Source organism: Chenopodium album, chromosome 5 (assembly GCF_948465745.1).
Source record: "Chenopodium album chromosome 5, dcCheAlbu1.1, whole genome shotgun sequence".
Classification (NCBI taxonomy): Eukaryota; Viridiplantae; Streptophyta; class Magnoliopsida; order Caryophyllales; family Amaranthaceae; genus Chenopodium; species Chenopodium album.
In genome coordinates, this window is record NC_137838.1 from 13,235,846 (window position 1) to 13,297,197 (window position 61,352).

Sequence of the window (61,352 nt, forward strand, 5' to 3'; positions counted from 1 at the left end):
TTTCTGACTAACATGCAATCAATAAGATTAACCCTAAACCTGTTTATCTATGTTGGTTGAATATTAATGCACAAATAAATCTATTATTGGTGATCACTTGAATTATAATCATATTAACCCTAAACAAGATTATTAATTATCTTATTAAGCGTGATTACAAGTACCAATTCCCTTTAAACATGCATAAAAGGCGTGATCAAGCAATAATAATAAATATCAAGCAACATAATAAATCATCATCATAATAATAATAAAAATCATAATCATGTTAACAATCATAATAATTAAAATAATCATGTTAAAGCATAATAATAGCAAGATCATAGGCATGATACTAACAAGATTAATAACAAACCCTAGCATGTCACTAAACAATAAAAATCAAATATACAGCCCTAACATGATATTAGGTAAGAAAATAAAAGGCATCGCAGGAATCATGATTGATATAAGCAAATCACCCTAAATATCATACTAAATAAAGCATCCTAACATGATACTAGGAACATCCTAAACATGATACTAGGAATCAATAAAACATCCTAACATGATACTAGGAATCAAAATAACAATCTAAGCATGATTTGTATATCATAAAATCAATAAATCAATTAAAGCACTTACTTGGATGCCTCGTACCTCTTTCTTATAACAAAATACACACGTTAGTAAATTCAATGAAAATAATAAAACAACAATTAAATTAAATAATTGAAATAGAGATTTGGGACCAAACCCTCAGAAATTAAAACCTTTCACGTCTAGGGCGAAGGCAACTTCGAACTTGGCTAGGTGTGTCTTGATCTTGTGAATGCGGAATTTTGTTTGTAAAAATGCTAGTTTAGAAAACGGAGAGAGAAAATAAGCTTTAGCTTTAGAGAGAGAAGAGAATTAGAGAGTTTTTTATATTTGATGAGAATTGATGATTGTAGATGATTTAAAACGGAGTTTTTAGGAGGCTATTTATAGAGAAAATCAGCCAAAAAGATAGAAAATCAAACCAGAGTTCTGACGTGAAAAAACGAAGTTAACGTCAGACGCTAATGCTAGCGCTAGGCGCCAAGCTTAGCGCCAGGCGCTAATAAGATTTTTTACGCGTTTTCTAAAATCAGATAGAATTTAACCGTACAGGAGGATAAAATCGTATTTTCCTCAAAAACATTCTTTTATTCTGATTAAAACTCTAAAAACTCAACAAAAGTCAATTTATCAATGCTAATTGAATTAGGAATGAAAAGAACCTTCTAGAAGAATATAGAAGACTAAAACCATTCCTAATTGCATTAGGAATGATAAATCCATATTAGGCCCTCCCCTAGATCATTAGGCCGCATATAAGGCTCAAACCGGGCCCAGTTTAGTAATTTGGCCATAACTTCCTCAATATTCATCGGAATTGGGCTTATAATACATTGTTGGAAAGCTCTTTTCAAGCCCTATCCAACTACACTACTATTGGACCCATATCATGGACCAACCAAACTGGATTGACTGTTTTCTTAAAATAGGTTTTAAAAAACAGAGAGAAAATAAGAGAAATTAAAACTATCCGCAACGCTAGACTTTCCACACTTTCACTTCATTCGATTATAATTCGACGTGAAAGGTACTCATCACCGGGTTTGGTTTTGGGGAGACACAAATGGGTGTCTACACATTGCTAATAAGAAAAAAAGATTGGTGACTAGGATTGATGGTACCCAAATTGCGCTTGCTAGAAATTATTCAACTTTTCTTGTTAATCTAGAAAAGGAATTGCTTTTTGATTTAAATCATATTTATCATATTGAAAGAATTATTTATGCTCAAAAATATGGTTTAGATTTGAGAAAAAACGCTGACTGTAACACTAAGTATTTTCATTTAATTGTTAATATTAAAAAAAGTAGAGGAAATTTTTTATCTTTGCAAGATAATGATGGCAACTAGATTAATGATTTAAATCTCTTAAAAAATATGGCTATAAACTATTTTTTAAATGTTTTTCAATTTGTGGATATTGATTCTGATCTTTTGAAAATTTATCAATTTCCTAAAGAAAATCAAACCTGTTCTCATCCTAGCTTCCTGTTACTTCCATCTTCTAAGGAGATCAAATCTGTTCTGTTCCAGATGGACCCCAATAAATCTCCGGGGCCGGATGGTATTCAGCCTATATTCCTTCAGAAACATTGGAATTCTTTAGGTGCTTCTATCACTAGCTTTATCTCTGATTGCTTTTCTAAAGGCTCGATTCCTTCTGCTATTAATGACTCCTACATTTCCTTAATCCCTAAATGTGACTCTCTTATTTCTATGACAGACTTTAGACCCATAGTCTTTTGTAATTCTATCTATAAGCTTATCACTAAATGTATCTCTAATCGTTTAAAACCTATTATGGATGATCTTTTAAGTCCCTTTCAATATAGTTTTATTCCAAATAGGTCTATTGAAGAAAACATTATTATCATTAAAGAGGTAGCTCACCATTTTAATAAGGTTTCTAACAAGGCTAATCTTATGGCTCTTAAAATCGATCTTTCAAAAGCTTTTGATAGCCTATAATGGGATTTTATCAAAGACACTCTTCTTAGTATTAATCTCCCCCCTAATATTTTTAATCTGATTCTTAGTTGTATTGGTACCCCTAAGATTTCTCTCCTTTGGAATGGAGAAATTACTGAATCTTTCTCTCCCTCAAGAGGAATTAGGCAAGGCGATCCCTTATCCCCTTAAATTTTTGTTCTTTGTCTTGATCGTCTCTCTTGTATGATTCAGGATAGAGTTAATAATGGCACTTGGAAACCCATGAAAATTTCTAAAGATATCAATATTTCTCACTTATTTTACGCCAATGATGTTTTTCTTTTTGGAAAAGCAAGTTCTGATAATATTAAAAATATGTTGGAAGTTCTTGATCATTTTAAGAGTATTTCCGGCCTTTCCATTAACATTCTCAAGTCCTCGGCTATTTTCCCTAAGAAAATGAATCATAATGTTAGAAATTCTATTTATAATGTTTGTAACATTACTAATACCACTAATTTTGGTAAATATCTTGGTATTATTATTTCTCATAAGCGTCTAAATCATCTTGATTATTTCCCCCTTCTTGACAAAACTTGTTCTAAAATTAAAGGTTGGCAAGCTAAGCTTTTAAACATGGCCGGGAGATGTACTCTCATTAAATCTGTCCTTAATTCCTATCCAGTTTATGCTATGCAAACCAATATTTTACCTGTTAATGTTATCAATGATCATCTTCAAAAAAAATGCAAACAATTTCTTTGGAATAGGGTTAATCGATCTAGATATATTCCTAGAACTAATTGGAAGGTTGTTTTTGATCCAATGACCAAGGGAGGCTTAGGAATTAGAGACCTAAAAAGGTGGAATTTATCTTTCATGGCTAAACTCGGATGGAAAATTCTAACTCAAAAGAATAAGCTTGGGATTGAGATTCTAAAAAACAAATACCTCAAATACTCTAATTTTTTAGATTATATCCCTAAAGTTACAGATTCTGTCATTTGGAAAGATATTTTGAGAGATACGGACATTCTTAAAAAAGGAATTATTATTAACATAGGTAATGGTCAAGACAATTCCCTTTGGTTCCACCATTGGATAGGTGATTGCCCTATTTATCTCATTCCTAATATTCGCACTCCTGACTCCAAAGGCCATTGGCGTGTTTTCAATATTATTAGGAATAATGAATGGTGCTTAGATAGTATAGTTCATCTTATTCCTCCTTCTTTATGCTCTTTAATCTTAGCTTACCCTTTACCTTAACTGGTTAATGTTCCTGACAGATTGAATTGGTCTCTTCACAAATCAGGTTCTTTTACCATTAAATCGGCCTACAACTCTAGTAGCCTTCCTTCTAGTCTCAATTCTACTTTCCTTTCTTCCTTTGCTTGGAAAAGTCTTTGGAAAATCAAAGTCCCTTATAAATATAAGATGCTCCTTCAAAATTTAGTCAGAGAAATCCTCCCTATTGGAAGCTCTCTTATGAAAAAAATTCCTTGTTTTAACCCAATGTGCATGAGATGTGAAGCCCCTCTTGGGGATAGTATCCACATTTTTAGGGACTGCCCTAACTCATCTGCTTTTTGGTCTTTGATTTTCAAAATATTTTACTCCTTTAACATTGATTTGCATCGTTTTTATAACACTAATCTTACAGACTGGTTAGACTTCAATCTTACTAACTTCTTTTCTTGGAAAACCGTTTTTTCATTAGCCATATGGCACCTTTGGAACTCTAGAAATGTTGTCATCTTTGAACAAAAAATGGTTTTTTATTCAAACTACCTTTAACAAGTTTTATGTTGATTACATTTTTTGTTTGAGATTAAATCAGGCTTCTCCTATGGACACTCCATCTTCATCTGCTGCTAAGAGTCCTAGAATTTGGGCTCCACCTCAGAAAGGTTATTACAAGCTTAACACAGACGGTTCTTGGATGTGTATGGACAATGCTGGAGGAGGGGGTGTTATCAGGTGTGACAAAGGCATTTGGATCACAGGTTTTGCTACGAAATTTAATGCTATGACTGCCACCTCTGCTGAACTTTTGGCCATTAGAGAAGGTATGCTCTTAGCTTGGGAAAAGAAGATCAAATTTCTTGAGATCGAGACCGATGCTAACAGCTTAACTAAAATGTTGAAAGACCCTAAGTCATTCGAGGATGGAGACTTGGGTAACATAATTCGTGATGTTGCTTCCCTCTTAGAAAGGGACTGGAAGGTTATTATTTTTCATGCTAGCAGATCTTTAACTTTGTTGCAGATAAATTAGTTATGATGAAAAGGACTAAGTATAAGACGGGTGATAAGGTGCCTTTCTCCTACCCACCTCCTGAAGTATACCAGACATATGCCATGGAAATTCTAGAATTGCAGGACTCTTAGCTCTGATGTGCTGCTCTCTCGTGGCTATGCTTATCTTTTGAACCCTATCTTGTTTTATGCTCTAGTTTATGTTTCTATCTTTTGTACTAGGATAAATTATGATGTTTTGGAGTGGTTTTTGTTACCCTCTAATTATCCCCCTTTTGTTCTGATGATTTCGATCATCAGATTTATCATCATCTAATATAATGATATTTCCCCTTTGCGTTAAAAAAAACCCTAACTAGAACTTTGACTAGAAGGACTGACTATTTTATATATATATTTGTAACACCCCCAAATCTCCCTATACGGAAATACCAGTATAATACGTATAATTATACCGTAGAGATAGACTTGGGCGTATTACCGCCGCGTGATTACGCAAGGCTACTCAAATTACTTAACTCAACAACAAAACTTGCAGCGGAAACTCAACTTTCTTTTATTAATACTTATAAAAATAGTAACATTGTTATGAGTGCTCAAAAAATAAAGACAAGACCAACATTCCTAAACTAGGTGAAACAAATCCCTAGACTCCCATATGCTCATTCATGACTCCTCCTGAAATAGTCAACACTGCTTACCATTACAGTAAACAGGGCGAACCAAAACAAATAAGAAATACGGATTAGCAAAATATGCTAAGTACGATAAGTGCAAGATAGTGTAAACTGAATTTATTTGCAAACATGCTTTTAAAACCAATTCCAATAATTAATCCAATAAATTCAAAACTCATTATTCCAAAACTGATTCCAATGATTCAACTTTCAAAATAATAGTTAATAAAACCAATTCCTTTATTAAGAACCAATTTCTTTTAATCCAATTTCTCACCCAAGTGTGCACACCCCCCAAGCTAGTCTCCTTTTATTACAAGGCTATTCTTGAGAAAAGACCCAGTCATACAAAGTCCAAGGCCTTATCAATAAACCAAATTCGCATAGTGGGATTACTAACATGCTTATAAAGCATTAATAATAATAATTTAATGGTTCAATAAATCTTTTAAATATCCAATAGTTCCCAATGATATATAAACACGGTAAGTAATCCAAACCATTCAAAACATGATTTAAAAATCAATCATTCAAATACTTTTATTAAATAAATACCTTCAAACATAATTTATTTCAAAATTAATTTAATTCAATCACCAATCAAATCATGTAAAACATGTTATACAAACCAATTACTTTCAAAGGTATCTAGCCACCTAAACGTACCTTGATCCTTGCTAGAAAAACCACACACAAAGAACCTCAAGAACCTTGATTGAACACACCCTACAAATAAATATAACCTTAATCAATATAAGGTTAACAAATAATCACAAATAATTAAATTAAAACCTCCCAACTATATATACATGAACCTTTCAACATAAACATTATTAAAAATCTGATTTTATATAATTAAAACTACTCATAATAATTATTTATAAATCCCCCATAATAATAATAATAATAATAATAATAGTTGAATAAGAGAAGAGAATAAGAAAAGATAAGAAACCAAGGGAAAGAGAAGAATTGGATTTGCGTTGGAAAGAATAGGTAGAACTTGCAGAAGATATAACTCCTTCGATATAACTCTGAATTGGGTGATTCTTGAGCCTAACCTCAAGGATTTTTCAAGAGGAACAATATTCTGTGAAATGTCAATACCCCAAAACTGAACATAAGTGCCCGAAAATTGGCTTCAAAGATAAACGGGATGATTTGTGTAAAAAGAGGAGAAGAAAAGTAGAGAATTGGTGTGAATAAGTGGGAAGAATTAAGGGTCTATTTATAGTGTTGAGGGTGTAGAAAGGATAGAGCTTAAGGTGTGATATGATTACTAGAAAATGTGATAAGTTTTTGGGGTTGTTAAGGTACTTGAATCAAATTAAGTCTAGATTAATAGTTGAGTTAAAAGATAAGAAAATTTAAATAGATATACATATGGTTGGGAGAAGAAAGATAGGAACAAAATGAGATAATGAAGAAGAAAATTAGAGGTTAATTTAAAATATAATAATTAACAAACTAAAGTGATAACAATCAATAATAATAAAATAATTGAATAAATAAATATTTTAGATAATATCAAAATTAGTTAAATACATAATGTATATTAGATATTTCTCTTGAAATAGTTAGTAAAATATGGACCGACCTTAAAAAGATAATTAAACCTATATTATTAATTTAGAAATCCGAAAATAATTAATTATCCAAATGGTTAAATACTTATATTTGGCGCCAAAATTCAAATTTTATTTTGGCTCCAAATAATGAATTTACTAAAATACCCTTTTTTATAAAATAATTCTTAATTAATTAATTAGAAAATACGTATGAAAATACAGGGTATTACAATATATATATATATATATATATATATATATATATATATGCTGGACACTCGAGATCTGTCTAGAACTGACTGGACGAACTGGAACCAAACCCTAACCAGAACTTTGACTAGCTAGGAGGATTGACTTATCTTCATGGTAAAGGATGAAACCATTAAACACGACCACTGCACTTCATCAGCCTCAACTTTTAATGAATACATATGAGCATATTTATTGTACACCCAAATAATTATTTTCGTAAAAGATAAGTTTTATCAAAAGAAATGTTCAAAAGATATTTTCCAAAAATAAGTTTTACAAATAATATATCTTTTTGTTTAGAATAAATTCTGTCAATAATAATCATATTTACTTTCAATAAAATGAGATTTTATTTAAAACTTATATTTTAGTTAAATACTTTTCAAATAAACTTATCTTTTCCAAGGGATTTATTAAAAAAATAAATATCTTTATTTAGTAAAATAAAATCCCTAAAAGATGTGCACGTATTAGGTAAATATATATCATTAAAACCGACTTTTAAAGACGTGCAGACTTAAGGTCCTATTAGGTTCGGAACTCTGATAGTGTAACTCTAATTTCGTTGACTGTCTAGAATTCACCTTGGTTTTATAGACTTGTTCTGAATTGACTTTTATGTCCAACATACTTACATGAATCCTAGAGCGATATACTCCCATTTCTCTGTCTTCATGTTGCTTATCAGAAACTCTTGTTTTGGAATTTTATAGTCTTGATGTATTTTGTATCTTGGGGCAATGTTCCACTTCTAGATCCACAGACCAAGTTCATAACTGGAACTTGTTGTCACTCTTCTTCATTCCTTGCTAGAACTTGTAGACCAAGTTCATCTAGAACTTGATGTCATCTTTGTAGTCCAAGCTTTAAGGAAGCTACTTGTGTGTGCCTGTTAGGGAATACCTTATGTACCTATAGGGAACATGCTCCGGCTCTCGCAGGATAGCTTGTCGAAAGTTCCTTCTAGATCTCATTGGAGAATACCTTCAAGTTTTTTTGAGGTTTTGTTCTCGTGGGAGAACTTGCTTTAGGTTCATTCATTCTCTCTTGTTTCTCTTGAAGTCTTCTATGCTCCAACCCATTGACTTCACCTAAGTATGTTCTTGTCTTCACATAAACACTTAAGAGAATATTAGATTGAAGTTGGTTTGTTATAAACAAACTTCAAGTGAGAGAACTAATTTAAACTTAAAGCCTATGTAAATACTCCTACACATATACGACTCATGTATGCATAGGGTATTCACCTCATGAAGCTAACATGTACAAACAACTATTTACATAGTTACCTTCATGTGTCCCTTAGCCATCATCATGCTTATCAACCATAACTCATCATTATTCTTGTTCCTTCTATTGCTTATCATATATTACTCAAATTCCTTATATATATACTTGTCATTGCTCAGGTTCCTTGTATCTTGTCCCAAGGACAACTTGTTCTTTCTATGCATTACTTAACATGCACGTTAGATCGATAGTCATCATTAGTTTACAGTCATCAAAACCTAATTACTCAACAGTTGCATACCTGGTTTATGGTGGGTGGTCGAGTCTCCCAATAAGAGTATTCTGCATTTGGTAAAGCTCGAACACGAGACTTCCCTTGAGCGATATTGAGCCAACTCTTGTTGGTTTTGCATTTTTATTGTTTATTAAGTGATTTCTCCATTAAATAATTTTTAAGTAACTTGAAGATTCTTCTAATGTTTAGATGTCAAAGTAAATACTCCATCCGGTTATATTAGTTTGTCCTATATCTTATTTTGAGGTCATTTCTAAAAGATTGGTCCATTCAATTTAGGCTGTGGTTAGGTGGGATTATAATGGAGTTAAATCATCTTTTTGTGGTGGATGTAGAGGAGTTTGGGAAAGGGATGAATTGGTCCACTTGTAGGGGCATATAGGAGGTGACTAAACAAGTTTATCAAACCATAAATATGGGAATTAAGGTAGTTGAGAACTTGGGATTATTTAGTATTAAATTATACATTGTATTTTATAAAATTTTATGGACTTAGGTATCTTTTCGTTGTACTCCATGATAATATATATACTCAAGTTATACCAAGTATAAGATGACTATTTTATTGTGTTACTGTAGGGAATAATTTCAAGCCTTTAAAAATCCCACTAGCTTGAACCCCACTGTGATCATACACTGAAGTACGGTGGCGTCCAAAAGGGAAGAAGATAGAGCAAAAGAGTCGCCAACAAGTTTTTAAGGAACTTGTAAACCATCACGAGGTGAAGGTTACACCCCTTAACGATCCAAGAGATCGTCAACTCCATAAGGTCATGAACCAAATAAGGGTTCGGGGATGATGGTACAAATCCAACCTAAAAGAGATTGAACCTGCCCTAATAATAGGCCTCTACTTTATTCTGCTCGTATTCATGTGCGCTTTCCAATTAACATACAATCAATAGGATTAACCCTAAACCTGTTTAATCTATGTTGGTTGAATTTAATGCACAAATAAATCTATTATTGGCGATCACTTGAATTATAATCAAAGTTAACCTAACAAGATTATTAATTATCTTATTAAGCATGATTGCAAATACCAATTCCCTTTAAGCATGCATAAAAGGTGATCAAGAAATAAAATAAATATCAAGCAACATAATAAATAATCAATATCATGAATAATAATTATAATGAATAAAATAATCATCATCAAAATAATAATCATAAATAATAACAATTATAATAATTATCATGTTCATGTTAATATAGAAATAGCAAGATCCTAGGCATGATACTAACAAGATTAATAGCAAACCCTAGCATGTCACTAAGCAATAAAAATCAAATCTTTAACCCTAACATGATACTAACATGAATTAATATTAGGAAGAACATAGGAAGCATCACAACAACCATATTTGATATTAAAATTACCCTAGACATGATACTAGGAATTTATAATAACAATATAAACATGATTTCTACATCATAATATCAATTAAAGTACTTACTTGGATGCCTCGTACCTCTTTCTAATAACAAAATACACACGTTAGTAACTTCAAGGAAAATAATAACAAACAATTAAATTAAATAATTGAAATAGAGATTTGGGACCAAACCCTCAGAAATTAAAACCTTTCACGTCTAGGGCGAAGGCAACTTCGAATATGGCTAAGTGTTTCTAGATCTAATGAATGCGGAATTTTGTATTAAAAAGCAAGGTTTTGAAAAGAAAAGAGAGAGAGAGAATAATCAAGAAAATCTTGATGAGATTTGGTGAATAAAGAGAGTTGATAATCCGTCCATGAAAACGGAGTTTTTGATACGACATTTATAGAGAAAATCATCCAAAAAAAGATAATTTATCAAAACAGAGTATGAAGACCACAAAACCACCTTGGCGCCAGGACCAGTGGCTAGCGCCAGGCGCCAATGGCTGGCGTCTGGCGCCAATCCTGATTCCAGGCGCCAAGGCCTGGGGTTGGACGCCAAATTGGATTTCAACGCGTTTTCGAAAATCTGATCAATTTACCGTACTGGAAGATAAAATAATATAATTTCAATCGAAAATGCTATTTGATCTGATTAAAACTCTGAAGAGTCCTAATTGAATTAAGAATGATAAGACCTTCTAGAATGTTCTAGAAGACTAAAACCATTCCTAATTACATTAGGAATGATAAATTATATTAGGCCCTCCCCTAGATCATTGGGCCGTACTTAAAACTCAAACCAGGCCCAGTTTAGTAAATTGGCCATAAATTCCTCAATATTCATCGGAATTGGGCTTATAATATATCGTTGGAAAGGTCTTTGCAAGCCCCATCCAACTACACCACTATTGGACCCATATCATGGACCAACCAAACTGTATTGGCTGTTTTCTTAAAATAAAGTTTTCAAAAACAGAGAGAAGAGAAAAGAAATAAAACTTTCCGCAACACTAGACCTTTCCACACTTTCGTTTCATTCGATTATGATTCGACGTGAAAGGCACTCATCACCGGGTTTGGTTTTGGGGAGACACAAATGGGTGTCTACAGAAGCCCCCACTTTGACTGAGTTTGGAGAAACGCATGTTTCGAAAACGAAAGCCAAAGTAGCGAAAGGGACGGAGAATGATTCAGAACGTTCTGCGATCCTAAATCAATCTTGTAACGCCGATACCTGCAAAACTAGCATTAGTTAAACAGATAAAAGAGTTAAGAAACGCGTATCTTGCACCGTCGAGCACACGTCTCTGAAAGTAACCGATTTGCTGTATTTTGTTGTTTTTGTTTTGACGACCTCCTGCAAGCTAGAGAATACCATCCCGCTTGAAAACCGCTACGCTTGTAACTGCTTCCAAATTAGAAGATTGCTTCGCCTGAAACTATCCTCCTTCGCTTTGATAATATTCCACGTCCAAGGGAATACCATCGAAGATTGCTTCTCTTGAAACAATCCTCAGTTGTTTGTGACAACTCTCCACAATCTAGAGAACGCCACCTTGCTGTTTCGATGTTCAGTTGTCTCTGAACAAAGAGCTTCTTTTGGATATGTTCCAATTTCCGCTGTGATAGTCTTCGAAAATATCACTGCTTCTTAATGTTTGCTATGCTAGTACGTCGGCGCTTTGCTGCTTGTGAACTAGTATGTCGGTGCTTTTGCTGTGATGACAATCCTCTTTTCTTTGGGAATAGTTGCCAACACAACTCTTGTATGATGTATGACAATCCGATTTAGGGAAAGTTGTCAATGCCACGTAACAATCCATCCTTGGAAATGTTGTCACGATGAAGCGACAATCCGTACCTCGGAAAATTTGCTAAAATCCAATCTTTGGAAAAGTTGCCAATGCTTCGTAACAATCTTTCATAAGAATTTTGCTACGATCGACAATCCACATCTTGGAATATAACTCTTGAAAGCAATCCACCTTGGAAACTTGCCAACGCTATGCGACAATCCTTTTGGGAAAATATTGCCACTATTGACAATCCGCGTCTTGGAACATTTGCAAGAAAGAGTCGACCGACAATCCACTTCGGGAAAATTTTCCACTTACTGAAATGAATGACAATCCACATTGAGGAGCTTTTGCCGAAATTTATGATGAGTAGAGACCTACGACAATCCTTTGGGAAATTTTGCTATAGGGAACTGGGTGTATGACAATCCAATTTCGGAAAACTTGCCAACGAGCTGACGAATGTATGACAATCCGAACTTGGAAAAACTTGCCAACAAAGAAGGAGCACGACAATCCACGCTTGGAAACTTTGCCAGAGATGACAATCCAATCTTGGAAAAATTGTCATTGAAGAAGATGCACGACAATCCATTTTTGGAAATATTGTCGTTTAAGTGCTTGCTTTTGAACCGATTGTAATGAGCCAATGTTTTAGGCGCTTAAGCTAAGTGAGACGATCTTTCGTCAGGTCAATCACTTACTACGATTGTAATCGAGCCGACTACTAATCATGTCAAATTGCTTATAGGGGCTAACTGGCGTACCAAGGAACCCGAAATTGCTGCATGAGGTCGAAATCACCTTTCTGGGAGGCTTCGAGCTCTGTCGTTGCTGAGATATCTCTGGCGCCAAGAATTAGAGTAGGGTCTTCCCTATCTTGCTGCACCTGTATTTATTTTTTACTATAGAACTTTGCCAATCTTTTCAATTATCTTAGGGTTGACCTAAGGTTTAGCATTGCTTGACTCATCGACTTCACACGACTCAAGGTATAAACTTGACTCGATATGTTTGACTGACTCGAGGTTGACTCGACTCGAAGTGTAATGACACATGTGTTAGACTCAAATCAAAGTGATATGGCACGACATGACTCAATGTGTACATGACTCGTGTGTGCATTGTTATGTGATCGTAAGACTCGAAAATGCAAAAAAGCAAAAAATTTCCGTCATTTTTATGGAGGGTACCGACTTTCTCCTGAAAAAGAAAGACGCGAAAAAGAATCGAAAGTGAAGTTTGAAGATGCATGTTGAATGAGCTTAGTCAAATGTTGTTTGATACTATCTCTCAAGGTTCAAGGATTAATTCATCCTAGGCTATCTCAACTGTTGACTCCATGATGAAAGTATTTGGGTAACTTAGGCACGGAGGCTAAGCACTTCATACTTCTATGTAATGACAATTATGAGTGATTTTGACGAAGCATGCTTCAGCGTTAAAATTTCATGACAAAGGATTCCTAAGGGAAGTATATTTGGTCATGTATGCGTGATGTGTGTGATAGTGACACTAAAGCTAGGCCGCAAGAGCTAAGTGTGTGGAAAAATATATTATTGAAAAGAGTCAAATAGTGGTGACTCTTAGGCTAGGTAAGCTAATAATATAGGGATCAAGCCCCCAAGTCTAGCTCTAAATGAAAAGGGATGAGCATAGGGAATTCCTTGATATGATCATGGTGTAAGTGTGTGAATGTGAATATGAATGCATGTTTATTACGGCCGCACCTCGATGGGAGGTTGCCTACATATCCGTTAGGAATCAGGCCGAACGTAGCTCTAGCCGAACCTCGCACAAGTGTGTATACCTCAAAAAGGTCTTTTTAAGGGTTGTAACGTGGTTAGGCTAAAGGTTTGAAGAAGAAGGGGATAAAGGCTCAAGACCCTAGATAAGACCCCAAGGTGTGCAACCTTGCTTTTGAATATTTGTATTTTTATGCTTGAGGTTTTCTACTCTTTTTTTAGCTCTCTTTTTGCTTTAGCATTTATTTTATTTTAATAAGTGTGGGCAATCCCGATCATGCGGTCTATCACTCACTTGGAATTCATGTTTCTCAGGCACAGTACCGAGCACTCGATGAGAGACGCAATCTGAGACGTGTTCTTATCGAAGATATTTTCATATCAAAGACATTGGAACACTTCCCCTTTTGTACACTTGTTTTTGTTTTTTTATTATTGCTTATTTTTTTTGCTATTGCTTTCTTTTGAATTTGCTCGAGCTTTCTTTAGAATTGCATAAGTTGCACGCCATCCCATCCCAAGGTTAGGTAGATGTAGGTTGAAAAAAGAAGGGTCTATCGTTAGACGAGGCTCAAAGTGGTTTATGAAGAAAGGATTGTATAATTGAAGGGCGAAAGGAGATATGATGTGGCTACAAGGGGTGCCTCAAATAATTAGTATACCTTGTGTTTAATTCGACATGGATTTTTTGTAATTAATTATATTTGATGCAATATAATGAAATGATCATATATAAGGAAATAAATGCTCATTTTATTAAAAAGGGAAAAGAAAAGAAAAACTACAAAATAATCTAAAGGAAAAGAAAAGGTGCCTATGCTAGACTTATTGGGGAAAGGAAAAAATGAAAAAGAAATAGACAAAAGAGGTCATGAAATCTTGTCACTGAAGCTCGCCTCTTGTCTTGTGTTGTTTGCTCCGACATCATCCAGTCTTCTCGCTAGTTAGAGGCAATGGGATCTTATTTGCTTCTATGAGATCTTGAATGAGATTTTGAAACCTGTAGCATTCATCGGTGGTATGACCGTTTCCTCGATGGTACTTGCAATAGGAATTTGGATTCCATCTCGAAGATCGATTTTCTGGTGTTGGATCCTCGGTAGGGCCAATAGGTTTGATTAATCCTCGATCATAGAGACGATCGAAAGCAGCATCGTAGGTCATTCCAATGGATGTGAACTCTCGTCTGGGTTTCCTTTTAGATCCTTGATTGTCCATGGCTAAGACATCATTATGGTCAAAGGTACTAACATTATTACTAGAGTGGGCGCTTTCGGAAGAAGAAGGATTGTCGCTCTTCTTTCCTTTCCAGCCACCGTGGTTGCTATTGTTAGTAGCTTTTTGCTTTGTGAGGTCATCTTCGATCTCGATACCTATGTCATAGACGGCCTTGAAAGTATTCAAGTTGTGTTGATATTTTAAGTGCTTTGAATACTTTTCTTGAAGATTCTTGATAAACATCCTCACGGATTCTTTTTCGGTGGGGACCTCAATCATCTTGGCGGAAGTTTCTCTCCATTTTTTAAAGAAAGAAGTAAAGCCTTCATTCTCTTTTTGTCTTAGCATCTCAAGTTGTCTATGATCGGTTTCAACTTGAATATTGCACTTGTATCTATCAACGAAAGCGTTTGCTATCGATTCCCAGGTAGAGGTTTTGTCCTTGTCAAGGGAGAAGAACCATTGTTGGCAAACGGTTTCAAGAGATAGTGGGAACAGAGAGGGGAAAACCTTCTTATCGATACCCTTAATGCTCATTATAGTTTCAAAAGCTCTTAGATGGAAGTAAGGGTTGTCTGTTGCCTTGAATTTAGGGATGTCAGTGGCGTTGAACTTATGCGGAAGAAGTTCCTTGTCCAGCGAGACCCCTTGTGAACTCATGCCCTGAAATTTATAGTCACTAGATAGCTTGCTTAGACTCTCTTGCATGAGATCCATCCGTTGTTGCTTCACGTGATCATCGACCTTAAGTGTGAGGAGCTTCAGTGTTTCAGTCGTGGTAACCAATTGGTTCCTAAGCTCATCGACTTCTTCTTGAGTTGCCATTATCTTTTTAGCCTTCCTCTTTTGACGAATCGGTTTATCAAAAAGTAAGACTTGAACAAAGGTGTTGTCCTTGATTAATCGCCCTTCTCTCCTCGACCAAGTACTGTGGGAAGGGAATTCGGGGATATTCATTATTAATTATTTGACTCAAACTTCATTCAACATGTAATGGATGGAGGAAGTGAAGAAAGATTGGAATAGAATATGAAGAAGAAAGATGGAGGTGTATGAAGAATTGGGAATAGAATGTACCCCCCAACTCAAATGACGGAAAAGACCGACTCATGCATGAACCTAAGACACGGTCATGGTGATGTATACTCAAAGTATGTGCTAAGACTAGTGAGTGTAGGTGACATATTAAGACTCGTGTCATGACCATATGGCTAGACTATGTGACCAAGACTCGATTAATGACTTGACAAGGTGTTATTGACAACGAAAATTAACCGAATTAATTAGCAAACTTGTTAATTAGACCCTAGGTGATGACTCGACAAATAATCCGAACTGTCGGCCAAGCGACAGGACTGGCGTCACAATATGGTGATTGGCGCCAGACGTTTTAGTAAATGTCTGGCGCTACACACCATACAATGGCGCTACAGCTCAGATTTTGGCACCAATATTGGAGCCTCGGTCTGGGACTGTTTTCGGTATTATTAGTCAACTGGGGTATGCCTAAAGTCGTACTAGGTCAATTCCGATTAAAGAAAATAGACTTTATTGACTCAAATTAATTAATTAATTAGGCAAAGTTCTTTAAGTCATTAATTATAATCTCAACACAAATCAACAAACGATTAAGAGGAGCATAGAATATATATGCACAACAAATAATGCACAATTAGTCAAGTAGGCACAATATGATGCAATGAGTTCGCAACCTAACCATGGCTCTAGTTCTCTAAAGTTCGGGATATGGTTTAGTCAAAGAGGGTCCATGGTTAATTGTCCAGATGCACCGCGTAGAAGCCTAACCGTGAAGGGTTAACGCGTGTGGATAGAACACCGCGAGTTTTTAGAAAAAACTCACTTCCATGGTTTGGTGAATTCAACCTCTTAGATGTACCCTTTGTTGCCAGGAGCGTTCAATCGGGTAGATAGAGCATGAATTCCCAGAGGGTTATGTCCATATGTAGAACACATATGGGTTTCAGAAAAGTGAGAAAAAATTCAATCAGGAAGCAGGATCGAGCAAACAATACGAAAAACCGGTCGAAATTAGAACGCATATTTCTGGCTCGGTATTGGGGGAAATTGGCGCCAGCAAACAGAGACTGGCGCCAACTTTTAACTGTAGCGCCTGGCGCCAATACTGGCGTATGGCGCTACGGCTAAAAGTTTGGCGCCAAGCTCTGGCCCCTGACGCTACTTCCCACATGCCTCAGCAGCTTTCTGTGCTCAATAAAATCATCCTGTTTCGCGTGGTGTTATTTTAGTCCTAGTTGTGAAAGACATTTCTCAAATTTCCTACGTGTAAAATCCTATGTTTTTGACTCATTACGGATGGTCTTTCCAATGAGAACCTTTTTATGCATATGACACAATGTTAAATCAAAATTACGCACATGAAATACTTAGAACTTTTCGAGTCTCATCCACTCATTCTAAATCATTGCCGAAACAAATTCAGGAATTAAAATAGAAATCCTCCCCAGCGGAGTCGCCAAAACTGTAGGGAATAATTTCAAGCCTTTAGAAATCCCACTAGCTTGAACCCCACTGTGATCATACACTAAAGTACGGTGGCGTCCAAAAGGGAAGAAGATAGAGCAAAAGAGTCGCCAACAAGTTTTTAAGGAACTTGTAAACCATCACGAGGTGAAGGTTACACCCCTTAACGATCCAAGAGATCGTCAACTCAATAAGGTCATGAACCAAATAAGGGTTCGGGGATGATGGTACAAATCCAACCTAAAAGAGATTGAACCTGCCCTAATAATAGGCCTCTACTTTATTTTGCTCGTATTCATGTGCGCTTTCAAATTAACATACAATCAATAGGATTAACCCTAAACCTGTTTAATCTATGTTGGTTGAATTTAATGCACAAATAAATCTATTATTGGCGATCACTTGAATTATAATCAAAGTTAACCTAACAAGATTATTAATTATCTTATTAAGCATGATTGCAAATACCAATTCCCTTTAAGCATGCATAAAAGGTGATCAAGCAATAAAATAAATACCAAGCAACATAATAAATAATCAATATCATGAATAATAATTATAATGAATAAAATAATCATCATCAAAATAATAATCATAAATAATAACAATTATAATAATTATCATGTTCATGTTAATATAGAAATAGCAAGATCCTAGGCATGATACTAACAAGATTAATAGCAAACCCTAGCATGTCACTAAGCAATTAAAATCAAATCTTTAACCCTAACATGATACTAACATGAATTAATATTAGGAAGAACATAGGAAGCATCACAACCACCATATTTGATATTAAAATTACCCTAGACATGATACTAGGAATTTATAATAACAATATAAACATGATTTATACATCATAATATCAATTAATCAATTAAAGTACTTACTTGGATGCCTCGTACCTCTTTCTAATAACAAAATACACACGTTAGTAACTTCAAGGAAAATAATAATCAAACAATTAAATTAAATAATTGAAATAGAGATTTGGGACCAAACCCTCATAAATTAAAACATTTCACGTCTAGGGCGAAGGCAACTTCGAATATGGCTAAGTGTTTCTAGATCTAATGAATGCGGAATTTTGTATTAAAAAGCAAGGTTTTGAAAAGAAAAGAGAGAGAGAGAGAATAATCAAGAAAATCTTGATGAGATTTGGTGAATAAAGAGAGTTGATAATCCGTCCATGAAAACGGAGTTTTTGATACGACATTTATAGAGAAAATCATCCAAAAACGATAATTTATCAAAACAGAGTCTGAAGACCACAAAACCACCTTGGCGCCAGCCCTGGCTCATTGGCGCCAGGACCAGTGGCTAGCGCCAGGCGCCAATGGCTGGCGTCTGGCGCCAATCCTGATTCCAGGCGCCAAGGCCTGGGGTTGGACGCCAAATTGGATTTCAACGCGTTTTCAAAAATCTGATCAATTTACCGTACTGGAAGATAAAATAATATAATTTCAATCGAAAATGCTATTTGATCTGATTAAAACTCTGAAGAGTCCTAATTGAATTAAGAATGATAAGACCTTCTAGAATGTTCTAGAAGACTAAAACCATTCCTAATTACATTAGGAATGATAAATTATATTAGGCCCTCCCCTAGATAGTTGGGTCGTACTTAAAACTCAAACCAGACCCAGTTTAGTAAATTGGCCATAAATTCCTCAATATTCATCGGAATTGGGCTTATAATATATCGTTGGAAAGGTCTTTGCAAGCCCCATCCAACTACACCACTATTGGACCCATATCATGGACCAACCAAACTAGATTGGCTGTTTTCTTAAAATAAAGTTTTCAAAAACAGAGAGAAGAGAAAAGAAATAAAACTTTCCGCAACACTAGACCTTTCCACACTTTCGTTTCATTCGATTATGATTCGACGTGAAAGGCACTCATCACCGGGTTTGGTTTTGGGGAGACACAAATGGGTGTCTACAGTTACTTTCTTTTCACGCGACGTGTAGTAATATATTGTCTCCTCCATCACTCTTGAATTTGTTCATCGTCTACTTTTAGTTCAATTTTTCAGTTGGGATTTGGAAAAATATTTAGAATATCTCAATATAAAGAGTTACGATGTAAGATGATAATAGAGGTTGTAATGCTATGAAATTGACTAAGGTCCTGTTCATATTTACTTATTTTTAGTTCAGTTCAGTTCAGTTCAGCTCCAATCAGTTCAGTGTAGTTCAGTTCAGTTGAGTTCAGTTCAGCTCCAATCAGTTCAGTTTAGTTTAGTTCAGTTCAGTTCAGCTCTTAATTTCCCTCTCTCATAAAATATTCATTTCAGCTTAGTTCAGTTCAGTTCCAATCAGTTCAGTTCAGTTCAGTTCAGCTCCAATCAGTTCAGTTCAGTTCAGTTCAGTTCAGCTCAGTTCAGTAAATATGAACAGGCCCTAAGAACAGATCGATCAATTCAATTAGGAAATTTTTTTAATTTGATGGCGTTTACTAAACTGTCTATTGCATACAAAGACAATGGAATAATGAATGTATATTTGGTAAAGCTTTGTAAATGATGAATCAAACTACTAAGGAGATATCTTTAAAATTTCTTGAACATTTAGGCCTTGTTCTTGTAAGCTTCAGAACATATTATTATTATTATTATTATTATTATTATTATTATTATTATTATTATTATTATTATTATTATTATTATATTGGAAAAATTGAAATAAAAAATCCAACATTTGTACTTTCTTCCCAAAAAAATCCAACCTTTATACCCCCTTTGTTAACAGGTCCATTTGACCTTTAGCCTGTTAAACGGATTGATTAATTTTTTTTTTATAATTCTCTCACTTTCCTTCTCACTCCTCTTCGATCTTTCGCTCTCCTCTCTCCTCAAAAACTAAAACCACAACACACCACAAGTACACCACCAATACCACAAGTACGCTACCAACACCACTAGAACACCAGAACTTCGTACCACCAGTACACCGCCAACACCAGTCAACCACTCTTGATCTCACCACCACAACCTATCCCGTAAACACTCTCACCACCACCATGACACAAAATCCTACCATAACCACCCCAAACAACTCATACCAACACCATAACCCAGCCACCATCACTAAAATCCGAAATTCGAACCCACCCATTTCGCAGCCACAACCAAGATCTGAAACCCCTCCATAACCACCGAAAACCAACCTCAACCAACTTTAACAAGGTGTGGTGGTCGGTTGTTAATTAGTGTGGGTTAGAGCAGGTGCAGTGGTGCAGGTTAAGCTTTCGTATTGGTGGCTAGGCGATTTGAAGTCGGTGGTGGCGAGCAATGGTGGAAATTGGGGTAGGCTTCTGGGTTCGTGGAGGGGAGGTGCAGTGTGTGTAGGTCAACGGTGGGTAAGGTGGACTCCGACCGCCCGAATTCTAGGGTGGGGGAAGGGAGTTGAGCGTAGGGGAGGAGGAGAAGGAATGGTGGCAGGGGGAAGGTGGGAAAAAATAACTGACTAATTACTAGCTAACATGTGGCATATAACTTACAAAAATCGGTCATCAACAGGTAATGGATCTTTAGATGAAGGGGGGTACATAGTTTGGATTTTTATTGGAATAAATTGAGGTTAGATTTTTTGGGAAGAAAGTGCAAAGGTTGGATTTATAATTTCAAATTTTCCTATTAAATTTTAATTATTATTATTTATTTAATATTAATTATTATTAAATAATAATTATTATTAAATATTAATTATTATTTTTATTATATTAATTTTATATTAACTAATATTATTATTTATATTATATTAATTATTATTATTATTAATTAAATATTTATTATTATTTTAATTATTATTATTATTATTGTTATTATTATTATTATTATTAAGTAGAGCAGAGCACAGCAGAACACTCAAACAAGGCCATAGTGAAGTGAGAAACGATTGTTACCGATGTAATGATGGATTGTCTTTTAGGACTTTCACCCGTTGTAATGCACGCATGTAGTAGTACAAGCTATATGATAATTTTATCTATTAGTCCCGGTTCACTTCATCTTAAAAAAAAAAATTAAAAAAAAAAAATTAAATAAAAAAAAAAACAAACTATTCAGCATAAAAAATTTCAGTTTAGTAAAATTAACTTCAATTCAGTGAAAGTAAGTTCAGTTCAATAAAAATAATTTAAGTTTAGTAAAAATCGGTAACTTTAAAGAAAAAATTAATAGAGAATCAACAAAAATAATTTCAATTCAACAAAAGTAATTTATGTTCAGTAAAAATAATTTCAATTCTGTAAAAATAAGGTGAAGTGAACAAGGTCTTACACATGTATAGATTGCATTTTTGCATCAATAAGATTATGACCTTGTTTGGTAAAGAGATCTTTGAAAAGTTTTTAGCTTAATGAACTCTATTAGTGTTTGACCAATTTAAAATTTAATTTTGGTGTTTGGTAATATAAATAGCTTATCAAAAGAGTTTTTTTTTTTTTTTTTTTTTTTGGTCAAAAAGCTCTTTTAGAAAAAGGTTATTACTAGAGATTTTTGAAATTAGCTTATTGAACAATTAGGTTTTTTAGTATAAAATACACTAAAGCAGCTAACAATAAACAACTATTTACTAAACACCTTTTCAAAATAAGCTACTCCATCTGTCCCATAATATAGTCTTGTTTGTGCGTTTTTCACGGCATTTAAGAAATAAGAGAAGAAAGTGAATAAAGTACATTAATAAAAGTGAAAAGTACAATCATATACAAAAGTGTGTGAGAGAAAGTAGAAAAAAGTACAAAGCATGTGCAAAATTCATGGGTAAATTAGAAAGTACAATGGATAAAATTAAAAAAGTGAGGGTATAATAGACTTTACATATTATCCAAAAATAGAAACATGACCAACATTTTGGATCTCCAAATAGGAAAATAGGAACTATATATGGGACGGAGGGAGTACTTACAACTAGCTAGTCAAATTATCAAATATAACCAGCTAATCAAATCAGTTAATACTATCATCTATATCAACCAACTAACAACTGATTATCAAATAAGGCATTTGCCAATCACAACAAGAGTAAATAATTACTCCCTACGTTTTTAAATACTTGCTCCACTTACCATTTGTGACTGTTTTTAAATACTAGCTTCATTTCCTTATTTAGAAAGCTTTTACAATATTTAATCAATTTCTCTCACTTAGTGGTTCCAACATATATTCTCTCTCCTTCAATTCTCTCCACTATTTTTGCTTTCTATAATTTTTTATTCTTCCACTAACCCCACTACCTTTATATTTTATTACTTTTTCTAATTTCTTTTAAAACTTCGCGTATGAAGAAATGGGGCAACTAATTAAAAACGGAGGGAATATTATAGTTCTCAACAAAAGACAAAAAATCTTCCATCTTTATTGCCCTTATGGTCCATAATTAACTTTCTGAAAAATTATGGCACCATTAAGATCCACAAGGAATAATAATTAGGATAGTAACATTGGTCCAACTAATTTGAAGTTTAATTCTGAAAATCAACCTGAAATAAAGGTATACCCCACAAAGTTAAGCAAAATATGGTTGAGCTCTTGGTTTTTTTTTTTTTTTTTTTTTTTTTTTTTTTTTTTTTTTTTGAAAAGAAAATATGGTTGAATTCCTGAATATTTGTAGTCTTCTTTTTTTGTGGGGGTGGGCTATTATATTGGGTTTTGACGTAATTTTGGGCCTAGTTCTAGGAGGATAGTAGTAAGATTTAATTTGGTTAATTCTTTAGCCATTAATACCTATTCTCCCCCTAAAATTACTGTAAAACCCTTACCCCCACTAACCACACCCCACTAACTGCATCTCACTAACCGCACTAGTTAGAACTTGCAGTTAATCCTCCATTTCTCTTCAACACCATTTTCTCTCTCTTCAAATACTCAAAATCGCTACAATTCAAGAAAAAAAACTTCAAAATTACTGCAAATTGCATCAAAACATCTAAAAATATCTGACATTCGAGATGAAGTTCGTCAATCGCAACTAAATTCTGAAAAAGAAGAGTAAGAATTTGTTCATTTAAGTAGAATTTTGAATGTAAACCCTAGATTATATATATTTTTTTTTGCGTTTTGATATTCTAAAACAAACTCTACTATAATTACACTTATTTTTGTGAAAAATAGACTAAAATCTACTATATTTGGTGGTATTTTTAATTAGTAAAAACGAAACAGAGAAGAATACTTCGAAGGTTCCGTCGGAGAAGACGATTGCTGAACAAATGTTCATTTTCAGTAAATGTTCATTTTCAATTTGATAGATGTTCATTATAATACTAGTATATGATCATTTATATTCTTACCTTACATCTACTAGGGTTCATTCTTGAGAGAATATTACTCTAATTTTGTTCATGATCTTTACATATTAATAAATGTTTACTGGTGTAGACACCCATTTGTGTCTCCCCAAAACCAAACCCAGTGATGAGTAATTTTCACGTCGAATCATAATCGAATGAAGTGAAAGTGTGGAAAGTCTAGTGTTGTGTAAAGTTTTATTTTCTTTTCTCTTCTCTCTGTTTTTGAAAACTTATTTTAGGAAAACAGCCAATCCAGTTTGGTTGGTCCATGATATGGGTCCAATAGTAGTGTAGTTGGATGGGGCTTGCAAAGACCTTTCCAACGATATATTATAAGCCCAATTTCGATGAATATTGAGGAAGTTATGGCCAATTTACCAAACTGGGCCCGGTTTGAGCTTTATGTACGGCCCAATGATCTAGGGGAGGGCCTAATATGATTTATCATTCCTAATGCAATTAGGAATGGTTTTAGTCTTCCAGATTCTTCTAGAAGGTTCTTTTCATTCCTAATTCAATTAGCATTGATAAATTGACTTTTGTTGACTTTTCAGAGTTTTAATCAAAATCAAATAGCATTTTCGAGGAAATTATATTATTTTATCCTCCAGTATGGTAAACTTATCGGATTTTCGAAAACGCGTTGGAATCAGGCTTGGCGCCTGGAACCAGGCCTGGCGTCTGGCGCTAGCCATTGGCGCCTGGCGCTGGTGTTGGTGCCTGACGCCAGCTAGCCAGGGTTGGCGCCAGTTCTGTTTTTAATGCGTCAGACTCTGTTTTGTTTGATTTATCTTTTTGGCTGATTTTCTTTATAAATATCGTATTAAAAACTCCGTTTTCATTCACCAATTGTTTTCATTCAATCATCAACAATCATTAATTCTTTAGCATTCTCTAAATCATTCATCTCTCTTAAAACATTCAATTCTTTCTTACTTTGTTTTTTCATACAAATTCCGCATTCGCAAGATCTAGAAACACCTAGCCATATTCGAAGTTGCCTTCGCCCTAGACGTGAAAGGTTTAATTTTTGAGGGTTTGGTCCCAAATCTCTCTTTCAATTATTTAATTTAATTGTTTGTTTATTATTTTCCTTGAAGTTACTAACGTGTGTATTTTGTTATTAGAAAGAGGTACGAAGCATCAAAGTAAGTACTTTAATGGTTTTTCTTGATGTTATGATGTAGACATCATGTTTATATTGTTATTATGATATTCCTAGTATCATGTCTAGGGTAATTTTAATATTAAATATGATTGTTATGATCACTAGTAGAAAAATACAAATAGGCAACCCCCTAATGGCACCGGTTCAGGCCAAACCGGTGCCAAAAACCGGCCTAAAAATGAGCAAGTTTTTGAACAAAGAGAAATGGCACCGGTTCAGCTCAAACCGGTGCCAAAAATAAAAAGGGCACCGGTTTGAACCGGTGCCTAACCGAACCGGTTTTTAATTATTAAAAAAAAAAACCCGCCCATTTATATACCCCCAAACCCTAAATAATGAGCCTATTCTCTCTCTCCTCTCCTCTCCTCTCCTCCGCCTCTTTCTCTCTCCTCTCCTCCTTTTTCCTTCTTGCTCAGGCCAATTCACTCCTTCATTTCTATATTTCTGAAACTCCTCCTCCTTTCTATCACTCGAAGACGAAAAAGAAATGGAAGACAACAACAAATCGAAGACCAAAAACCGCGGTTTTGGGGTTTTATTTTCGTTTTTCGATTTTGATGTTGTTTTCGACTTTGATGTTTTTCGATTTCAATTTCAATTTCGATTTTGATTTTGTTTTTCAAGTTGCATGCGGTTTTATTTTCGTGATTTTCAGGTTTTTTTTCGATTTTCAAGTAATTTCGATGTTTTATTTTCGTTTTTCGATTTTTTTTTTCTTCTATTTCTGGGTTTTGTTTTTCAATTTCAATTTTGATTGTGTTGTTTTCGATTTTGATTTTGTTTTTCGATTTCAATTTCAATTTCGATTTTGATTTTGTTTTTCAAGTTGCATGCGGTTTTGGGGTTTTATTTTTGTGATTTTTAGGTTTTTTCGATACTCATTTTTTTTTTCAATCTCTGGGTTTATTTTATTTTTGTTTTCAAGTTTGTTTTAATCAAATTTTTAATCAATTTCGATTTTGATTTTTTTTTTTCAGATTTTGATTTTTTTTTTGTTTTCTGGGTTTTTGTTCGATTTTAATTTTTTTGTCGATTTCTAATTTTTTTTCTGGGTTTATTCGAATGTTGTTATATTTATTTTTTGGGTTTTTTTAATCGAATTTAATTTTATTTATTTTCTGGGTTTTTTAAATCGAATTTAATTTTATTTATTTTGTGGGTTTAATTCTTTTTTAACTGTCTGGGTTTTTTTTTATTTTTTTCGCAGCTTGTTCATTTTAATCAATTTATTTTTGATGTTTTAATTGGCGCAGGTATACATAATCCAAGAATCAAGAATATGGGGATTTTTAGATTGTGATGTTGTAATATTTTTTTTTATTTATATTGTAGGTTTTTTTTATTTATATGTTGTAATTTTTTTTTTATTTATAAGTAATTTTTTTTTATTGATCTATGCTGTAAAAATTTATTGATTATATATTAAACAGAATTGTTTATATTGATTGTGATGTTTGATTTATATTTTGTGTTTTTATTTAATTTAGTTTATTTAATTTTTAAGCAAAAAAAACAAAAAAAAAAAAAATTGATTTTTGGGGGTTTTTTGGCACCGGTTAACCGGTGCCAAAAACTTTGAAAAAAAATTTAGTGGGCCTTTTTGTTACCGGTTAACCGGTGCCTATTCCACCCTATGGCACCGGTTTTGAACCGGTGCCAAAAACTTGGTTTTTGGCACCCCTCACATAGGCAGCGGTTCAAACCGGTGCCTTAGACCGGGTTTGAACCGCTGCCAAATGCCTTTTTTCATCTAGTGGATGCTTCCTATGTTCTTCCTAATATTTATGATTGTTAGTATCATGTTAGGGTTAAAGATTTGATTTTTATTGCTTAGTGACATGCTAGGGTTTGTTATTAATCTTGTTAGTATCATGCCTAGGATCTTGCTATTTTTATTATGCTTTAATATTAACATGAACATGATTATGATTATAATTGTTATAATTTATGATTATTATTATTTTGATGATTATTATTATTATTCATGTTTATTCTAATGATTGATTATTTATTATTATGTTGCTTGATATTTATTCATTATTGCTTGATCACCTTTTATGCATGTTTAAAGGGAATCTATACTTGTAATCACGCTTAATAAGATAATTAATAATCTTGCTTAGGTTTAATGTGATTATAATTCAAGTGATCGCCAATAATAGATTTATTTGTGCATTAATATTCAACCAACATAGTATAAACAGGTTTAGGGTTAATCCTATTGATTGCATGTTAATTAAAAGCGCACATGAATACGATCAGAATAAAGTAGAGGCCTATTATTAGGGCAGGTTCAATCTCTTTTAGGTTGGATTTGTACCTTCATCCCCGAACCCTTATTTGGTTCTAGACCTTATGGAGTTGACGATCTCTTGGATCGTTAAGGGGTGTACCTTCATCCTGTGAACGGTTTACAAGTTCCTCAAAAAAATTGTTGGCGACTCTTTTGCTCTATCTTCTTCCCTTTTGGACGCCACCGTACTTTAGTGTATGATCACAGTGGGGATCACAGTGGGGTTCAAGCTAGTGGGATTTTAAAGGCTTGAAATTATTCCCTACAACTGGTATTTAAACATATGTTTATTTGAATGTAATTACGTACATTTTCATTCTCATATTGAAAATATCCACATAGATTATACTAATATACATGTTTAACTTCATATTAAATTATATGCTCATGAGCATCATTTGAATGTTATACTACATACATTTTCGCTCAAATATTGATAGATGCTTATTCGAATTTGATACATAGATGTTCATTTGGATATGTGTATATTATTCACACATATGTTAATGTATGTTCATTCACATGTCTAAAAATGTTCAAAAATAAATTACATATTGCTCATTCATCATAAACCTTTGATGATTCTATTTTAAAATATGATTCTATTTTAAAATATGTTCAAAAATAAATCACCTATTGTCACTTACATTATTTGTGATATATATATATATGCTTATGTTATTTGTGATAATTTGTTCATTTATATAAAATAGAATGTACATTTTTGTTTTGTCAATTGAACATTTATTAAATTTGTAATATCAATATAATGTTTATGCATATATATTGATTTACAAACACAATATATATTGTAGTTATGTTCTATATAGAGTGAAACACACGTTGCAATAATTTAGAGATGAAAACTATGAGCCTAAATTTATAAGGAGATAATGCCATCAATTATATTGAAAGATAAAATGAATAACATAGTAATATGTAGGAATCATATTTTGATAAAAGCATGTTGAACCACAAGTAAGTTAATTTGACATATAGCATAATGTTCATTTTCATAACAATGAATACACACATTGACATTGTAATTTGTTTGACTTACAAATACACCAAATCAAGAAGCTGATAATACAATACATTGCTCAACTGATGCTATTTGGATTAAACAGAAGCTAGAGGCAATAGAAAAGGAGCAAGAAGATTTATGGAAGCTTATATTAATACAAATATTATTCTTTCGGTTATTTGATCATTTATGGATTTCTAAATGATCAAGTACATTAATATTCATATTTTTTTTAATTCATTAGTGCTTGTTATATATATATATATATATATATATATATATATATATATATATATATATATATATATATATATATATATATATATATATATATATATATATATATATATATATATATATAATGTTCATTATCAAGAAGTTATATGTTCAATTACGTAACAGTTATAACAAAATACAATAAAATGTTCGTAACCAAAAAGGCAAATGTTCAATGTCAAAACAAAACATGTTCAGTTACATATCACTTATCAGGAAAAGAAAAAAAAAATAAGCTGGAACAAATATATGTTGTTTCAATCCAAATTCTTACTTATTATTATTTGCCAACCTCTTCGCTACATTAGTGTAAAAAAGAAAAAGCTAACAACCTATCATACTTAGAAGAAATATGTTGATTAGCTACCACGTTGAACACTTTGAACATCTCTTGGAACACTTGAAGGAACTTGAAAATTTCTTGAAACACTTGGACGTAATTGAACCTTTTTTCTTGGCACACTTAAAGAAACTTGGATATCACTTGGAGCACTTGAATGAACTTGGCCTTTTCTTGGAGCACGCACTTGGACAATACTAAATTCTTTCTTAAAAACATATTCGTTGTACCTGCCATAAATTTCTTGTTCAGAATTAAAATATGTAAAAAGTAACTCTGATTTAGTTGCTTCTTCATACAAAATTTCATCACTAGCACCCGCTGCATAAGTTTTAAAAATGAACATAATCAATGACAGATATGTACAAATACAAAACAGTACATATATAAATGATCATTTAGCATTATCAATTTGATCAAAATAATAAAATAAAATAAAGTACTAAATATTTAAAATATAATTAAAACATCTATAACAGAACATTAGTTTGAATCATAATGATCATTTAGAATTATGAAATTAATCAAAATTGTAAAACTACTAAAAAAAACCCATGAAAACGTATATAAAAAAATCTAATCACTCACATAAAACAAATCACAATCAACAATCATTAAACTAAAAACAGCAAACAAACTTGAATCATAAATCATACTAATCGAAATAAGAGACAAAATTTATCAAAATAAAAACTTCAATTCACTTGAATTATAACACCAAACCAAATTGAACTAAAACAGAGGCTAAATTGATTAAAAAAAACTTGAAAAATCGAATAAAATCAGCAAATAATTTAAAACAAAACAGCTAACAAAATTGAATCAAACAATTGACCAACAAGCATTAATCGAAATCAGAGACAAAATTGATCAAATTGAACAACTCCAATTAGAGACAAAATAACTTCACAATCACGATCAAATTCGGCAATCGAAGAATGTAGCACTTCATTATCACAATCAACAGCTCCAATCAATGATTCATCCATAAATAAGAGGAAAAAAAGTGATTGGAAGAGAAATAATGTTGAAGAAGAGAGATAAAATGCCAAAAAAATAAAAAAAGCAAAAAAACAGAAAAATAGGTTTTGAATCATATACCACAACAAGTATATAAATGACTTGAGAGATAAGATATAAAAATAAAAAATAAAAAATAAAAACAGAAAAGCATAAACATGTAAAACGATGTAGTATAATTGGGGGGAGTAGGCAGCATTGGCTAAAGGGGGTTGTAGGTAAAAAATTTCATAATTTGGTTCTATTGTATTGCACAAATTTTTGTATTTAAATACCACAACTCTTCTCTCTCCTTTTTTTCTTAGCTTCTTCTCCATACCAACTCACATATCACCAACAACCATATCTCTACTCCACCCATTTTATCTCTCCTCTTTTCTTAGCTTCTTCTTCAAGCCAAACCACACATCACCAACAACAACCATATCTCTACTCTACCCATTTTCTCTCTCCTCTTTGCTAAATTGCTACAATTAAAGCCCGAAATTGTAGAAATTTGGTGTCAAATTGTTGTGAAAAATTGTGATTAATTATCCTTAAGATCATAAACAACATTTGAAGTAGTGAAATCGATGAGAACCAAAGAAATTTGAGCTCCTTTTCTTCGTGGAATCTCAGATCGAACATTCTACGTCAAAAATTGTAGGGTGTTACTAGTTTGGTCAGGGGTTACTTGTAGGGTGCTACGTTACTAGTTTGGTCAGGGGTTACATGTAGGGTGTTACTTGTTTGGTCAGGGGTTACTTGTAGGGTGTTACTGGTTTTGGTCAGGGGTTAGATTACTTATAGGGTGTTACTGGTTTGGTCAGGGGTTACTTGTAGGGTGTTACTGGTTTTGGTCAAGGGTTACTTGTAGGGTGTTACTGGTTTGGTCAGGGGTTACTTGTAGGGTGTTACTGGTTTTGGTCGGGGGTTACTTGTAGGGTGTTACTGGTTTGGTATGGGGCCTACAAGCAACCCTTGAATAAGTAACAAGTAACCATTGAATAAGTAATTCATACAAGTAACCTTTGAAGTAACTCATTTAAGTAACCCTTGAATAAGTAAATCATACAAGTAACCCTTAAAAAAATAAAAAAATAAAATAAAATAGTACCCTTGAAAAAAAATATAAGTAACTCCTAAAAAAAAATACAAGTAACCCCTGAAAATACAAGTAACCCTTGAATAACTAATCCATACAATTAACCCTGAAAAAAAATATACAAAAAAAAAAAACAAGTAACCCCTGAAAAAAAAAAAAAAAAAAAAAAAAAAAAAAAAAAAAAGTAACTCCTGAAAAAAAAAAATACAAGTAACCCTTAAAAAAAATTACAAGTAACTCTTGAAAAAAAAATACAAGTAACTCCTGAAAAATACAAGTAACCCTGACAAAACTAGTATCCCCGTTATGCGCGTGAACAGTAACCCCGTTATGCGCGTGTCAGAAGGCAGCAGGCCACACGGGCACACGGTGTGGCCTGCTGCACCAAAAAAGCTCTGTATTGTATTGAACTTGAATCCCTTGAATCCAATCCAAACTAATATCAAAAGAAATTGAGTCCGAAGTGAAACCAAATTATTTTTTAAAAATAAAAATAAAAAATTCAATTTGGTTTGGATTGAATTTCAATATTTATCCGAATATATGTAACACACTTACTTCTGCTATTGTTTCATTTAGCAATTGAAGAATATACGTACTGTACATCTAACTAACTTAAGGTTAGTTTTTGCTTTTCAAATGATAATAAAATGAAAAACAATCATCAAAATAAGAACAAATACTCATAGATGTTCGGTACACCCGGATGTATATAACAACCTCTCACATGTTTGATGCATACAAATCGATTTTTCCTTGACAAGATTAACATGTACTGATGCATGTACATATACCAAATTCTTTTATTCAAACCGAATACTGATTGAAAATCATACAACCAGTGTATTCCGATCATGCACTTGTACATAACTATTGATCAAAAGATTTAGCAAAATTACAGAGGATAGAAATCAGGACAAGGTCATAAGCATACAACTTGCTAGCCCGATTATTCTATTCTTTACAAGAAAACATATTTTAAAACTGAAATTAAAATTATACACATATTTTCTACCCAATAATAAAAGAAAAAAAGAACAAAGGTACAATCAATATTCAATACCAAAGACTGAAAATTTGCATGATCTTGTACAAATTGGCAATGTAAAATGTATGTGCATTTTTCCCTCAAACCTGTTATAAGAGAGTACAACATCAACAACTGCAAGATCAGCAATCTTTGCAATGTCAAAACCTACAATTTTGCGTATTTGCGAAAAGGTTTCGAGGCCTCTTTTAGATGGTTGGGTACAGGGAGGTTGCAAACAAGAGTAACCCTGGCTGATGATATTATGTGATCCCTCTTCATACTCGTCTCATCCGCATTCCATAATCTTACCTCCCAAACCTGTTAATAACCAACATTTTTATGTAAGAGAATCTTCTAAATTACTCTTAATATATAAGACATAACATAATCATGTTGAGTCTTATTTAATCCGTCTTAATTAATAGATTATTAATATTCAATTGTTATATATCTCTAATAAGCATGGGAAATTTTGTAATCAATAGGTCACAAGTGTGTAACAAATTAAAGAATAAGTGGTCACTTAAGATATTATTTTTCTTTCAAGAAGTGTCAATCCCTTTCTCAAAACTTAATTCATAACGTCCTAAGCTTGTATTCCCTCCATACCACGAAACTCTTCCCAACTACTAATCTACGTACTAAGTAAAATGAATAAAGTAGTATAAGCGCAATTACTTGCACATTTAATAAGAACACTAGCCTCATAAAATGGGTCAAGTAGGGTAGAATAATAGAATTTTTTTGACAAATCAAATGTGAGTAAAACATTTTTAAGTTCTACTCGCATTTAATTGGCAGTTGGGAAGAGTTTCGTGGTATGGAAAATCTTAGTAAAACAGAACGAGTATTGAATTTCCCTAATTTATGAACAATCTTGTTATGTTAAGAAACAGTGCGCCTTGTGTGCGGTTAGCCACACCAATGACACCATGTGATCACTTGTAAAAAAAAAAGTAATATCTATAACACTGATTTGGTAACCCCTGTAATACTAACCAACTAACCCCTATAACACTGGCGAAATAACCCATATAAGGCTGAACGAGTAACCCCTATAACACTAACAAAATAACCCTTATAAAACTAAATGAGTAACCCATAAAACACTAACAAAGTAACCCTTATAAAACTAAATGAGTAACCCATAAAACACTAACAAAGTAACCCTTATAATGGATGGTCACACCGTGTGATCAGCTACATATAAGACTTTGTGGTTAACAAATTGTTAAACACCGGGGCGGGGAGGTGTCTATATCACTCTCCTTATAGATCCCATGATTCAATAGACAAATCGTTTTCATTTATCACTTAATTAAGTGGGCTACACCCGTGACTAGGTTTAGAAGCCATCATGCCATATTACACTAAAGATGAGAAAACATCATTTTGTCTTGATATATGGTTGAAGATAATGTCCAAGCACCATACCATATTACTAGTAGTTGGCCTTACCTACCTATTTAAGAATAGTGGTGTCTTTTCTTTGGTGTATATTAATACAATACGAAGTAAGTTACATTTTCAAACCTCTCTTCCTCTATTTGTAATCTGTAATGCTATTATGGTGGTTCATTTGGACCATAAAAAAAGTCAAAAGTTGCTTCAAAATGAATTATATTATAGTCAATAACTTGATGTATTGTTAGCTCCTAACAATTCTTCTAAATAATATAAGTAATTATGACTTAATATTATTAGTAGTTAAATTAAGTTAGATAGGTCAATACTATTCAAAAAAAAAAAAAAAAAAAAATTAAATAGGTCAATAGAGTAAACCGTGGGTATTTTTTCACCTAGTTTGGTGATTCGTAATTTCGTATAATTATGGCTTTAATTAGTCTATTAAGGCACATGCTAGTTACTGTTTAAGCTTGATAGTGTTCTTCTTCAACTAAAAGAAAGGCATCAAATGTAATAAATACATTGAAAGTGTGTTTTCTAAATAATTTCTCTGTATTTTGCTTAATGTCCCCAATAAATACGGAGTACTAGCAATCCATCAAGAAATTAGGCTCTTTAAAGTTTAAACACACCACATGCTAATGATAAGGGTATCCAAACACTTTTGACTATCTTTCATTCTTTGAAAATTCAAAATTATTTAAACCCCTAACAAAAAACTCCTCAACCTAATCTAGTATTGATGCCAATTGGAATGCTAAATTTGTCAACATTTGTTTCAATTAAGAAATTAACATGCATACTTCTTGAATTTCTTTTCCTGCGTATTTATTGTCATATTAAGAGTTTTATGCTTGTTAATGTAAATTTTATGTCACTTGAATAATAATTTTTCAAGGGAAATTCTCATTGGTAGCCTCATACTTTTGCGTATTTCAATTGGTAGCCTCGTTGTATATGAATTATCTTTGGTATCCGCCTACTTTTGAAATGTTCCATAACCTTATTTTGCTAAAACTGTTAACTGGCCGTTAAGTTTAACCTAAAAGTCAATTTTATAATAATTAAAAGTACTTAACTATGGTTAGTTATGTACTTATATCATAATTTCATTAATTTTTTTTAAAAAAATTATAACCACTCCTCCCCGTTCCTCCTCAACAGTCGGCGTCCAAGCTTCCCCCTCCCACCGACGCTCAATTCCCGACACCACCATTCCTGATTCCCAACACCCCAACCCAATTCTCAACACCCTAGCCCATCACGCACCAAACCCGCAACAATAACCAACAATCGGGCAGCTCCATAGTACACAACCGCCACACAATAGCTTTCGAACACCCAGCCACCGTCGCACCAACCTGCAACCAGGAGCACCACACTGCCGCATTACCGAGCAGTGCCGCTAGCCCACAACCTAGAGCCACAATCTCCACTTTTAGCCCATATCGATTGATTTACTTAAGCCAAATTGACCAAGGTTTTTTGATATTTTTTATGATAATTCTTACTTATAAAGATGGTCGATGAGGACGAATGATGATGATCGTGAGCAGCTAAAGAAAGAAAAGAAGAACATGGTCGTTTTTTGGGGTTTTCATAAAAAAGGGAAAGAGATATATAAGAGGTGATTTTGTGGTGTATTGGTAGTTGTGGTGGATTAGGGGTAATGGGGAGTCGACAACTGAGGGAGGGGGATGGGCAACCGGAGTCGGAAATGGGTAGCCGGAGCAGCGGCGCCGGCAGAGGGGACTAGGGAGGGAGGTGGCTAGGCTAGTGGATGGGGATGGTTAAAAAAAATTATTTTATAAAAAATTGATTGATTAAATTGAAAATAAAATTAGTTAAATTTTAACACCCACTTAACGGTTTAGAGTAAATAGGGTTACTGAAGTGAAAACATTAAGAATGCGAGGCTACCAAAGATAATTCATATACAAAGTGGCTACCAATGGAAATACGCAAAAATATGAGGCTACCAATGAGAATTTCCCATTTTTCAATAACCATAAAAATGCTAATGCACTTTAATCGACAAATAGTTTGACATTTCATTGACTTTAATGTAACAATACTAACAAGCGATATATGAAGTATTCGGAGTATTTAAAAAAATAAGGAAAATGTTATACATAGCCCTTAGGGCTACATATATAAGCATTAAATTTACACTTGAAATCGTAAAAAGTTAAGAAATCATCAAAATATAAACACTAATTACACTGATTTACGCGTGTTTTTGTCATGAATCCTAATTTTATACAATTTTCAAGAGTGTATTTTAATGCTTATATATAGACCTTAGGGCTACATATAGCATTACCCAAAAAGTAAATATTGTCTTCGTTACATATTATTTGCAACAATTAGATATTTTTTCTTTCTACTTTATGTCAAATCGTTGCGAATAATATGAAACAACGGTAGTAAAAATAAGAACATATATAGCTAATTGAACTAGAAATAAATTTGTTATATACAACATCCAACAACCTAAGGTTACTTTTTGTTCTTTATTTGATGATAAAATAAAAAACAATCATCAAAATAAGAACAAATACTCATAAATATACGGTACACCCGTGTGTATATAACAACCTCTAAACAAAAAAATCCAAAAAGTTACAATACTGTAGACGTACACCCACCTAATTGACGGTTGAAAAACATGTCCTAGTCCAACTCTAAAAGTCTAAAATGCGTTTTTGTCTCTACTACTACGGAGTAGTATATAACCAATAAACAATTCAGAATTGACAATAGAGGTCAGGATTATTGAAATCATAAGTTGTCAATCTTGTTATCCAAATAAATGAATAATAATGCCCTCGAATACTTAGTTTAACTTACGATACACCTAGCTTTAAGTGCACCCAAGTGTTTAACTATTTATCAGACGAAATCAAATTTGGAAATACAAGAATTTAAATTCAATCATATTTTTAGGGAAGACAATTCAATAATTCATTAATGCTCCTATATTATGTTAATTTACTAGCTCCTATATATAGAAGAAAAGATACATAATAATTAATCATTGATTATATCAATTAATGCGTGATTTTGACATAAATAAATGAGTTTGATAATCACACGATACCTGAATTGTGCGACCAGAGCTGAGAGGGGTTGCTTGAGCAAGAACAAGATCACCAACTTGAGCACTCCTCATATGGTCGATGCTTAAATGGATTCCCGCCACTCTTTTCATCCCACATGCCAAATACGCCCCTATACTCGCAAGCGCCTCCGATATCAACGCCGATACTCCTCCATGTAACACCTTGAACGGCTGTTCCAGTATATTATCAGATTTATTTCAATGTACAATTTTATAATACCAACATTATATAATTTTTATAAATACGCAATTAATTAAATACTATAATTTAATAATGGTCAAAATAAAATAATACCTCCGGTTCAAATTACTCGTAACTTTAGGGTATTATTTGTGAGATATAAAATATTCCAAAGTTACGAATAATTTGGACCGGAGGTAGTATACTCTCTTCTTTTTTTTTTAAGTTGTACTTACTATTTTCGTCCGTTCTTTTTAAAAGCTACACTTTCTTCCTCTTTTGAAAACTTTTATCCATTAACGATCTCCACTAACTCTTACGGAGTACTTTATCACTTCTCAACTCGGGTCTATTCTATTGACTAAACTGAACTGAACTTATTAGAGCTAAACTGAATTGAATATTTTATGAGAAAAGCAAATTAGAGCTGAATTGAACTGAAAATAATCTATTGAGAACAGGCCCTAACTCCCTTTTACACCATTTTACTTTACAATAAAATAATTATCCACTATATTTTCTTACAGAGTATTGTACTACCTCCGTTACTGGTTATGTGCAACTATTTGACCATAAAATAAAGAGGGAAAATGTCTAATCGTTGCACATAACATATAACGGATGTAGTATTATTTTTTATAACCTAATCTACACTACTAACATTTTACTTAATTAAACATCCTAAATCTGTGCGTAATCCCAACTCTTAACTTTAAAAAAAAAAAAACGAGGAAGTACAATAGCTTATACTGTAATTTGGAATGAATGAGAAATATACCGATAGAAAAATACAAACCAAAAAGATTTGCGTTTTGAACACCGTATTATGACCCGAGATGAAGACTTGAAAATTACATAATAGACCTGGATGTACCATGAAGACTTGTACCAAATCAAAAAACAAAAACCCCAATTCAAAAAAAAAAAAAAAAAAACAAAACAAAAAATTTATAGAATGTGAATGTAAAGAATGGGATGCATGTAATGATGTAAAGTTGTAAGTAGACAAATAAAAGTATTCTTGGTATCAATTTCATAGCTTTTGAAATAATAAAATAACGTTGCAATTAAAAAAGAACGGAAACATGAAGAATTGACAGGAGGAAAAAGAGGTGAATAAACCTGGCAACATTTAGGGGTGACTATGAGGTGGCCGGATACACAAGAAGGCGACAACTCATCGATTTCGAACCCGATAGTGTGGAGTGGAGAGTCGAGCTCAGCCGTCTTGTTAGTGTTTTCGAGGACGGAAACAGCGGATGACGGCGGTTGTTGCGGCGGATTTTCCATAGAACAATTTAGATGTTTTTGTGATTTTTTTTTGTGTATTTAGTAACAATTTTATAACAAAAAACTAGGAAGTTGGAAACACAAAATATGAAAGGGAGAGGGATGTTACGAGAGTATATATGGTCAATAATATAGAGTGGAGGGGAGAGAAAATGTGACAAAAGTGCGTGCAGTGTGTCTCACATGTATTCACCAACTAACATATTATTACGTGTAAGACCTAAGACGGCATCGTATTATATGAATTATTACGGAGTATATATATATATTATACATTTATACGGGATACGATTTGTTTTGATATGAAATAAAATAAACCGCTAATAATTGTCATGATAAGATTTGATATTGAATTTCACAAGTCTTTGTCTACAACATAAAAATGGAAAATTATACTTTAAAAGTGTTTGATTTCTAAACTAATAGTTTATAGTTATCATTTATGTTGAAGGGTGCTTAAAAATTGATTAGAATTAAATTAAACCAATGATGATTGACGAGTAATTCAATATACTTTGTAATATACTATGAAAATCGATGTTGATCAATATAATATATTTTATATTAAAAATCTAAAATGTATCCATGTTAATGTACGAAATATAGTTTTAGTGACTGAAAATAATCTTAATTATTGAATTTTGTAGTACAAAAAAAAAAAAAAAAAAAAAAAAAAAAAGTCATTTGAAAAATTAGTGGAATATTCCATTAAAAAAAGTTTTAAAAAAATTAAGGATTAAGGGTCTATTCATATTTACCGAACTGAAAAGAATTTTTTATGAGAGAAGTGAATTATGAGCTGAACTGAAATGAAGTGAAATGAAATTTAATTGAAGTGAATAGGCCCTAAGATTTAAAGTGTCAATGAAAAGTTGACAAAATAATATCCAAGATTATCCATTCAAGAGTTGAAATGTCTTTATTATTATTACTTATTTAAATGTTAAGGGTATAGAAAAACTGTTGTACTAATTAATCTAATACCAACCAACATTGAATTGAATGGTTACGCCCCTTAAGCGTTGGACTTTAGATTTTCTTTTTTAAAAAATCTTTGGGTGCGTAAAGTGTATTCTAGTTAGGGCGGGGCAGCTGGCAATTCAAATATGGTGTAATGCTTCGTCAAAATAATCCTCTTTATCAATCAAGTATAAAAGCCACCAAAGATGATTGAAATCTTGATCATTATTTCTAATCATCTTTCTTTAGGGGCGCTTGAAAAAAACGACTACAAAAACTAGAATTAAAGTTTTAATCTAATTATAATTTAGACCCTGTTCTCTTCACCTTAAAAAAATAATATTAAGTAAAAATAATTTCAATTCAGTAAAAATAATTTCAGTTCGGTAAAAATAAGTTCAGTTCAGCAAAATTCAGTTTTATTAAAGAAGAATTATAATAGAAAATTAGTAAAAATAATTTCAGTTCAGCAAAAATAATTTCAGTACAGTAAAATTAATTTAAGTTCAGTAAAAATAATTTAATTTCAGCAAAAACAATTTCAGTTCAGTAAAAATAATTTCAGTTCTGTAAAATTAAGGTGAAGAGAACGGGGCCTTAATATCAAGTGATGTCATTAGTCTATATTGATAGAGTATAAAACATATTCCCGGGGTTCAACATATTCCCGGGTCTCAACCATCAGCTTAAGCTTTTCGTTGAGATGATCCTAAATCTACTAACCATGGCAAATGCATATTATATATACCATGCCTCATCCTTAGTCGCGCTTATTAGACATGTCCTCCACCTTAGTCAAGTCTAGCTTTGCCCTGCTACTAACATCAATATGATGGAGGATTGGAGGTAGTAGAAGTGTCAAGAGTGGTACTTCTTTTATTTTTATTTTTTTATACTACGTATATTTTTTGGTTGGATGGAAAATTGATAAAACCAAACGTAATTCACTTCAAAATGAATAATGAATAATAGCACTCGACAAGTTATAAATGAAGTTATAAATAGTGGCATAGTGCCAAAATTAATTCAACTACTAAATATGGCAAAGCTAATTAGTTGAAGTCTAAGAGGGTCATGTCCCATGTAGTGTTTCGCCTTACTAGTGTTTCGCCCTATTGACGGTTATTAAAGTAGCATGGATGCATATTACACCAGGCCTTATCCTTAGTCGCGCTTATTAGACAAGCCCTCCTCCTTAGTCAAGTCTAGCTATGCCCCGCTACTAACATCAATATAATGGAGGATTGGATGGAAAATTGATGAAACCAAACGTAATTCACTTCAAAGATATTCTATGAATTAACACTCGACAAGTCGACTGTAAAACATCTAGTCATATCCTTAATACTAGTAGATCCAACAATAAATTCAAGGTTCACTAATTAAAACAACACCAATTTGTTAAAGTATGTAAATTACTAAATCGGATGTTTAATTAGGATTTCATAAAATCGATTATCGAGAAGGTCACAAGATGATAGAGTAGTACTTAAGCAGCTTTGGCGAATCCAACTCGAAGATTCCCATAATCGAAAACTGTGTGATAAGCTCCCAAAAAGATGTTCCCAAGAATCCTACCACCAAAACAACAATAAAATGGTTGTAAAAACCACAGGATTTATGCATAAAATACTCAATTTGTAAGTTAACAAACACCAATAAACTGAACTGTTTTTTCTGTTTTTTTTGTTGGAAAAGAGAATGGTTTTATTAGGCCAAAACCTCTAATAGGTACTCTTAATTCGGATTAGCGGGTTAGGAGATGTGGGAGTGGGGAGAAGGGTATGGAAATCCCGACCCTAAAATGTCTTTAATGGGGTTTAGTGTGAGATGCAAACTTTTTCCACTAGATCAAGCTTGGTAATATATTACATAACACTCGGTAAATCTAATGTTTTTTACGGAGTACTACTTAAAATTTCTCGATTCTCAATACATATCTTTTTTTTTTTTTTTTTTTTTTTAGGAAATTCTCAATACATATCTTGTAACAACATTAATTTGATGTATTAAAATTACGGAGTATATATTTGGAAATTTGTCAATTACAGTCATTTAAAGTTTGTACTTTGCAAATTGCAACCCAAAAGTACCAAAAAATTGTAAATTGTCATCCAATTTAATTTTTTCAGCGATTTATGTGCCAAAAATATTCCGTCAAGGATTAAGGGGCCATTTTAGGCCTTTAAGAACCGAATTGAGCTTGGAATTAACAAAAAAAACGTAATTGCCTCGTTTTAACGACAAAAAAAAAAGTTGCACACAAATCAATACATTTTTTTATATGCAAAACGAAGTATTTATGTTTTTTTTTTGCCAATTTTAAGCTCAATTCAAAATCTAAAGGACTGAAATGGCCTCTAAAACTCTGACGGAACATTTTGCAGCACGCAAATTGATGAAAAAATTAAATTGGGTGGCAATTTACAATTTATTAATTTATTAGTATTTTTAGGCTGTAATTTTTAAATTTTTTTTAAATGACTGTAATTTGCAAAATACAAACTTTATATAAATGCAATTAACAAGAATATTAAGATGAATTAAACAAAGTAGTACTGAGTATATAGGATTATACAAGTACATGTTGTAAATACCCGTTAGAAAAAATGAAGAAATGAAGTACAGGTATAAGATGACTTACCAAATAGGCCCTTGTGGTGAAGGGACGTCAACACCAACAAAGCCATTGAGACACACATGTGAACCACTTTGTTTTACTTTGAGGATGTACTGTACCATTTGGAATCAATGCATTAGGGGAAATGCACTTTTTGTCATGACTCATGACTTCAAACTAAGAAAAAGTTACATATGACAAACAAAGAGATCAAATTGTACTTGTTCATGATGGCGTAATAAAAATAACCAACTTCTTTCTTAATCCTCCCTTAAAGCTTTAGAAATTTTATTTTTTGAATGAAAAGTAATAATTTCATTAAATAATAGTCTTACGACATCTAGTTCTTTAAAAATTTTATATATTGTATTTATTAAGTCCGTTTGTAATTGTGTTACTTTAACCGATATATTGTCAATATATAACTTTTAGTCTTACTCTTTGATCATTCATATCTATTATGGTTTTAAAAAAAAATCATTATGAAAGTAAACATTGTAACTAATCTAACTATTATTACATGCAGTAACACGAAGTTAATTTTATTCCTTTCACAGTAGTAACAAATTAAGTCAAGAGAATATGTGAATAATGCCTAAGTTTTTTTTTTTTTGAGGGGATGAATAATGCCTAAGTTAAAGTTATGCAAAATTTTAATAATAATAATAATAATAACAATAATAATAATAATAATAATAATAAAGACAGGAGGGAGTTGTTTTTGGTTGGACTCAATGTGAAACGGAGTCTCTCCATAGGCCAATACTTTTTGTTCTAGGAAAATATTTTTCACAGAAAAATTTCAAGGAAAACACACAAATATAAAAAGGGAAAATACAAGTTAATCTTTTTATTTGTTTGTTTTTAATTTGTACATGCTAGAAGGAGGAAGAACATTCATTCATTTCAATAAAAATGTTTTTCACTCTTGCAGAATTATTTTCCACCCTTTATAAACCATACAATAAAAACACAAAAGTTAAAAAAATAAAAAAATAAAAAATAAAAAAAAATAAAAATAAAAAAACCGGTTTACAATAATAGTTATTGAATGGCGATATTGTAGCCATTACCTCTCTTATTTTTCCTGCTTTTGTCTCCCGCCTTCAAACGATAGTGATGATTTCACTAGGAAATTTGTTACCTCCCTTTAATTTCTTTTAATTTTGTTTTTTCTATCTCCTTTGTTCTTCAATTTCACTCTCCATTCTCTTTCCTCTTTATTTCTCGCCCAACTTTCTCTCTCTTCTGCTCTCAATTTCTCTTTTCTGTTCCCAATTTCTTTCTCTTTTGGGATCAATTTTTCACCATTACAAATCCTCTCAATTTTCTAGGTTTTACTCTACTTTTCAATTCCTAATTTTAATTTTTTGCATTTTTCTTTTGATTATGAAGTTCCAAAGTATCAATGAAGAAGATTAGTACAAATCCATCACATGCAAATATGTTTTTTGAATTGCTTTACGGTACATCAATATGATTTATGTGATTTTGCTATTGTTGAACTTTGATTTCAATTTTAATTACGTTTCTTTACATTTTTACTTGTAAATTGTGGAATGAAGAAGACTAGTAATCTAACTTCAAATAAACGATGGAGATCTATCGTGTATTAAGTTTTGTGAAAATAAAAGGGTCACTTTTGTGAAATAAAAAAAGTCACTTTTTTAAAAAAAAAAAGGGTTATTTTTTTGAAAATATGGATCACTTTTATAAAAAAAAAAAAAAGGGGGTCATTTTTGTGAAAATATGGGTCACTTTTGTGATAAAAAGGGTCACTTTTGTAAAAAAAAAAAGTCACTTGTGAGAAAATATGGGTTACTTTTGTAAAAAAAAAAAAAAAAAAGACACTTATGTGAAAATATTACGGTTTACACGTGTAAAAAGTTCGATGTACAATAAAATTATTGTAAACCGGGGGCACGCATGCAAAAGTTTTTGCAATAAAAATTAAAATTATTTTTTTTATTTTTTTATTTTGAAAAATATTTTCCAACAAAAACATAGTCGTACACTCATACAACATACATCTAGATTTTGGCCTTTATTTGCGGGATTTTGGCCATAGATAGCACACCAAGCCATAAATTGTCTAAATTAGACGTACAATGCGAATATTACGTATGTCAATGTCACACATAGTTTTCTCTATATTGTGTTGTGCAAAATCTGTTGCACAAAAAAAAAAAAAAAAAAGCCATTGATATCAATGCTAGCTATGTATACCATGATGATCATGCAGTAATGCTCCATTTTGTTGGATCTCTTGGGAGGAAATATAAAAAAAATGATATGTATAGGCAAAGAAATTAACTCTTTCACCTCTTATCCTTCTTGATCGACGGAACATGACCTTAAATTTTAGTGGTCACAAAAATGGGTATATAATTTATTGAATAGAGGGGCCTATTATAAGTATTACGTTATTATAGTCCTGTCACTTCTTATCTCGCTATATTTTTTTTTTTTTTTTTTTTTTGAGAAGGTAAGAAGAAATAAACATTAAGAAGCCCTCCTCACGAGGGGAATTCCTAATGTAACTTGTTATCTCACTACATGCATTTACTTATTTATATATAACATCAATAAGAGGACCGATAAAGTATATAATCATACATATGCAATATGCCTTAATTAGATATCTTTACAACAAAATATTGTAACTAAATTCCAAATAATTGGATATCTACTTATTTATTAGTTCTCCATTAGAAAAATAGAAGTATCAATTTTATTATAGGACAAAAACTTAATTTTTTAGGGCTTTAAAACATAAAATTTGTAGCAACAAACCAAACACACACAAAGAGCAGAATGAGTTGAGAAACTAACTTGCTCTGGCATGAGAGGGAAGGCTTTGTCCCCAATGGTGAATGAAACCGGAGGCATTGATCCGATTTTCTTACAATCGACAAACGATTTTTGCCCCGGGTTTGGAAGTTTCTCACATAGCTTGAACAAATAGACAATGATCAGTCACAGATTACACAGATTCACCTAGACAGTTAAAGTGAAACATGATCAAAATGTTACCTTATTCATAAAATTGAGTACTATTTCCTTTGCTTTCCGTTCTCTTATTTGCACTTGTAAGTAGATTACTGCCATCTCACAGAAACTACAGTATGCAGTGTTGTTGACAGTTGATGAGTTCTCCTCGTATCCACCATCGACAACTGTATGAATTCCGTCACTGCATAAGTTCCAAGGACTTGGTTAGAATTCAACAGAGTGAACACAATTGATTATAAAAGGTCTATGTAACAAGGCAATCGCGACACTAACCTCATATAACCCGTTTTGTTATTGTACAAACATAAGCCGACTGCTGAACAAACTCTTTCAGGTTCTAACTGGAGATGAATGAAAAGAATGCAACTAATTTTTATCATATATACAAGAAAGAAATCAGCAGAGACCGAGTTAAAATCAAATAAAAGTCAGACAAACCCCTGCTATTAGATGATCCCATATTTGAGACCCGTAGTTTGAAACAACAGTTTTGCATTCCAAGCTGACTATTCCTTCTGCTCCAATTGCATGATTAATTTCTGCGATGATCATCTGACATTTAACATTTAATGGTTAAGAACTGCTTAAGTTTTTATCAAAACAGTCAATAAATTTCAAGTCTAGAATGCATACCGTTGGACCAGCAAGTAAGGACGTTCCAGAATCGATTATAGCAGCACAGCCATCTGAACAATGACCTGTAAATTGTAAGGAAATGACAGTCACAGTCTCAGCAAAATCCAAAGGCGGAGTTAGAGAAATTAATTGAGGGACGGAGAGAGTATATGACTACGGCCCTCCTCTTACATATAAAACAATGAGCGTAAATTAGCTGATTATGCAGCTGGTTAATGTACCTGTTGAACTGTTTGCTATGTCAAGACCGTTAAACTCGATCTGTTAAGACAATAACAAAGAGTATTATGAAAAAAGAGCAAAACAAGATATCAAATTCATAACCTAAAGTTTTATATACCTGCCAATATTCACTATTAGCCATTGGGACATAGACATGATCGCCCCTGTGACGTTTCCAGTTAATACCACCGAAAACAATTTCACCCCCGACTTCAGTACTAAGTGCATTCTGATTCAGCCAGAGAGAAAAGATTTGCTGGCTCACAAGCTTCTGCTGTATCATATTGTACCTAGTACAGAGAATAACCGATTGCTGTGTAATAATGCAATAACGAAAGGAAGCAGAAGATGTGTACAACATTTGAACAGAAGCAGAGATCATAAGAGGCTAAAAAAGGCTAATTCAGTATTTATGCATCTTAAGTAGGTGATAATACTGGAAGATGCATTCTACCGCGCCAATCAGCTAGTTACTATAGTAGCTGCAGTAATTGCTTGATTACAAATTCAACAATCTGTCTCTCTGGGCTAACTTGATACGAATTAATAGCCTGATTGATTGACACGAACCAACACGAGATAAATTATAAGTAGGCATGGGTTAAGGGTTCTTGACCTAGTAAAACATACAGAATTTCTTCCAAAGTTTATAAAGAGAGTACAGAAGAAAAGTCATTAAGATGAGCTTAGCTCTACTGAGAAAAGGAATGTCGAATAGATGAAACTAAGGCGATCATTGTGAATCAGGAAAAAGAAAGGAATAAAGTACATACAGAATGTGAATAATATGTACCATAATGGTGCCTCTGACCCAACAGATATGTCCTGTAATCCTAAGCCAAGTACCCCATCGAACTTCATAAATATTAGATCTATTGATTTTTCTGCCAATGCTTCGACAAACACCTGAAAGACATAGGCTATGGTTGAGAATGAAGAAGCAGCATTGAAATTTGTGGTTACCTGCACGCCTGCACCATAAAAAAGAAGCAACAAACCTGATCTTGGACAATAAGACCACCAACATCGACATTATCTTGGCTATAGATGCCGGCTATATATCCAGAGCCATAAGGTATCTTGTAAGGTATGCCTGTTGAAAATCAAACAAGCAGCTCAGCAGTCAGCACACTCGGCGCTTCTTTGGGATACACAATGCTTTCAACTAGCTTACAACTTTTTTTTTTTTGACAAGAACTAGCTTACAACTAATAAGTGAAAGAATGTTGTAATTGTTTAAAAAACACAGTGCTTTCATAACCTTCCAGTTTTCCAATTGTTTTATGTAATACCTCGCAACAAGAAGTTGTAAGTTAGCAGAAAATATAGCCTCACCAAACACTATACAACGAAAATTCTTGGCATCAAGAAACAAGAGTAATTACCTATTTTGGTGTATGTTCTTGACATCCTTGAGCTGTAACTGGAGTGAAAGTAGCAAGCAATCTGCTCGTAAACACAAAAGATGTAATATAAACACTCTGCTTGCTGATGTTAAGTAAAACCAATGATAACACGTAAATCAACTATAGCACAAACTCACCGAAAAGAAACATTTAGTAGACGGAACCCAAAGTTTGGAGCTACCAGTATCAAAGACCACATTGAACTTCTGAGGAGGAGTGCCTATGCCAATCTCACCATAATATTGAGTATCCATGAAATTCTTCAAATAAACAATGGCTGAATCTAAATCCTTATGATCACGTCTGACTTTTATGCCTGAAGCAGTCGCTCTTTCCAGGTCTAATTCCCGCTTTTTTAGCTCAATGCTAATCCACTCGTTAGATTTTTCAACGAGGGAAGATGACAATGTCCAAGAGCAAAACCATATGACCATGAACATAAGACATAATATCTTTCCCATCCTCTGATTCTTCAGAGGAGGCTCGAGTTGTACCTTTCAAATTACCTATCTCAAACCGAGTAGATGAAATCAGAAAAAAAAGTCTTTCATTAGCTTTCTGGTTCAAGTGAATATATAAGATCATATTATAAACAGATTTGATGCACAAAAACTCTCATAAAGGCCATGATTATCGCGAAGAAAACTCAAGGGAATTGTCTTCTACATATGACTTGGAAGTTCTTCCTACTTGACCTTCACGGATCTTGAACTCCCTAAATGAACTTTCTTTGCTACTCTCCCTATAAACATACCCAAACTAACTACTGTACGATAAATTGTTTGCATTCTAAGAGTAAATAAATTTTATTACAATTTCAAGTGAAAAATTGATTTATTGTATTAGTGTTTCTACATTTCCTATTTGTTTTCATGAAAGTTTGTCTAAGTGTTTCCTTATATCTCCATTTCTACAACTTCCTTTCGCATTTCCATCTCCATGCATGTATGAAACATTATAAGACTATCATATCAATGATCCTACAATGCGCTAAAGGGGCTAAATATACGCCACCTTAACCATCGCCGAGGCAATCCTTATTCACTGCAAGGCCAAGAACATGACACTTGATGAACACAAATATATTAAAAATAGAGGCCATATAGAGTATGACGCATAAACACTTCTCTTTTTAGGCTTGAACGGAAAGTTTTTCACTAAATATAAAGTCATACGACATTTAACACCAAAGTTTTCACTAAACAAGAATTAAGTCTAATACGTCAAAACAAATTCCTACATATATATATAGCTCTAATTTACAGAGTAAAAAAAAAAAAAAAGCATTAGTTCATTTTCATACCTCTACCCAAAAGCTCGAAGTTGAAAGAGTGAGACCTAGTAAAAATGAAAGCTTAAAACTATTTATAATTATATTTTGTTGTATTGCTTCTGTAATTGAAGAGTGAAGCTGAAGCTTGAAGTGGGAAATAACGAGGAAATTTCCTTGGTGGACTTTCATAACATAACAGTATGAAAAACTCCAAGCTAGAATTTTGTCAGAATCATTGATCATTTTGGATTTCTGGGTTTCAGCTGTTGCTGTCGTCCTGGCGGCTCGATGACTGATTATCCATTTCATGCCAACTCCGAAATGGTTAAATTGACCGGAGACAGAGTACTTCCCGTATCTCCCTATCAGTTCATTCGCGATGATTGGATCCACTTCAACATGTCCACTATCAGTCTATTCACATTGTTTGGATCCGGTTCAACTCAGGACACGTTAGGTGATGAGTCATTCGATTTGAAAATAGTTCGTAAAAACAATTGATGGTCATACTGTATTATGCTGTAATCAAATCAATTTAGTTTAGGCTGGGCTACCTGTGTTAAAGTCATGTTTTCAAATGAAACATTGAATTACAATAAGTCTATTTTGACAGCATATATTGATGAAGTATGAAAATAAGGTTTTCTTTACAGAACTATAAGGGCAAACGAAACATCAACATAGGTATTCTAATACATATAGAGAAAAGAACGAGGCACAATAATTTGAATATCAACGAGTTTAGTTAGTTAAAGAGTGGTATCCAAAACCTAATAAATCCACTCAAAAAAAAAAAAAAATGTGAAACTCATCTTTCAACCATGCTTTGTCAAACCAAGTGCCTTCAACCATGCATATATCAATCAAATAAGAAACAAAACACACGTTTTTCTTTAAAGGCAAAATTATACCTTTTAAATCTTGACAAAAAATTGCCATATAGGTTGATTTTCATGTATTTTTCTCACAAGTTCCAAAATTTTGATAATGAAAGTCTTAACATAATTCAATCAAAAATTCTGATGCATGTTTGCAGATCGAAAATCTCCTTGTAATACAAATATTGAAATCTAATACTGTTAGACAACATCTTGCTTAACTCACATAGCATTATCTACAGGTCTCAGTTTCCTCCAATACCAAGCGTAAAGGGACACTTGTCTACTTCCCACCCTTGGCATAGCTGTCTCTTAATGTGACTGTGCGATTAAATACCAGTTTCTCCGGAGTAGAGTCCTTGTCTACAGCAAAGTAACCTAAACCAAGAAATAGCAAAAGAAAACAATCAGATACAGCAAGAAAAGTATTGCCTTTGGAGTCAACTCCGTTTGAAGGAGAGAGTTTATTGGACAGATAATTATTAATGAGATCATGAACACAATCATACTTTTACAACGTAGTTTTATTAAATAAGTATACAATGTTTGAGCTAGAATTAGGCAATCGGGAAGTCAATGAACATACCTAAACGTTCAAACTGAAATCTATCACTGAGTACAGCATTCCGGAGTGGAGGAACTGCATATGCCTTGGGTATGACAACTTTTGAGTTGGGGCTTAAATCGCCAAGCCAATCATCAAGCTCAGCAGGATTCTGAACAATCATAAAATAGATTAGTATTGAATGTTGATTAATTGATTATTACTGGATATTTGTTGTAAAGGAAAACAAGTTCCAGCTCTAACTACCTCAGAAGAGAAAAGTCTGTCAAACAGCCTGACTTCTACTTTAAGTGGTTCAACATCCGGAGAAGGCTCAGCAACCCAATGGAGAACACCCTAGGAAAAAAACGTAAATTAACCCCCAATTGTTAGAACAGAAATACCCATACATGTAACTATGTAAGTATTAAAAAGAGTGCAAACCTTTGGTTTCATTTTCTTCTCAGGGTCATACTCCGCACGAATTTCAACAATCTCATTGTCATCACCAACTATTACATCCGTGCACTTAATGGGAAACGCATATCTGTGTGTTGGGCATAGAATTTGACTAGTTAGTTTATAGTTCCAAGGGAATAAAACTTTTAGGATCTTTTTTTACAAATCTTACCTCAGCAGGACTGACTTCCCCGGAGCAAGGCCATAATAATCTTTCGAGTCTTTCATCCGAAAATCAGACTTTTCAATATACACAACATTTGAAAACGGCACCTGAGATGAAGTCACCCAAACTATATTATTCAGGAATCTCCCAGCAATATGACACAAGTGTTGAAGGACACAAAGCAACAATTGACGAAACATTCTTTTGAATAGAAGAATGAATGTTTAAACATTCTTTTGCATAACAACCAGGAGGGATACAGAAGTAAAATTAGTGCTGACCTTGTACAAGGCTGAGGCGTCGTCGGATGGAGCATCTGGCCACCTCTTAGCATCAAGGTCAATAACTTTACCAGCTTCTAGATTGGTGATAACGACCTAAAATCAGGAGAGCATATAAGACACACATGACGGATACTTGGGCTTATGGAAATGGTTAAAGGAAATACTCCAGACCTTCAAAGGATACAGGACCACCATCGCACGAGCTGCAGTTTTATTTAGCTCTTCTCTGACATGATATTCAAAGCGATCTAAACGAATCAAACTACTATCACTGCAGCCAAAGAAAATGGGAGTCAAATAACACACACAGTCAATATCTACCTTCTATCTAAATGTCTGTCCCATTGCAGAGAGAAAGTCCCCCAAATAATAGTACACTTCCATTGTCTAGAACTATACTTCCCTCACAGCTATTTAGAAAAAGTATTCAATAATATGAGAGTCCAATAATGCCAATGTAATAATATGCAACTATACAATAACAAAATTTTCAATCAGTGGGAAAATTAACATAATGACTAGGGACAAAACAAATGCACACAGAGAAACAGAAAAAGTTTCACCTTCTAGTGATTCCTATACCCCTAACAAAGGCATTTATTGCTGTTGGTGACACCCCCCTTCGGCGCAAACCAGAAAGTGTCATCAATCGAGGATCATCCCACCCATCAACATACTTCTCAGTAACAAGACAATTAAGCTGTAGAACACATTGATATCAAACTAAGTCATGTTGCTGAACCCAGAGATTTTTTATATATTGAAGTTATAAGGAATTACTAAATTGAGAATATTACTTTTCTCTTTGACATCACAGTGTTCGTCACATTCAACCGCGAGTACTCCCATACATAAGGCATATATAGGCCAAGTGCATGCAATAACCAGTAATATGAAGCCCGACGTGTCTCAAATTCCAGTGTGCAGAGCTGCATTAATAATTGAATAAAGTAGAAATAATATGATTCAGATAATATAATAAGAGACAGAAAAGGATCAATATTATGTTCTAAGATGAATTAAATTAGGAGGGTAAATCCCACATTGCATTAAAACTACATACTTGAAGCTATCAAAGCAATCCTGTCAAATGATCAAAGAAATAATACTCCGTGAGCATGAAAATGTGATGAAAACACTAAACTTTCAGAAGTATTGAACAGGACAGATCCCAAAAAACTTAAAATATACATGTTGTCGATTACGACTAGATATTTCCACTTTAAAATTGTCTGCCTGCACTGTTAATCTGCTCTTCATGAGATGACAATGCTCACAAACCTGGGATTATGGTTTTATATCCATTAAGTCATGAACCCATGAGCATCTATAGTAGCCCTAATTGAAAGAAACTGTCAGTTGCAGAGATTTCTTCATTGATTGAAATATTTTTTGTCTTCATGAAAATTAAGTTTTAAACTTCAAACGCATCATGATTTTTGAATAATTTCTTTATAAGTCTCCACGGGTAACTATTATTGCTCTGGGTTGGGTATTTCATCAAATGATGATTATACTATGCAGTTAGTTAACTCTACAGAAAAAAATATAAACATTTTCCTGTCTTAGAAAGCAGTCTTTGGTCAGACTCGAGGCATACTTGAGATGCCACTCTCACTCGAACAAAAACATGCATGCCTTAAGATTTTGATTGAACCTAATAGCCCTTACATGGGTGATTAGCTTAAACTTATTCAAAGAAGTACATTCACCAGAAAATCTATTCTTATATTTCAGAATTCCAACAAGTTTAGCTATGTAAATGAGTGACATTAAGAAAGGACATGATATCCCACTTCTTTTGCCTTTTTGTGATCTTTGGGAGAAGAGTAAGGGAAGAAGCTACAGCAGCAATTTGTGAACTTCAAATTGGGGCAACAAGAGCAAGCATTATGTTCTTTTTCCACTGTTAGCTTTGCAATTACCCCTAATCCAAGAAGCTGCATACTCTAAGTGGTATGACTAGGGATGTTAAGTGGGGCAGATGTTGGCCTTCCCATCCCCATCCCCGTCTAACATTCTCATCCCCACCCCCCTCCCTACGATGGGTCCAAAATCCATCCCATCCCCGCCCCAGTGGGTACAAATCCAAAACTATAAACCCCCCCCCCCACCCCCCCCACTATAAATTACAAACAATAAAAGATAACTTAATAAGTCCATATTACACAATTGTTTTTTCTTTATTGCACTACAAGTCTATTATATAATATTGTATTTACTACTAAATTTTACTTATTTTTAAAAAAATAAAATAAAAAAAATTAGAAAGTACATATTTTTATTTTTCTAAAGTATATGGATGCGGGTATGGTGCGGGTACAAAGTGGGACAAGTGGAGCAAGGCGGGATGGGCTGGTACAACCTAAAATCCACCTCACCCCATCACCCATGGCAGGTATGATTTTTATCCCCATCTCCGACCCACCACCCGCCAAATTTGGCCCGGGCGTGGATGGGACCCCACAAACAACCCTAGGTATAACGTGCTTCTTCGTCGCTCACCCTCATGGCCCATAATTCAAGAAACTACTCAACAGTACCAAAGAACCCTACTTCTTTCCGTCAAGCAGGCAAACTACCTTAAAGGCAGTTCCAGAGTTCCTACAATGGTCATTTTTTAGGCTAACATCGGTATCAGGAGACATAAGGACAGCTAAAGTCAAGCTTTTTGCATCTGTGTCCTCTCAACAGACTTCGATAGATTGATGCTAGCACGGAATGAATGAGAATTAAAGGTAGTAAGGATTAGAAGAGTTTGCCTTGGAATCTATTAGATTATATCAGCGCAGTAACCTCCGACTGACTGGTGACAACGTTAGACCAGTTGGCATTGGCCTTTGAAAGGTTAAGTGCAATAAAAGCCTAAAAACAGTAGAAGAAACTCCAATAGAAAAACACGGCTTCTCAAGAGAAAGAATAATGAATCGATGATAGCTGGTAGGGTGAAAAGAAAACAGAAGTAGGCACAAACAAAGGTAAATTAAAGAGGTACACATAATGGTCCATGACCATCGTAATTGTTAGCATAAGCAAACTATCTTTGACTTTATCAAAGCAAAATATTCTCTAGCAAATTCTAAATTACAATTATATAATTCAACAAGCACATAATGGTCCATGACCATCATAATACTACTATACGTTCCACTTGTCTTGACAATAAACAACTCAACAAGCTAATACAGGAAGGGGGATGAACCACAAGTTCATAAGTAGATAACATTTAGTAGAGAGAGAGAGAGAGAGAGAGAGAGAGAGCATATAAGTATTTTATAAAAAAATAAAAAATAAAAAACCTACCGAATGAGTTACATTCTCAAGAGAATCTACAACGCAGTGTGCAAAATCGTAGCTAGGGTAAATACACCACTTATCTCCTGCTTTAGGATGAGGAGTAAACTGCACGAACCCCATAAGAAAAAAAATTAACGAATCAAATACAGAAGGTTGGTTGGGGGAATATTATTTAACACAAGTATCACTATAAAAGTCAAGCAACAATTAGTCAGGTATGTGTACAGAAATAGCACTTGCCTTGATACGATATGCAATAAGATCATACATATTACAATTGTCGTTTTGCATATCTTGCTTCATTCTTAGTGTTGCTTTTCCTTCCTCAATCATTCCCCTTCTCATTTCCTCAAAAAGTTTTAATGATTCTTCTACTGGTCTATCTCTCCAAGGACTATTTAACTTTTTTTCTCTGTACTCCTTTACTTCATCAGCAGTCTGCAATCCAACACTTTGTAAGGGAACAACTTTGTCATGTTGTTACCAAAAGTAGCTAATAGATACTACCTCCGTTCTTGAAAGTTCTTTTTAGTTGCTATTTGCACACAAATTAATGCAATAGGTGATTAAGTGTTGATATGGTGAGTGAGTCAGTGAGTAAGAAAAAAAAAAAGTGAATAAGTAGAACAGAGAGTGTAAAAAAGGAATAGGATTAAGAAAAAGTTGGAAAAAGCAAAAGACAGTGTAAAAATGTTGGTGGTGTAAGGAAAAAAAAAAGTGGGAAAAAGTATGAGAGAGTGAGTGGGAAGACATTTGTCAAAAATAGATAGAAATCATAGAATAATGTAAAAGTGTAAAGACCTTCCAAGAATGGACTAAAACAGAAAAGTTTTAGGAGTGGAGGACTGGAGGTAGTATATGTCAAGCACAATAACCATATATGTCCAACGAAAAGACAAAGGTTTATCACAACCCAAAACTAAAATTAAGGAAAAATTAAAGAAAAAAAAGGAAGACCAATAAGTGTTCATGAAGAAAATACTAACGCAATGACATAGGATATAATTGCAAACCTGATGGTCAACGTAAGCATGACCTCTTCTTATAAGTTCAACAGCGAGTTCATAGAGATCTTGAAAATAGTCACTGGTATAAGTTTTCTGCAAAGTTTAAGCAGACAGTAAGATTCCTAGTCTTGCTAGTTTGCTCCGTACAGAAATCAACTTATTCAACTGTATCGTCTGTATGGTCAGAATACTTTACCTTGAACGGCTCCCACCCCATCCACTTGACTATCTCTTCAATATGATCAATATACTCTTTCTTTTCAGCCTCAGGATTTGTATCGTCATACCTAAAGTACACCTTAGGTACATCAGAACTCACAAAACACCGTCCAATAATCCCAAAAATCAAGCTTTTCTCTGGACCCAATACAGTTTCCTAGTACGCTATACAGCACAAAAGAGTTATCAAGTCCATACACGTCAAATAATGAAAAGAATGATAGATAAGACAAACAGCACGCATTGACAAACATGCAGTTATGAAGTACATACCATAAATACTGCCAGCCAAAGAAGTAAATGAAATCCATATAAAGACAGAAAAGCAATATATTGAAAATTACTGCAGCATAGCAGATTATGAACCAAACAGATATTTTCACAAAAGTATCAAGCGAAAAAGTTGTCCACCTCAAATAGCAGTGTCCACCTCTATCCTTTGCCAATCCAAAATCAACAAACATTGCCTATAACAATAAGAAATTAAGAAGAAAAATTATTCTTTATCTAACAAAGGGTTTAAAGGTTTCGACTAAATTGACAGCATCAAGTTGCAAGCAACCTTGGCATGACCAATGTGAAGGTAGCCGTTCGGCTCAGGTGGAAAGCGGGTAAGAACTTTTCCCCCGGTTACTTTTAAGTGTTTGGCAAGAATTTCCTTGGTATTGCAAGCTCTTAAAACAGAACCATCACTGTAAAAAACTTCAGTGTGCACCTGAAAACATAAATATTACCTTATCAATTCCTTGCATATACAGCAAGCAACTTAACCCTTAAGATAAAGATCTTGAAAGATAAGCAGACCAACATAAATACAGCCATGAATGAGTAAGATAAGGTAACTAATTTAAAATGGTACAATGTCACATAAAGGAAAAGAAAATCCTTGGTATTTTCTCCAAAAGAAGCTATGTTTTCATCTCTTTTTACTTCACTTCAGCACAGTCATTTGCTAGAGAGAAGTCCATGCATTTGTCTTAACTGACTCAACCAATAAATAAGTTTTAAGAAAATAAATTATTAATAAATAATCACTAATGAAAATAGTAGAGATTCAGCACTATAGATAAACTCTAGACTTAAAATGCTATCAGGTAGATGTTCTTATGCATGAGAAACTTTGAATAGGTAGTGAGAAAATACTTTATGGTATGCACATAAGCTTCTTCAAATACTACACATTGAAACATCATAATTAGGGAAGATACTGTATCATCACTTGCGCATAAATGAAAACACAAAATTATTTAAATGTATAACAATAACATGGTAAAAGAGCAACGGATATTAAATACTCCAAAAATACCTTAACATTATCTTCCGGTGATGGAAAGATAGAAAATGGGTTAAGTTCTTCTTCAGATGGCGGAGCTGCAGCAGCGACGACAGCTTTTTCCTATACAAGACAGGAGCAGGGTAAGACAGCACAGTAAATTTAGAAAAGAAAAAAGATCTATATCTCTCAGAAAACCAACCTCAGCTTTTGCAGGCTTTTCCTTCTTCTTTTTTACTGGCTTTTCATCATCTGCTGCAGTCCTTTCACCAAGTAACTCACGAAGCTTTGTATCTACCACTTGCTGCAAAATACGAAACCATACTTTAGAAAAAAAAAAAAAATGCATACGTATAATTCACTTGTTTAAGAGAGCTTATTATATATATGTCAATCTTCAAAAATACCTTGACAATCTTTGGATCAGCCCATGGCTGTCTCTCTCTAACACGTCTAAACAAGTCACCAACTGAAAAAGCAAAAGAATGAAGTATTAGTAGCTACCAGCTAACCTAACATGACATGACTTTGTCAAAGAAGATTGTTTGACAAAATGGTTTTTTCCAAAAACTTAAACACAAAACTAGGTATGGCAAGTTGACAACAGAAGCTAAGAGCCTAAAAAAATGCAAGAAGCCAAGCATTTATGAAATAATGACACATTATCCCTATCAATTCCTAACACAGAAATTCTTTACACTTGCATATCATATATTGAGCAAATGAGTATATTCACCATAACATCACTAGAAAACGAGATACTAACCATTTGTTTTATATCGTTGCTCCAAAATTGTTGTTTTAAGCTCTTCAAAGATTTCACCAACAGTATTTTCTATCTCTTCATTAGAAACCTCAATACCTGATCAATATATGCAGTTAATATGTAACATACATACATACCTATTATAATTATAAGTCCATCTATCTAAAAAATTTAAGTCAATTCATCAAGATGAGCTATTTACCAACTCCACAATTTTTCTCAAAGTCACTTAAGCTGAATTTTTCAGGACCCACACTCATGAAAAATGAGAAAGCAGCTTCTAGTTGAGCGGGTGTCTTAACCTACAAATATTCAACTGCAAAAATATATCATTTGGGAAACAGAAGGCTTTACAAGAAAATAACAGTACTAAAAAATACCTTTTTAGTGCAGCCATCACTGCTAAATAATAAACGGACTATATAACTAATAAATAAAGATATATGTGTAGCCACCATCCCACCACTATAAGTAAAACACAGGCAATAATATTTAAGATATCCATCGCTAACCTTTGAAGAAACAACATACTCACAGAGGGTTGGCCGATGCACTAGGGCATTGGCAGGAAATTTCGTAGCAACCTGTCATTTAAATGCATGAAGAAAGGGAGAGATGATTAATATCATTATATTTCAAGCAGGTGACAGTATAACTCTAAAGATAGTAAGCAAGCCAAGGGAAATATTGACAGGAACTTATCCACATATATACATAAGTAAGCTCCAAAACATTTCTAAACAGCGTTAAGTAAAGAAAATTTCTTCAATCCAACATAGATGGGGTAAACACAGCAAAAGACCAATACCGGGCAGGGTTTAGTCAATAACTTGAAGTCTTGAACTATATGTCATCCTCCTTTAAAGTTAGGTGACTTACCATGTACAGAAGATTTCCAGTAGTCCGGTCACAACCATCTGTAACACCTGCCTGATTTCCCAAAGAGTTGGTAAGACAAAAAAGACACATTGACATATGCAATGGAAACAAGTGTACAGGAAATAGTAACTACCTCATGAATAACGGCCAACAGATTACTGGTAACCTTGTTGTTGGCAATTGTATTATGAGCCACTTTCTCATCTAATCCTATTTTAAGGAATAGCTCCACTGCATTATCAGAGTTCTCCCCCGTTTTCGTAGGCATCTTGATGTAATTTGGATTAAGCACTAAACCAAGAAAATGCCCAGATATAAGGTATACAGAAAATTCGGCAGCCTCAATCCGGTCTTACGCTATATTTCGCATATATATTCTACGAATTTAAAAATTCATTTGCACCCCCAACTTCCCAAAACTCAATTCCGATAACCTGAATTACTCCATTGCTATTTGGGCCAATTAGCAACACTCTAAATCTATAATATTCACCACATTACAATCAAAGCATGCTATTTAATCACTATAGACACATTAAAAAAACAAATTCAGGTATTTGGAAAATCCCATCTTCCAAATATATACAGAAATATACCCAAAAAAAAACATTTCTCATGTAACAAAATATAAATCAATTGAGCAATATTCTAACATGCAATTTGAGGGAAATTCATGAAATCTAAAATCAATTTCGGGTCTATAAGAACAGCTCACTTAATGTATTAACTAGTTTTTTGAGTAATTATATAGGCCTTCTGTGTTGTTTTGCATTGAAATCGAAGAATAACAGCAATTAAGCAATTGTATAGAAGTGCTAAATGGAGGGGCAAGCACTGAAACTAGAGAAAGTGGAAGAATATAGATGAAAATACCTGGGTTGAAGCTGTTGAATGGAAGAGAATGGCTGTTTTGCCTGTTTCAAGGGTTTCACAATGAAGAAGATTGTCAGTTAACTGGTTTAACGCAAATCAGAGAGTGCAACTTGTCAAAATGACTACTAATACCCCGACACTCCGAATAGAGGTGCAATTTGGGTGTATGGGTCAGCCGGTCAGGTTCGATGAAGTTGGATCGAGTCTATATAAAATTTGAGTCATGTCCATACATACTCGTACAAATTTATACTCCAAAGTCCAAACTCTGAAGTATTTGTTTCATACTTAGAGTACGAGTAGCCCTGAATCATGACATATCATTTTTAAAGTTTTTGGTCATAATGGTTAGCCCTAAGTAATTGTTTTTTTTTTTCAATGCATTTAAGAAGCTGAGTCTTAACAAAATCTGAAGTGGAGTCCTTAAAAATGAAGACTAACTTAAGACTCAACTCTTTTTTTTTTTTTTTTTGGTGTTCTACCCGGTTTACCCTTTGGGCTAATACGGATTCGAGGATCAATTCTGGGTGGTTGGGTTCTAGTCCCCTCCCCTCAACTCTATGTAGATTATAAATGTTAAAAGAAAAAAAAAATTAATAAATATTTTAATGAAATCTAAAATAAGTGGGAATGAGATAAATCTAATTGAGTCTTAAGAGTCTTAACATAATTAAAAATTATAAAAAATAATTGAGTTTAATACAAAATCTTATGTGTCAATTGATTAAAATCTTAAGACCAAACAAGGCTAATGTTGCTCTTAGTTGAGACATTTCATTTAGGTATGTTTATTGATGCATATTTTTTAAATGTATAAATTTAATTATGTATTAGTAATCATATAAAATTCGATATTTGAAAAATAGACGGACGAAACTAAAAAAAACCTTATATGATCAAGTTCTTCTCAACTCTAAGTCATAAACAAAGTCCTCCTTTGGTTGACTTGCGAATTAAATTCCCATAGAAAATTGCATTTCATGAAAAGGTTTTTTTTTTTTTAAAAAAAAAAAAAAAAAAAAAAATCACGAATAGGTTTTTTTTTTAAAAAAAAATTATGAAAAGTAATTTACCTAATGAAGGAATTTTCTAAACTTGTTTGATTGGCGATATAAGAATTTAAAAAATCTCATTACTTTTTATTTTTGCTGAATTGAAATTATTTCTCTGAATTGAACTTATTTTTACTGAACTGAACTTATTTTTACCAAACTGAAATTATTTTTACTGAATATTATTTTTTTTAAGGTGAAGTGAACAGGGCCTAAGGGGGCTCGGTAATTAACTTCCCATTTGTGTTTGGCATGAATTTCCACTTTCTCTATTTTTTTTTTTCTTTTGTGTGTCAACCAAAAGAATGAAGTATCCAACTTATTAAATCCAAATAATTTTCATTTTCCCCTATTTTACACTGTCAAGCGAAGCTCAAAGTCAAAGTAGTTATGGTGGTGTTTGAAGTTAAAATGTGTCAACTAAAATGAAACTGAAAATGGCTTTTTTTTTTTTAATACTTGACAAATATGTTTTTTTAAATCTGTACTTGTTTTCTTCTTAAGATGGACCATATTCTTTTGGTTATTCATATGAATTACTCCATTTGTTTCTTTTCTAAAGGTATGTTTGTTTTATTTACAAGTATTATTAAGAAAAATGTTTTGAGAGCATGTAAAATAATGAAATATTTGTTTTGGAGATAGGTAAATATGTTGATAAATGGGAATATATTCGGTGTTTTTTCTGTGTGGCTGGCCACATCGTGTTCCCGGAATTATGTATTTATCAGAGGTTACTTATTTAGAGGTTACTCAGTTGGTCAAGGGTTATTTATTCTGGGGTTACGTAATCGGTTAATTCGCTTTATGTGCGAGAGTAACCCCTGACCAACCTCGTAATCTAACCCCTGACCAACCTCGTAATCTAACCCCTGACTAAGTAATCTTTGAGTGACTGAGTAACCCATGACCGACCAAATAACCCCTGAATAGGTATCCATAATAAGTAACTCCATAATGAGTAACCTGTGAATAAGTAAGTATCCATAATAAGTAACTTCAATAATAAGTAATCCCTGAATAAGTAACTTTTGGTACACTGTGTGACTAGCCACTGCACATATGTAAATTTGTAAAATATATTTGTTTTTAGGTAAAATATTTTGGTAAATATGAATAGTTGCTCTGTGATTATGAAGTATTTTGGTACTTGAGAATAGTTGCATTAAAATAAAGTAATTATAAGAGTGCTCTATAACCATTGAAAACAAACCGGTCGTGTACTACTATATGTTACAAAGTGAGTTTTTATATGAATATTATTTTATTTGTGTTCATTGTGATCAATGGATAGAAAATAAACATATATTTTAGGGTTTTGAATTATTTCTTTGGGTTTGAACATTTTTTTTAAGGTATGAGCTATGTGCCTATGTATGACCTTTTACTTTATATTCTTATCAAAAGATTATTATGTACGTCAAAGTAAAAATAGGTATAATTAAATCATATATATATATAGAGGAAGGCTCATGTAAGAACCCTCCTCTATATAAGAACCCAATCTTATATAAGAACCCATCCTAGCCATTCATTGGATTTGATCTAACCATCTAAAAT

General features: G+C 33.2%; 3 protein-coding genes across 3 annotated transcripts; all 3 read right to left on the reverse strand.

Annotated features, from left to right (window-relative positions):
- Nucleotides 1-31,779: 31,779 nt before the first annotated feature.
- On the reverse strand, nucleotides 31,780-38,068 carry LOC145630479 (1,4-dihydroxy-2-naphthoyl-CoA thioesterase 1-like). The gene is made up of 3 exons (XM_081682740.1): nucleotides 37,799-38,068; nucleotides 36,475-36,666; nucleotides 31,780-32,285 (listed from the first exon to the last, which is right to left on the reverse strand). The coding sequence occupies exons 1-3, from the start codon at nucleotides 37,964-37,966 to the stop codon at nucleotides 32,133-32,135; spliced, it is 513 nt and encodes a 170-aa protein (XP_081538866.1). The 5' UTR covers nucleotides 37,967-38,068; the 3' UTR covers nucleotides 31,780-32,132.
- Nucleotides 38,069-40,281: 2,213 nt separating this feature from the next.
- Nucleotides 40,282-48,441, reverse strand: LOC145631936 (aspartic proteinase-like). The gene is made up of 14 exons (XM_081684169.1): nucleotides 48,126-48,441; nucleotides 46,960-47,328; nucleotides 46,802-46,862; nucleotides 46,415-46,509; nucleotides 46,210-46,322; nucleotides 45,535-45,706; nucleotides 45,416-45,455; nucleotides 45,192-45,256; nucleotides 44,997-45,110; nucleotides 44,832-44,899; nucleotides 44,580-44,739; nucleotides 44,379-44,498; nucleotides 41,571-41,659; nucleotides 40,282-40,500 (listed from the first exon to the last, which is right to left on the reverse strand). Exons 2-14 carry the CDS (start codon nucleotides 47,281-47,283, stop codon nucleotides 40,416-40,418), a joined length of 1,506 nt encoding a protein of 501 aa, XP_081540295.1. The 5' UTR covers nucleotides 47,284-47,328; nucleotides 48,126-48,441; the 3' UTR covers nucleotides 40,282-40,415.
- A 602-nt stretch (nucleotides 48,442-49,043) lies between these two features.
- Nucleotides 49,044-58,860, reverse strand: LOC145631935 (glutamine--tRNA ligase, cytoplasmic-like). Its single transcript, XM_081684168.1, has 24 exons — nucleotides 58,741-58,860; nucleotides 58,001-58,158; nucleotides 57,868-57,918; nucleotides 57,501-57,572; nucleotides 57,191-57,290; nucleotides 56,989-57,084; nucleotides 56,630-56,691; nucleotides 56,425-56,526; nucleotides 56,256-56,345; nucleotides 55,512-55,664; nucleotides 55,361-55,416; nucleotides 54,927-55,017; nucleotides 54,737-54,823; nucleotides 53,964-54,161; nucleotides 53,730-53,828; nucleotides 51,224-51,355; nucleotides 50,990-51,126; nucleotides 50,598-50,697; nucleotides 50,424-50,519; nucleotides 50,149-50,249; nucleotides 49,962-50,064; nucleotides 49,785-49,874; nucleotides 49,560-49,689; nucleotides 49,044-49,351 (listed from the first exon to the last, which is right to left on the reverse strand). The coding sequence occupies exons 2-24, from the start codon at nucleotides 58,133-58,135 to the stop codon at nucleotides 49,257-49,259; spliced, it is 2,376 nt and encodes a 791-aa protein (XP_081540294.1). The 5' UTR covers nucleotides 58,136-58,158; nucleotides 58,741-58,860; the 3' UTR covers nucleotides 49,044-49,256.
- Between the last annotated feature and the right edge of the window lie 2,492 nt (nucleotides 58,861-61,352).

Coding starts and splice junctions, on each gene's coding strand:
- LOC145630479 (XM_081682740.1), bottom strand. CDS start 37,966: ATGGAAAATCCGCCGCAACAACCGCCGTCATCCGCTGTTTCCGTCCTC. Junction 36,667..37,798: donor TCACCCCTAAATGTTGCCAG/GTTTATTCACCT, acceptor ATACTGGAACAG/CCGTTCAAGGTGTTACATGG. Junction 32,286..36,474: donor GCTCTGGTCGCACAATTCAG/GTATCGTGTGAT, acceptor GGTTATTAACAG/GTTTGGGAGGTAAGATTATG.
- LOC145631936 (XM_081684169.1), bottom strand. CDS start 47,283: ATGGGAAAGATATTATGTCTTATGTTCATGGTCATATGGTTTTGCTCT. Junction 45,257..45,415: donor CATAGCAAACAGTTCAACAG/GTACATTAACCA, acceptor TACAATTTACAG/GTCATTGTTCAGATGGCTGT. Junction 41,660..44,378: donor TCCCTCTCATGCCAGAGCAA/GTTAGTTTCTCA, acceptor CAAATGGTACAG/TACATCCTCAAAGTAAAACA.
- LOC145631935 (XM_081684168.1), bottom strand. CDS start 58,135: ATGCCTACGAAAACGGGGGAGAACTCTGATAATGCAGTGGAGCTATTC. Junction 56,527..56,629: donor CTGATCCAAAGATTGTCAAG/GTATTTTTGAAG, acceptor CGTATTTTGCAG/CAAGTGGTAGATACAAAGCT. Junction 49,352..49,559: donor ATTTCAGTTTGAACGTTTAG/GTATGTTCATTG, acceptor TTCTTGGTTTAG/GTTACTTTGCTGTAGACAAG.